At 47.8% G+C, this 72,089-nt stretch overlaps 1 protein-coding gene across 2 annotated transcripts; it reads right to left on the bottom strand.

Annotated features, from left to right (window-relative positions):
* Positions 1–17,918: 17,918 nt before the first annotated feature.
* On the bottom strand, positions 17,919–42,797 carry LOC135503831 (transcription factor PU.1). Of its 2 annotated transcripts, none has more exons than XM_064921976.1 (6): positions 42,652–42,797; positions 40,393–40,420; positions 32,057–32,234; positions 31,708–31,826; positions 30,558–30,726; positions 17,919–20,948 (listed from the first exon to the last, which is right to left on the bottom strand). In XM_064921976.1, the coding sequence occupies exons 2-6, from the start codon at positions 40,411–40,413 to the stop codon at positions 20,650–20,652; spliced, it is 786 nt and encodes a 261-aa protein (XP_064778048.1). In that variant the 5' UTR covers positions 40,414–40,420; positions 42,652–42,797; the 3' UTR covers positions 17,919–20,649. The 2 variants fall into 2 exon arrangements, with proteins under 2 accessions (XP_064778048.1, XP_064778049.1); XM_064921977.1 differs by lacking the exon at positions 42,652–42,797 and adding an exon at positions 40,521–40,561.
* Positions 42,798–72,089: the final 29,292 nt, after the last annotated feature.

Here is a 72,089-nt window from a genome sequence, read left to right on the forward strand (position 1 = left end):
TTGATTCTGTACTTAGTTTGAAATGTTTCTTAGACCAGTAATATCACTTTTTGATGTTTTTGTCCGATATAACGCTGACCAGAATTAGCGTTTGGATATGTATTACTAAACGCTCTAAAAAAAAGAAGGTATTTTACATAAATAACGGACATTTTTGAACAAAACAAACATTTATTGTGGACCTGGGATTCCTGGAGTGCTTTCTGATGTAGATCAAAGGTAAGGGAAAATTTATCATGTAATTTCTTGTTTATGTTCACGCCATCTTTGCGGCTGTGGTGTTTTTACTTTTGAGCGCCGTCTCAGATTATGGAAAAAGTAATGCATGCAAAGTTTTTTTTAAATCTAACACAGCGGTTGTATTAAGGAGAGGTATGTCTATTATTCCATGTGTATCAATTGTATTATCATCTACATTTATGATGAGTATTTCTGTTGAATGATGTGGCTATGCAAAATCACTGGATGTTTTTGGAACTAGTGAATTTAATACCCCAATGTAAACTCAGATTTTCTGATAAATATGAACTTTATCAAACAAAACATGCATGTATTGTGTAACATGAAGACTAATGAGTGTCATCTGTCGGGGAATAAACAGAATTGGTTGGTAACATAGGTAAGATGTTTTAAATTCATCATATGTTTGTAAGCTACTTCTCATCAGAATGTTATTTTTGTATAATACTGTGGCGGGGTTGCAGTATCTGTTCTATGTCAGGACTAAGTTGCTTGGGCCGGAGAGAGGGGAGAGGTCAAGCGTGTATCTCTTGGCTCCACAATGTCTGTGTGCCAGTCAGTGTGTCTCTGTGATCTTGTCAAGATGGATTTGATATATGCCTGTTGATATGGAGGATTGGTTTATGGTTCTGAGTTTGAGAAGAGAACATAGCTGAACGATAAATTATGCCTATGCTGTCTCATCATGTGCGTCTCTTGCTATTAAAGGATCTCAGTTGCAATGTAGAAGGGACTCTCAGAGAATTCATTGACAGACACTGAATTTATCTGAGAGTCACAGGGTTGTGATAGAGCTCATATAATTAAAGATGGACTTTGATAACTAACTCTGACTTGTGTGTGGTTTGCTCTCATGATTTGGTAAATAGACGAAATTTCCACGACACATCTGATGAAGATTATCAAAGGTTAGTGATTCATTTTATCTCTGCTTTTTCTCTCTCTTGGCTGGTAAAATTGGCTGTGTATTTTAGTGAGTTGTTGGTGACCTAACATAATAGGTAAGAAGTGGTTAGGTAGTTAAGTAGTGGGTAGGGGAGCTGGCGCAGGACTTACTGGGCTGGGAAGGCGTACTGGAGACCTGGTGCGTGGAGCTGGCGCAGGACTTACTGGGCTGGGAAGGCGTACTGGAGATCTGGTGCGTGGAGCTGGCGCAGGACTTACTGGGCTGGGAAGGCGTACTGGAGATCTGGTGCGTGGAGCTGGCGCAGGACTTACTGGGCTGGGAAGGCGTACTGGAGACCTGGTGTGTGGAGCTGGCGCAGGACTTACTGGGCTGGGAAGGCGTACTGGAGACCTGGTGTGTGGAGCTGGCACAGGACTTACTGGGCTGGGAAGGCGTACTGGAGATCTGGTGCGTGGAGCTGGCGCAGGACTTACTGGGCTGGGAAGGCGTACTGGAGATCTGGTGCGTGGAGCTGGCGCAGGACTTACTGGGCTGGGAAGGCGTACTGGAGACCTGGTGCGTGGAGCTGGCGCAGGACTTACTGGGCTGGGAAGGCGTAGTGGAGACCTGGTGCGTGGAGCTGGCGCAGGACTTACTGGGCTGGGAAGGCGTACTGGAGACCTGGTGTGTGAACCAGCACAGATTTTACCAGACTGATAGCACGCTCCTCAGGACGAGTACAGAGAGCTGACTCGGGTGTCATTAAACTGATAACACGTGGTTTAGGGCAAATGTCGTGCACCTTCCACCAACTCAACAACTCTCCAATATCTCCATCCACTCACTGACGGCCTCTGACTTTCTCTGTTCACTCTCCTCCAGTTTCTCTCTCTTCTCCCAGACTCTGGTTCTCTCCTCGGCTCCGCAACCACCCCTTGTGCCCCCCCCAAATATTTTCGGGCTGATTTTTGGGCTTTCTTTGTGGCCGTGACTCACGGTGTCGTCGCTGTCCTCCCTTTTCTCCTTGCGTCTGCCGCTAAGTAAGGCTGTCCTGTCCTATCCTGATCTCCTCCCAAGTCCAGGATCCCCTCTCCTCCTGCACACGCTGCTTGGTCCTGTTATGGTGGGATCTTCTGTCACGTTCGTCGTAAGAATTATCGGACCAAGGTGCAGCGTGATATTTTCCACATGTTTTTTTTACATTTAAAACGCACAAAAACAATAAAGAATGAACGAAAAGTGAAGACAATAAACAATAACTACTTAAATATGATCCCCAATCAGAGACAACGATTACCAGCTGCCACTAATTGGGAATCATACAAAACACCAACATAGAAAAAGAAACTAGAATACAACATAGACATAGATATACTAGATTACCCCCAAGTCACGTGACACTGCCCCCACCTTATCCTGGATCTTATACAGGTGTCTTCCCTGTCTCTACCTGCCCTCCAGGATCTTATACAGGTATCTGCTCTGCCTCTCCCTGCCCCTACCCTTTCCTGGATCTCACACAGGTGTCTTCCCTGTCTCTCCCTGCCCTGCTGGATCTTACACAGGTGTCTTCCCTGTCTCTCCCTGCCCTCCTGGATCTTATACAGGTGTCTTCCCTGTCTCTCCCTGCCCTCCTGGATCTTATACAGGTGTCTTCCCTGTCTCTCCCTGCCCTCCTGGATCTTATACAGGTGTCTTCCCTGTCTCTCCCTGCCCTCCTGGATCTTATACAGGTGTCTTCCCTGTTTCTCCCTGCCCTCCTGGATCTTATACAGGTGTCTTCCCTGTCTCTCCCTGCCCTCCTGGATCTTATACAGGTGTCTTCCCTGTCTCTCCCTGCCCTCCTGGATCTTACACAGGTGTCTTCCCTGTCTCTCCCTGCCCTTACCTTATTCTGGATCTTATACAGGTGTCTTCCCTGTCTCTCCCTGCTCTCCTGGACCTCATACAGGTGTCTTCCCTGCCCTCCTGGATCTCATACAGGTGTCTTCCCTGTCTCTCCCTGCCCTCCTGGACCTCATACAGGTGTCTTCCCTGTCTCTCCCTGCCCTCCTGGATCTTATACAGGTGTCTTCCCTGTCTCTCCCTGCCCTCCTGGATCCAGGAGGGCAGGGAGAGACAGGGAAGACACCTGTGTGAGATCCAGGAGGGCAGGGAGAGACAGGGAAGACACCTGTCCTTTGACCCGGTCCTTTGACCCGGTCCTGTGACCCTGTCCTTTGACCCGGTCCTGTGACCCAGTCCTTTGAACATAGTCCTTTGACCTGGTCCTGTGACCCAGTCCTTTGACCCAGTCCTGCAAATGTAGGAAAGGCACGTAGCAGAGGAAGTCATTTCAGAGACCTGAAACACTCAGTCAACCACACTCCAATGAACAGACATCAGTCAGGGTCATGGCTATTCCTTTAATTGTATTGATCTGGATCGCTTTAGGACACCCTTTTTAAAACACCAAAATGGTTATTCTCCCCAAATCTTTTCCAAAAACAAGAGTGAAACTCCCACTGAGTAGCCTATTAGGAACTGTCTATACTCCTTACATGGTTGGTGTTGAAATACTTTACTCAGTCAAGTAGTGACTCCTGTAGAATGTAATGGTCCCGCCCACTAAGATGAACTCTGAATGGTTGATTTCCCAGGCTAATATGCGCTGTGTGTTCAATAACCTGGAGACGACGCTACACCAATAAACACCTTGATGAAAGCCCCCGACCTACAGAAACACCTTGATGAAAGCCCCCAACCTACAGAAACACCTGGATGAAAGCCCCCGACCTACAGAAACACTTTGATGAAAGCCCCCAACAGAAACACTAACCTTGATGAAAGCCCCCAACCTACAGAAACACCTTGATGAAAGCCCCTGACCTACAGTAACACCTTGATGAAAGCACCTGACCTACAGTAACACCTTGATAAAAGCACCTGACCTACAGTAACACCTTGATAAAAGCCCCCAACCTACAAAAACACCTTGATGAAAGCCCCCAACCTACAGAAACACCTTGATGAAAGCCCCCAACAGAAACACTAACCTTGATGAAAGCCCCCAACCTACAGAAACACAAAACTTGATGAAAGCCCCTGACACACAGAAACACCTTGATGAAAGCCCCCCAACCTACGGAAACACCTTGATGAAAGCCCCCAACCTATAGAAACACTAACCTTGATGAAAGCCCCCAACCTACAGAAACACCTGGATGAAAGCCCCCGACCTACAGAAACACTTTGATGAAAGCCCCCAACAGAAACACTAACCTTGATGAAAGCCCCCAACCTACAGAAACACCTTGATGAAAGCCCCTGACCTACAGTAACACCTTGATGAAAGCCCCTGACCTACAGTAACACCTTGATGAAAGCACCTGACCTACAGTAACACCTTGATAAAAGCACCTGACCTACAGTAACACCTTGATAAAAGCCCCCAACCTACAAAAACACCTTGATGAAAGCCCCCAACCTACAGAAACACCTTGATGAAAGCCCCCAACAGAAACACTAACCTTGATGAAAGCCCCCAACCTACAGAAACACAAAACTTGATGAAAGCCCCTGACACACAGAAACACCTTGATGAAAGCCCCCAACCTACGGAAACACCTTGATGAAAGCCCCCAACCTATAGAAACACTAACCTTGATGAAAGCCCCCAACCTACAGAAACACTAACCATAATGAAAGCCCCCAACATACAGAAACACTAACCATGATAAAAGCCCCCAACCTATAGAAACACCTTAATGAAAGCCCCCAACAGAAACACTAACCTTGATTAAAGCCCCCCAACCTACAGAAACACCTTGATGAAAGCCCCCAACCTACAGAAACACCTTGATGAAAGCCCCCAACCTACAGAAACACGAACCTTGATGAAAGCCCCCAACCTATAGAAACACTAACCTTGATGAAAGCCCCCAACACACAGAAACACCTTGATGAAAGCCTCCAACCTACAGAAACACCTTGATGAAAGCCCCCAACCTATAGAAACACTAACCTTGATGAAAGCCCCCAACCTATAGAAACACTAACCTTGATGAAAGCCCCCAATATACAGAAACACTAACCATGATAAAAGCCCCCAACCTATAGAAACACCTTAATGAATGCCCCCCAACCTATAGAAACACTAACCTTGATGAAAGCCCCCATCAGAAACACTAACCTTGATGAAAGCCCCCAACCTACAGAGACACCTTGATGAAAGCCCCCCAACCTACAGAGACACCTTGATGAAAGCCCCCCAACATACAGAAACACTAACCTTGATGACAGCCCACAACCTACAGAAACACCGTGATGAAAGCCCACAACCTATAGAAACACATTGATGAATACCCCCAACATACAAAACAACCTTGATGAAAGCCCCCAACCTATAGAAACACTAACCTTGACAAAAGCCCCCAACATACAGAAACACTAACCATGATAAAAGTCCCCAACCTATAGAAACACCTTGATGAAAGCCCCCAACAGAAACACTAACCTTGATGAAATCCCCCAACCTACGGAAACACCTTGATGAAAGCCCCCCAGCATACAGAAACACTAACCTTGATGAAAGCCCCCCAACCTATAGAAACACTTACCTTGATGAAAGCCCCCAACATACAGAAACACCTTGATGAAAGCCCCCAACATACAGAAACACCTTGATGAAAGCCCCCCAACATACAGAAACAGTAACCTTGATGAAAGCCCCAACCTACAGAAACACCTTGATGAAAGCCCCCAACCTATAGAAACACTAACCTTGATGAAAGCCCCCAACCTACAGAAACACGAACCTTGATGAAAGCCCCCAACCTACAGAAACACCTTGATGAAAGCCCCCAACCTATAGAAACACTAACCTTGATGAAAGCCCCCCAACCTATAGAAACACTAACCTTGATGAAAGCCCCGCAACCTATAGAAACACTAACCTTGATGAAAGCCCCCAATATACAGAAACACTAACCATGATAAAAGCCCCCAACCTATAGGAACACCTTAATGAAAGCCCCCCAACCTATAGAAACACTAACCTTGATGAAAGCCCCCAACCGACAGAAACACTAACCTTGATGAAAGCCCCCAACCTATAGAAACACTAACCTTGATGAAAGCCCCCAACATACAGAAACACAAACCTTGATGAAAGCCCCCAACATACAGAAACACTAACCTTGATGAAAGCCCCCCAACCTATAGAAACACTAACCTTGATGAAAGCCCCCAACATACAGAAACACCTTGCTGAAAACCCCCAACCTATAGAAACACTAACCTTGATGAAAGCCCCCAACATACAGAAACACTAACCATGATTAAAGCCCCCCAACCTATAGAAACACCTTGATGAAAGCCCCCCAACCTATAGAAACACTAACCTTGATCAAAGACCCCAACCTATAGAAACACCTTGATGAAAGCCCCCAACATACAGAAACACCTTGATGGAAGCCCCAATACTATAGAAACACTAACCTTGATGAAAGCCCCCCAACCTATAGAAACACTAACCTTGATGAAAGCCCCCAACCTACAGAAACACTAACCTTGATGAAAGCCCCCCAGCCAATAGAAACACTAACCTTGATGAAAGCCCTGTACTTAGTTTAAAGTCAAACCCCTTTGGTCATACATATCACAGTCAGTACCAGTCAGTTTGGACACATCTACTCAGTAAAGGGATTTTTTTATTTTTACTATTTTCTACATTGTAGAATTATAGTGAAGAAATAAAAAACAAGTTGGTGCTGTTGCTATGGGCAGACAGAACGAGTCTGAGACGTTGCTATGGGCAGCTTTCATTGTTTATGTGACATGGTCATGCTACAGCATTTCAATGACTGTACTGTGGCTGGGGGACACAGGGAGCCAGGAGACACTGTCTGGGACCAGGGACTGTACTGGGGGACACAGGGAGCCAGGAGACACTGTCTGGGACCAGGGACTGTACTGAGACACACAGGGAGCCAGGAGACACTGTCTGGGACCAGGGACTGTGGCTGAGACACACAGGGAGCCAGGAGACACTGTCTGGGACCAGGGACTGTACTGGGGGACACAGGGAGCCAGGAGACACTGTCTGGGACCAGGGACTGTACTGGGGGACACAGGGAGCCAGGAGACACTGTCTGGGACCAGGGACTGTACTGGGGGACACAGGGAGCCAGGAGACACTGTCTGGGATCAGGGACTGTACTGGGACACAGGGAGCCAGGAGACACTGTCTGGGACCAGGGACTGTACTGGGGGACACAGGGAGCCAGGAGACACTGTCTGGGACCAGGGACTGTACTGGGACACAGGGAGCCAGGAGACACTGTCTGGGACCAGGGACTGTACTGGGGGACACAGGGAGCCAGGAGACACTGTCTGGGACCAGGGACTGTACTGGGACACACAGGGAGCCAGGAGACACTGCTTGGGACCAGGGACTGTACTGGGGGACACAGGGAGCCAGGAGACACTGCCTGGGACCAGGGACTGTACTGGGGGACACAGGGAGCCAGGAGACACTGCCTGGGACCAGGGACTGTACTGGGGGACACAGGGAGCCAGGAGACACTGTCTGGGACCAGGGACTGTGGCTGAGACACACAGGGAGCCAGGAGACACTGCCTGGGACCAGGGACTGTACTGGGACACACAGGGAGCCAGGAGACACTGTCTGGGACCAGGGACTGTACTGGGGGACACACAGGGAGCCAGGAGACACTGCCTGGGACCAGGGACTGTACTGAGACACAGGGAGCCAGGAGACACTGCCTGGGACCAGGGACTGTACTGAGACACAGGGAGCCAGGAGACACTGTCTGGGACCAGGGACTGTACTGGGACACACAGGGAGCCAGGAGACACTGTCTGGGATCAGGGACTGTACTGGGACACACAGGGAGCCAGGAGACACTGCCTGGGACCAGGGACTGTACTGGGACACAGGGAGCCAGGAGACACTGCCTGGGACCAGAGACTGTACTGGTGGACACAGGGAGCCAGGAGACACTGCCTGGGACCAGGGACTGTACTGGGGGACACAGGGAGCCAGGAGACACTGCCTGGGACCAGGGACTGTACTGGGACACAGGGAGCCAGGAGACACTGCCTGGGACCAGGGACTGTACTGGGACACACAGGGAGCCAGGAGACACTGTCTGGGATCAGGGACTGTACTGGGACACAGGGAGCCAGGAGACACTGTCTGGGACCAGGGACTGTACTGGGGGACACAGGGAGCCAGGAGACACTGCTTGGGACCAGGGACTGTACTGGGGGACACAGGGAGCCAGGAGACACTGCCTGGGACCAGGGACTGTACTGGGGGACACAGGGAGCCAGGAGACACTGTCTGGGACCAGGGACTGTGGCTGAGACACACAGGGAGCCAGGAGACACTGCCTGGGACCAGGGACTGTACTGGGACACACAGGGAGCTAGGAGACACTGTCTGGGACCAGGGACTGTCCTGGGGGACACACAGGGAGCCAGGAGACACTGCCTGGGACCAGGGACTGTACTGAGACACAGGGAGCCAGGAGACACTGTCTGGGACCAGGGACTGTACTGGGACACAGGGAGCCAGGAGACACTGTCTGGGACCAGGGACTGTACTGGGGGACACAGGGAGCCAGGAGACACTGTCTGGGACCAGGGACTGTACTGGGGGACACAGGGAGCCAGGAGACACTGTCTGGGACCAGGGACTGTACTGAGACACACAGGGAGCCAGGAGACACTGTCTGGGACCAGGGACTGTGGCTGAGACACACAGGGAGCCAGGAGACACTGTCTGGGACCAGGGACTGTACTGGGGGACACAGGGAGCCAGGAGACACTGTCTGGGACCAGGGACTGTACTGAGACACACAGGGAGCCAGGACACACTGCTTGGGACCAGGGACTGTACTGGGGGACACAGGGAGCCAGGAGACACTGTCTGGGACCAGGGACTGTACTGGGGGACACAGGGAGCCAGGAGACACTGTCTGGGACCAGGGACTGTACTGGGGGACACAGGGAGCCAGGAGACACTGTCTGGGATCAGGGACTATACTGGGACACAGGGAGCCAGGAGACACTGCCTGGGACCAGGGACTGTACTGGGGGACACAGGGAGCCAGGAGACACTGTCTGGGACCAGGGACTGTACTGGGACACAGGGAGCCAGGAGACACTGTCTGGGACCAGGGACTGTACTGGGGGACACAGGGAGCCAGGAGACACTGTCTGGGACCAGGGACTGTACTGGGGGACACAGGGAGCCAGGAGACACTGCCTGGGACCAGGGACTGTACTGGGACACACAGGGAGCCAGGAGACACTGCTTGGGACCAGGGACTGTACTGGGGGACACAGGGAGCCAGGAGACACTGCCTGGGACCAGGGACTGTACTGGGGGACACAGGGAGCCAGGAGACACTGCCTGGGACCAGGGACTGTACTGGGGGACACAGGGAGCCAGGAGACACTGTCTGGGACCAGGGACTGTACTGGGGGACACAGGGAGCCAGGAGACACTGTCTGGGATCAGGGACTGTACTGGGACACAGGGAGCCAGGAGACACTGCCTGGGACCAGGGACTGTACTGGGGGACACAGGGAGCCAGGAGACACTGCCTGGGACCAGGGACTGTACTGGGACACAGGGAGCCAGGAGACACTGCCTGGGACCAGGGACTGTACTGGGACACAGGGAGCCAGGAGACACTGCCTGGGACCAGGGACTGTACTGGGACACACAGGGAGCCAGGAGACACTGTCTGGGATCAGGGACTGTACTGGGGGACACAGGGAGCCAGGAGACACTGCTTGGGACCAGGGACTGTACTGGGGGACACAGGGAGCCAGGAGACACTGCCTGGGACCAGGGACTGTACTGGGGGACACAGGGAGCCAGGAGACACTGTCTGGGACCAGGGACTGTGGCTGAGACACACAGGGAGCCAGGAGACACTGCCTGGGACCAGGGACTGTACTGGGACACACAGGGAGCCAGGAGACACTGTCTGGGACCAGGGACTGTACTGGGGGACACACAGGGAGCCAGGAGACACTGCCTGGGACCAGGGACTGTACTGAGACACAGGGAGCCAGGAGACACTGTCTGGGACCAAAATCAAATCAAATCAAATCAAATCAAATTTATTTATATAGCCCTTCGTACATCAGCTGATATCTCAAAGTGCTGTACAGAAACCCAGCCTAAAACCCCAAACAGCAAGCAATGCAGGTGTAGAAGCACGGTGGCTAGGAAAAACTCCCTAGAAAAGCCAAAACCTAGGAAGAAACCTAGAGAGGAACCAGGCTATGTGGGGTGGCCAGTCCTCTTCTGGCTGTGCCGGGTAGAGATTATAACAGAACATGGCCAAGATGTTCAAATGTTCATAAATGACCAGCATGGTCGAATAATAATAAGGCAGAACAGTTGAAACTGGAGCAGCAGCACGGCCAGGTGGACTGGGGACAGCAAGGAGTCATCATGTCAAGTAGTCCTGGGGCATGGTCCTAGGGCCGCGGTTCAGTTGAAACTGGAGCAGCAGCACGGCCAGGTGGACTGGGGACAGCAAGGAGTCATCATGTCAAGTAGTCCTGGGGCATGGTCCTAGGGCCGCGGTTCAGTTGAAACTGGAGCAGCAGCACGGCCAGGTGGACTGGGGACAGCAAGGAGTCATCATGTCAGGTAGTCCTGGGGCATGGTCCTAGGGCTCAGGTCCTCCGAGAGAGAGAAGGAGAGAATTAGAGAACGCACACTTAGATTCACACAGGACACCGAATTGGACAGGAGAAGTACTCCAGATATAACAAACTGACCCCAGCCCCCCGACACATAAACTACTGCAGCATAAATACTGGAGGCTGAGACAGGAGGGGTCAGGAGACACTGTGGCCCCACCCGAGGACACCCCCGGACAGGGCCAAACAGGAAGGATATAACCCCACCCACTATGCCAAAGCACAGCCCCCACACCACTGGAGGGATATCTTCAACCACCAACTTACCATCCTGAGACAAAGCTGAGTATAGCCCGCAAAGATCTCCGCCACGGCACAACCCAAGGGGGGGCGCCAACCCAGACAGGATGACCACATCAGTGAATCAACCCACTCAGGTGACGCACCCCCTCAGGGACGGCATGAGAGAGCCCCAGCAAGCCAGTGACTCAGCCCCTGTAATAGGGTTAGAGGCAGAGAATCCCAGTGGAAAGAGGGGAACCGGCCAGGCAGAGACAGCAAGGGTGGTTCGTTGCTCCAGAGCCTTTCCGTTCACCTTCCCACTCCTGGGCCAGACTACACTCAATCATATGACCCACTGAAGAGATGAGTCTTCAGTAAAGACTTAAAGGTTGAGACCGAGTTTGCGTCTCTGACATGGGTAGGCAGACCGTTCCATAAAAATGGAGCTCTATAGGAGAAAGCCCTGCCTCCAGCTGTTTGCTTAGAAATTCTAGGGACAATTAGGAGGCCTGCGTCTTGTGACCGTAGCGTACGTGTAGGTATGTACGGCAGGACCAAATCAGAGAGATAGGTAGGAGCAAGCCCATGCAATGCTTTGTAGGTTAGCAGTAAAACCTTGAAATCAGCCCTTGCTTTGACAGGAAGCCAGTGTAGGGAGGCTAGCACTGGAGTAATATGATCAAATTTTTTGGTTCTAGTCAGGATTCTAGCAGCCGTATTTAGCACTAACTGAAGTTTATTTAGTGCTTTATCCGGGTAGCCGGAAAGTAGAGCATTGCAGTAGTCTAACCTAGAAGTGACAAAAGCATGGATTAATTTTTCTGCATCATTTTTGGACAGAAAGTTTCTGATTTTTGCAATGTTACGTAGATGGAAAAAAGCTGTCCTTGAAATGGTCTTGATATGTTCTTCAAAAGAGAGATCAGGGTCCAGAGTAACGCCGAGGTCCTTCACAGTTTTATTTGAGATGACTGTACAACCATTAAGATTAATTGTCAGATTCAACAGAAGATCTCTTTGTTTCTTGGGACCTAGAACAAGCATCTCTGTTTTATCCGAGTTTAAAAGTAGAAAGTTTGCTGCCATCCACTTCCTTATGTCTGAAACACATGCTTCTAGCGAGGGCAATTTTGGGGCTTCACCATGTTTCATTGAAATGTACAGCTGTGTATCATCCGCATAGCAGTGAAAGTTAACATTATGTTTTCGAATAACATCCCCAAGAGGTAAAATATATAGTGAAAACAACAGCGGTCCTAAAACGGAACCTTGAGGAACACCGAAATTTACAGTTGATTTGTCAGAGGACAAACCATCCACAGAGACAAACTGATATCTTTCCGACAGATAAGATCTAAACCAGGCCAGAACTTGTCCGTGTAGACCAATTTGGGTTTCCAATCTCTCCAAAAGAATGTGGTGATCGATGGTATCAAAAGCAGCACTAAGGTCTAGGAGCACGAGGACAGATGCAGAGCCTCGGTCCGATGCCATTAAAATGTCATTTACCACCTTCACAAGTGCCGTCTCAGTGCTATGATGGGGTCTAAAACCAGACTGAAGCATTTCATATACATTGTTTGTCTTCAGGAAGGCAGTGAGTTGCTGAGCAACAGCCTTTTCTAAGATTTTTGAGAGGAATGGAAGATTCGATATAGGCCGATAGTTTTTTATATTTTCTGGGTCAAGGTTTGGCTTTTTCAAGAGAGGCTTTATTACTGCCACTTTTAGTGAGTTTGGTACACATCCGGTGGATAGAGAGCCGTTTATTATGTTCAACATAGGAGGGCCAAGCACAGGAAGCAGCTCTTTCAGTAGTTTAGTTGGAATAGGGTCCAGTAAGCAGCTTGAAGGTTTAGAGGCCATGATTATTTTCATCATTGTGTCAAGAGATATAGTACTAAAACACTTGAGCGTCTCTCTTGATCCTAGGTCCACGCAGAGTTGTGCAGACTCAGGACAACTGAGCTTTGAAGGAATACGCAGATTTAAGGAGGAGTCTGTAATTTGCTTTCTAATAATCATAATTTTTTCCTCAAAGAAGTTCATGAATTTATCACTGCTAAAGTGAAAGTCATCCTCTCTTGGGGAATGCTGCTTTTTAGTTAGCTTTGCGACCGTATCAAAAAGGAATTTTGGATTGTTCTTATTGTCCTCAATTAAGTTAGAAAAATAGGATGATCGAGCAGCAGTAAGGGCTCTTCGGTACTGCACGGTACTGTCTTTCCAAGCTAGACGGAAGACTTCCAGTTTGGTGTGGCGCCATTTCCGTTCCAATTTTCTGGAAGCTTGCTTCAGAGCTCGGGTATTTTCTGTGTACCAGGGAGCTAGTTTCTTATGAGAAATGTTTTTAGTTTTTAGGGGTGCAACTGCATCTAGGGTATTGCGCAAGGTTAAATTGAGTTCCTCAGTTAGGTGGTTAACTGATTTTTGTCCTCTGGTGTCATTGGGTAGACAGAGGGAATCTGGAAGGACATCAAGGAATCTTTGTGTTGTCTGTGAATTTATAGCACGACTTTTGATGTTCCTTGGTTGGGGTCTGAGCAGATTATTTGTTGCAATTGCAAACGTAATAAAATGGTGGTCCGATAGTCCTGGATTATGAGGAAAAACATTAAGATCCACAACATTTATTCCATGGGACAAAACTAGGTCCAGCGTATGACTGTGACAGTGAGTGGGTCCAGAGACATGTTGGACAAAACCCACTGAGTCGATGATGGCTCCGAAAGCCTTTTGGAGTGGGTCTGTGGACTTTTCCATGTGAATATTAAAGTCACCAAAGATTAGAATATTATCTGCTATGACTACAAGGTCCGATAGGAATTCAGGGAACTCAGTGAGGAACGCTGTATATGACCCAGGAGGCCTGTAAACAGTAGCTATAAAAAGTGATTGAGTAGGCTGCATAGATTTCATGACTAGAAGCTCAAAAGACGAAAACGTCATTTTTTTTTTTTGTAAATTGAAATTTGCTATCGTAAATGTTAGCAACACCTCCGCCTTTGCGGGATGCACGGGGATATGGTCACTAGTGTAGCCAGGAGGTGAGGCCTCATTTAACACAGTAAATTCATCAGGCTTAAGCCATGTTTCAGTCAGGCCAATCACATCAAGATTATGATCAGTGATTAGTTCATTGACTATAATTGCCTTTGAAGTAAGGGATCTAACATTAAGTAGCCCTATTTTGAGATGTGAGGTATCATGATCTCTTTCAATAATGACAGGAATGGAGGTGGTCTTTATCCTAGTGAGATTGCTAAGGCGAACACCGCCATGTTTAGTTTTGCGCAACCTAGGTCGAGGCACAGACACGGTCTCAATGGTGATAGCTGAGCTGACTACACTGACTATGCTAGTGGCAGACTCCACTATGCTGGCAGGCTGGCTAACAGCCTGCTGCCTGGCCTGCACCCTATTTCATTGTGGAGCTAGAGGAGTTAGAGCCCTGTCTATGTTGGTAGATAAGATGAGAGCACCCCTCCAGCTAGGATGGAGTCCGTCACTCCTCAGCAGGTCAGGCTTGGTCCTGTTTGTGGGTGAGTCCCAAAAAGAGGGCCAATTATCTACAAATTCTAACTTTTCGGAGGGGCAGAAAACAGTTTTCAACCAGCGATTGAGTTGTGAGACTCTGCTGTAGAGCTCATCACTCCCCCTAACTGGGAGGGGGCCAGAGACAATTACTCGATGCCGACACAGGGACTGTACTGGGACACAGGGAGCCAGGAGACACTGTCTGGGACCAGGGACTGTACTGGGGGACACAGGGAGCCAGGAGACACTGCTTGGGACCAGGGACTGTACTGGGGGACACAGGGAGCCAGGAGACACTGCCTGGGACCAGGGACTGTACTGGGGGACACAGGGAGCCAGGAGACACTGTCTGGGACCAGGGACTGTGGCTGAGACACACAGGGAGCCAGGAGACACTGCCTGGGACCAGGGACTGTACTGGGACACAGGGAGCCAGGAGACACTGCCTGGGACCAGAGACTGTACTGGTGGACACAGGGAGCCAGGAGACACTGCCTGGGACCAGGGACTGTACTGGGACACACAGGGAGCCAGGAGACACTGCCTGGGACCAGGGACTGTACTGGGACACAGGGAGCCAGGAGACACTGCCTGGGACCAGGGACTGTACTGGGACACACAGGGAGCCAGGAGACACTGTCTGGGATCAGGGACTGTACTGGGACACAGGGAGCCAGGAGACACTGCCTGGGACCAGGGACTGTACTGGGACACAGGGAGCCAGGAGACACTGCCTGGGACCAGGGACTGTACTGAGACACAGGGAGCCAGGAGACACTGCCTGGGACCAGGGACTGTACTGAGACACAGGGAGCCAGGAGACACTGCCTGGGACCAGGGACTGTACTGAGACACAGGGAGCCAGGAGACACTGCCTGGGACCAGGGACTGTACTGAGACACAGGGAGCCAGGAGACACTGCCTGGGACCAGGGACTGTACTGAGACACAGGGAGCCAGGAGACACTGTCTGGGACCAGGGACTGTACTGGGACACAGGGAGCCAGGAGACACTGTCTGGGATCAGGGACTGTACTGGGACACACAGGGAGCCAGGAGACACTGCCTGGGACCAGGGACTGTACTGAGACACAGGGAGCCAGGAGACACTGCCTGGGACCAGGGACTGTACTGGGACACAGGGAGCCAGGAGACACTGTCTGGGACCAGGGACTGTACTGGGACACAGGGAGCCAGGAGACACTGCCTGGGACCAGGGACTGTACTGAGACACACAGGGAGCCAGGAGACACTGTCTGGGACCAGGGACTGTACTGGGGGACACAGGGAGCCAGGAGACACTGCCTGGGACCAGGGACTGTACTGGGACACAGGGAGCCAGGAGACACTGTCTGGGACCTGTCTGTTGATGAGCTGGAAACGTTGATTTGAATCCTGTTTGTCTGTGGAGCGTTCAGTGGAGAGAGCGTTCAGTGGAGAGAGCGTTCAGTGGAGAGAGCGTTCTATGGAGAGAGCGTTCTATGGAGAGAGCGTTCAGTGGAGAGAGCGTTCTATGGAGAGAGCGTTCTATGGAGAGAGCGTTCTATGGAGAGAGCGTTCTATGGAGAGAGCGTTCAGTGGAGAGAGCGTTCAGTGGAGAGAGCGTTCAGTGGAGAGAGCGTTCTATGGAGAGAGCATTCAGTGGAGAGAGCGTTCAGTGGAGAGAGCGTTCTATGGAGAGAGCGTTCTATGGAGAGAGCGTTCTATGGAGAGAGCGTTCTATGGAGAGAGCGTTCTATGGAGAGAGCGTTCTATGGAGAGAGCGTTCTATGGAGAGAGCGTTCTGTGGAGAGAGCGTTCTGTGGAGAGAGCGTTCTGTGGAGAGAGCGTTCTGTGGAGAGAGCGTTCAGTGGAGAGAGCGTTCAGTGGAGAGAGCGTTCAGTGGAGAGAGCATTCAGTGGAGAGAGCGTTCTATGGAGAGAGCGTTCTATGGAGAGAGCGTTCTATGGAGAGAGCGTTCAGTGGAGAGAGCGTTCAGTGGAGAGAGCATTCAGTGGAGAGAGCGTTCTATGGAGAGAGCGTTCAGTGGAGAGAGCATTCAGTGGAGAGAGCGTTCTATGGAGAGAGCGTTCTATGGAGAGAGCGTTCAGTGGAGAGAGCATTCAGTGGAGAGAGCGTTCTATGGAGAGAGCGTTCAGTGGAGACTTCCTGCTCAGACATGTACGTGTTACTTTCCTGTGGAGAAACCACGTCACAGGATCACTTCAGAGAGATCATGAGTTACCTCAGTTTGATGACAAAGAATCAGACTAATTCGGCATGCTATCCAACGTCAAATGGATTATTTTTGACTGCTGTCATATAGTGAATAGAGGTGTCAATATATATCCCATTTAGCAGACGCTTTTGTCCAAAGCGACTTACAAGTCGGCTGGGGCCACTACTTTTGCATATGGGTGGCCCCAGTAGGAATCGAACCCACGACGCTTGGCGTTGCAAGCGCCATGCTCTACCGACTGAGCCACACAGCACCCCATTATTGCTTTTTGCGCTGGTTTTCACTTTTTATCAAGCACACTTGGTGCTTTATAATGATGTTTTGGCTACTGATGTTTTTACCATTTGCAAAAAAACATCAGCTATTTTTGTATTTTTTTGTTTTTACATAATTCCACTTTGACATTGAGCTGTATCCTATTGTTCATATCATCATACCATCCTTCTCTCATACTGGGATCTACGATATTACCGGCTTAGTACACAAGGTGGCGCCATACAACACAAAGAGTGGGTGTGGATATAGCGCCCGCTGTGGCTCCTACTGGAATTGTATGTGTGGTGAGCGTTTGAATATGAGAGTCAAGTTGAAAGCTATTTAAATATAACATAATCCGTTCACTGTGTAGCCTGGTTACTTCCTTCATTTGCATGAAGACTTACAGATATAAAATGATATTATTGATAACACTGAACAAGAGTGCAAGCGTATCTAATCTAACAACAACCTTCTCTTTCTCCCCTATTTGTGAGTGAGTAGGTGTGTGTATGTAAAAGTGGAGGCTGTTGAGGGGAGGACGGCTCATCATAATGTCTGGAACGGAGTCAATTGGAATGGCATCAAAACACAAACAGGTGGTTTTCACGTGGTTGATTCCATTCCATTGACTCCGTTCCAGACATTATGACGAGCCGTCCTCCCCCTCGGCAGAGCCCAGTGGTGTTTAGGTGGTGTTGAGTTACTCTGGTGCTGTTATTCATTAACCAGACTGTTGGTCTGCCGGGTTGCTTTGCATACAGCTCGTGGGAACTGTGTGGGGGTATATCTATGTGCAGTGTGTGTATATGAATCACTTCTCTCTCCAGCATTTGTTTTTTTTTAATGTAACCTTTATTTAACTAGGCAAGTCAGTTAAGAACATATTCTTATTTACAATGCCGGCCTACACCGGCCAAACCCGGACGACGCTGGGCCAACACCATCACAGTATGAGGACAGATACCAGACATTAAAGGACAAAAAGACAAATGGTTTAAAGCCTTATTTCCGAACAGATGGATCTTCTCTAAACCAGTTCATCAAAACACACGATTAAAGACTACATTTAAAACAAAAAGAAAGGGTAGAAAAATATATCATCCGATCCAACATTTTCTTCATGAGGTGTATAAAATAATCAGTGCCATTTGAGATTCATTCAAACTCTACTTATGAAGTAGTTTTCATATAATGACAATCCTCAGATTTACAAATAATGTTCAAAGCCAATGTTCAAAGGCTTGTCCCTTCTGTAGCCCCAGAATACCCTTTCCCTAGCTTCTACATGTTGAAGGCACTTTCCCTAGCTTCTACATGTTGAAGGCATTTTCCCTAGCTTCTACATGTTGAATACCCTTTCCCTAGCTTCTACATGTTGAAGGCACTTTCCCTAGCTTCTACATGTTGAAGGCATTTTCCCTAGCTTCTACATGTTGAATACCCTTTCCCTAGCTTCTACATGTTGAAGGCACTTTCCCAAACTTCTACATGTTGAATACCCTTTCCCTAGCTTCTACATGTTGAAGGCACTTTCCCAAACTTCTACATGTTGAATACCCTTTCCCTAGCTTCTACATGTTGAAGGCACTTTCCCTAGCTCCTACATGTTGAATACCCTTTCCCTAGCTTCTACATGTTGAAGGCACTTTCCCAAACTTCTACATGTTGAATACCCTTTCCCTAGCTTCTACATGTTGAAGACCCTTTCCCTAGCTTCTACATGTTGAAGGCACTTTCCCTAGCTTCTACATGTTGAATACCCTTTCCCTAGCTTCTACATGTTGAAGGCACTTTCCCAAACTTCTACATGTTGAATACCCTTTCCCTAGCTTCTATATGTTGAAGGCACTCACCCTAGCTTCTACATGTTGAATACCCTTTCCCTAGCTTCTGCATGTTGAAGACCCTTTCCCTAGCTTCTACATGTTGAAGGCACTCACCCTAGCTTCTACATGTTGAATACCCTTTCCCTAGCTTCTACATGTTGAATACCCTTTCCCTAGCTTCTACATGTCGAATACCCTTTCCCTAGCTTCTACATGTTGAAGGCACTCACCCTAGCTTCTACATGTTGAATACCCTTTCCCTAGCTTCTACATGTCGAATACCCTTTCCCTAGCTTCTACATGTTGAAGGCCCTTTCCCTAGCTTCTACATGGTGAAGACCCTTTCCCTAGCTTCTACATGTTGAAGACCCTTCCCTAGCTTCTACATGTTGAATACCCTTTCCCTAGCTTCTACATGGTGAAGACCCTTTCCCTAGCTTCTACATGTTGAATACCCTTTCCCTAGCTTCTACATGTTGAAGACCCTTTCCCTAGCTTCTACATGTTGAAGGCACTTACCCTAGCTTCTACATGTTGAATACCCTTTCCCTAGCTTCTACATGTTGAATCCCCTTTTCCCTAGCTTCTACATGTTGAATACCCTTTCCCTAGCGTCTACATGTTGAAGGCATTTTCCCTAGCTTCTACATGTCGAATACCCTTTCCCTAGCTTCTACATGTTGAATACCCTTTCCCTAGCTTCTATATGTTGAAGGCACTCACCCTAGCATCTACATGTTGAATACCCTTTCCCTAGCTTCTACATGTCGAATACCCTTTCCCTAGCTTCTACATGTTGAAGGCCCTTTCCCTAGCTTCTACATGGTGAAGACCCTTTCCCTAGCTTCTACATGTTGAATACCCTTTCCCTAGCTTCTACATGTTGAAGGCACTTTCCCTCGCTTCTACATGTTGAAGGCCCTTTCCCTAGCTTCTACATGTTGAATACCCTTTCCCTAGCTTCTACATGTTGAATACCCTTTCCCTAGCTTCTACATGTTGAAGGCCCTTTCCCTAGCTTCTACATGTTGAAGGCCCTTTCCCTAGCTTCTACATGTTGAAGGCCCTTTCCCTAGCTTCTACATGTTGAAGGCCCTTTCCCTAGCTTCTACATGTTGAAGGCCCTTTCCCTAGCTTCTACATGGTGAAGACCCTTTCCCTAGCTTCTACATGTTGAAGACCCTTTCCCTAGCTTCTACATGTTGAAGACCCTTTCCCTAGCTTCTACATGGTGAAGACCCTTTCCCTAGCTTCTACATGTTGAAGGCCCTTTCCTAGCTTCTACATGTTGAATACCCTTTCCCTAGCTTCTACATGTTGAAGGCCCTTCCCCTAGCTTCTACATGTTGAAGGCCCTTTCCCTAGCTTCTACATGTTGAAGACCCTTTCCCTAGCTTCTACATGTTGAATACCCTTTCCCTAGCTTCTACATGGTGAAGGCCCTTTCCCTAGCTTCTACATGGTGTCTACCTGTTGAAGACAGAAGGGTTAGGGGTTAGGGTGATGTTGCTCCTCACCCTCCTCTTCCTCCTCCTGCTCTTCTTCCTCCTCCCCCCTCTTCATACTCTTCCTCCTCTTCCTCCTCCTGCTTCTCCTCCTCTTCCTCCTCCCCTGCTCCTCCTTCTCCTCCTCTTGCTCCTCCTCTTCTACTTTCTCATTCTACAAATACTCAGTATTTATCTTTGTGCCTTGCCAGGTAACTGTGCTAGCATATGTTCCTCCTTCTCACTCTCCCTAACACGCTCCCTGCAGCCCCCTCAGTGTCCCCTCACTAAACTGGTACGTGAGCTTCCTCTTCACCTTACAGATCTCTCCTGTTCTGCTGTAGTTTCTGAGTGCTCGAGCCATCTTCTGGTATGTCATGGTCTTGCGGTTTCCCTTCCTTCGGCCCCACAGCTGGGCCAGACGCTCCTTGTTCTGGGAGGAGAACTGGAAGGTGCCGGAGCAGGACTGTACCCACCAAATGCAGCTCCGCATGGAGGGGGTCTGTAGCATCTCAAACAGGAAGTGGAACAGACGCTCCTTCTTCTTTCCTGTCGGGGCAAAAGGGGGGATACAGGAAGTAAGCATATATTAGTGTTTATTCGTTACTAAGGTTGGTGTGTGTGGGTGGCTGGATGGGACGTGGGTCTGATAGAGTGAGACAGGGGTCACTGGTGATTAAGGCTATGATGTAGTGGTGTCAGCGTGTGGTGTCAGCGTGTGCTGTGCCGAGGTGTCAGCGTGTGCTGTGGTGTCAGCGTGTGCTGTGGCGTGGTGTCAGCGTGTGGTGTCAGCGTGTGCTGTGGCGTGGTGTCAGCGTGTGGTGTCAGCGTGTGCTGTGCTGTGGTGTCAGCGTGTGCTGTGGTGTCAGCGTGTGCTGTGCTGTCTGCGTGTGCTGTGGTGTCAGCGTGTGCTGTGGTGTCAGTGTGGGTTGTGCTGTCTGCGTGTGCTGTGGTGTCAGCGTGTGCTGTGGTGTCAGCGTGTGCTGTGGTGTCAGTGTGGGTTGTGGTGTCATTGTATGTTGTAGTGCCACTGTGTGTAGTGGTGTATGTGGTAGTGTGTTGTGGTGTGGGTGTATGTAGTGGTGTGGGTGTGTGTAGTGGTGTGGTAGGTTGTAGTTGTGGGGTAGTGTGTAGTTGTGTGCTAGTCTGTGGTGTGGTAGTGTGTAGTGGTGTGGTAGTGTGTAGTGGTGAGGCAGTGTGTAATCGTGTGGTAGTGTGAAGTGGTGTGGGAGTGTGTAGTGGTGAGGCAGTGTGTAATCGTGGTAGTGTGTGGTAGTGTGTAGTGGTGTGTGTGTGGGTGTGTGTGGTAGTGTGTAGTAGTGTGGTAGTTGTGTGGTGGCGTGGGTGCATGTAATGGTGTGGTAGCGTGTAGTGGTGTGGTAGTGTGTAGTGGTGAGGTAGTGGTGTGGGGGTGTGTTTGTCGTTGTGTAGTGGTGAGGTAGTGGTGTGGGTGTGTGTTTCTTGTTGTGTAGTGGTAGTGTGTAGTGGTGTGGGTGTGTGTAGTGGTGTGGTGTGTGTAGTGGTGTGGGTAGTGTGGGTGTATGTAGTGGTGTGTGGTAGTGTGTAGTGGTGTGGATGTATGTGGTGTGGGTGTAGTGTTGTGGTAGTGGTGTGGTAGTGTTGTGGGTGTATGTAGTGGTGTGGGTGTAGTGGTGTGGTAGTGTGTAGTGGTGTGGGTGTATGTTTGTGGTAGTTGTAGTGTGTAGTGGTGTTGTAGTGTTGTGTGTGTGTGTGTGTGTGTGTGTGTGTGTTTGTGGTAGTGGTGTGGTATGGGTGTATGTAGTGGTCGCGTGTAGTGGTGTGGGTAGGTGTTTGCCGGTGTGTAGTGGTGTGGTAGTGTGTAGTGGTGTGGGTGTGTGTAATGGTGTGGGTAGTGTGTAGTGTGGTGGTGGTAGTGGTGGTGGTGGTGGTGGTGGTGGTGGTGGTGGTGGTGTGGTGTGGGTAGTGTGTACTGGTGTGGGTAGGTGTTTGCCGGTGTGGTAGCGTGTGGTGGTGTGGGTGTGTGTAGTGGTGTAGTGGTAGGTTGTGGTAGTGGTGTGGGTGTCTAGTGGTGTGGTCGTGTGTAGTGGTGTGTTGGTGTGGGTGTGTGTTTGCTGGTGTGTGGTAGTGTGTAGTGGTGTGGGTAGTGTGTAGTGGTGTGGGTAGTGTGTAGTGGTGTGGTGTGGGTGTATGTTTGTGTTAGTTGTAGTGTGTTGTGGTGTTGTAGTGTTCTGGGTTTGTGGTGTGGTATGGGTGTATGTAGTGGTAGTGTGTAGTGATGTTATAGTGGTGTGGTAGTGTGTAGTGGTGTTGTAGTGTTGTGGGTGTGTGTGTGTTTGTGGTAGTGGTGTGGTATGGGTGTATGTAGTGGTCGCGTGTAGTGGTGTGGGTAGGTGTTTGCCTGTGTGTAGTGGTGTGGTAGTGTGTAGTGGTGTGGTAGTGTGTAGAGTTGTGGGTGTGTGTAGTGGTGTGGTGGTGGTTGTGTGTGTGTGGTGGTGGTGTGGTTGTGTGTGTGTGGTGGTGGTGTGGTTGTGTGTGTGTGTGGTGGTGGTGTGGTTGTGTGTCGTGGTGGTGTGGTAGTGGTGTGGTCACGTGCAGTGGTGTGGGTAGGTGTTTGCCGGTGTGTAGTAGTGTGGTCGCGTGTGGTGGTGTGGTCGCGTGTGCTGTGCCGTGGTGTCAGCGTGTGCTGTGGTGTCAGCGTGTGCTGTGGTGTCAGCGTGTGCTGTGGTGTCAGCGTGTGCTGTGGTGTCAGCGTGTGGTGTCAGCGTGTGCTGTGGTGTCAGTGTGTGCTGTGCTGTGGTGTCAGCGTGTGGTGTCAGCGTGTGCTGTGGTGTCAGCGTGTGGTGTGGTGTCAGCGTGTGCTGTGCCGTGGTGTCAGTGTGTGCTGTGCTGTGGTGTCAGCGTGTGGTGTGGTGTCAGTGTGTGGTGTCAGCGTGTGCTGTGCCGTGGTGTCAGCGTGTGCTGTGGTGTCAGTGTGTGCTGTGGTGTCAGCGTGTGCTGTGGTGTCAGTGTGGGTTGTGGTGTCAGTGTGTGTTGTAGTGCCACTGTGTGTAGTGGTGTATGTGGTAGTGTGTTGTGGTGTAGTAGTGTGTTGTGGTATGGGTGTATGTAGTGGTGTGGGTGTGTGTAGTGGTGTGGGTAGGTGTTTGTCAGTGTGTAGTGGTTTGGTAGGTTGTAGTTGTGGGGTAGTGTGTGGTAGTCTGTGGTGTGGTAGTGGTGTGGGAGTGTGTAGTGGTGAGGCAGTGTGTAATCGTGTGGTAGTGTGTAGTGGTGTGGTGTAGTTGTGTGGTAGTGTGTGGTAGTGTGTAGTGGTGTGGGTGTGTGTGTAGTGTGTGGGTGTGTGTGGTAGTGTGTAGTAGTGTGGTAGTTGTGTGGTGGCGTGGGTGCATGTAATGGTGTGGTAGCGTGTAGTGGTGTGGTAGTGTGTAGTGGTGAGGTAGTGGTGTGGGGGTGTGTTTGTCGTTGTGTAGTGGTGAGGTAGTGGTGTGGGTGTGTGTTTCTTGTTGTGTAGTGGTAGTGTGTAGTGGCGTGGGTGTGTGTAGTCATGTGGGTGTGTGTAGTGGTGTGGGTGTGTGTAGTGGTGTGGGTGTGTGTAGTGGTGTGGGTGTGGGTGTGTGTAGTGGTGTGGGTAGTGGTGTGGGTAGTGTGTAGTGGTGTGGTAGTGTGTAGTGGTGTGGGTGTATGTGGTGTGGGTGTAGTGGTGTGGTAGTATGTAGTGGCGTGTAGTGGTGTGGGTGTAGTGGTGTGGTAGTGGTGTGGGTGTATGTTTGTGGTAGTTGTAGTGTGTAGTGGTGTTGTGGGTGTGTGTTTGTGGTAGTGGTGTGGTATGGGTGTATGTAGTGGTCACGTGTAGTGGTGTGGGTAGGTGTTTGCCGGTGTGTAGTGGTGTGGTAGTGTGTAGTGGTGTGGGTGTGTGTAATGGTGTGGTCGCGTGTAGTTGTGTGGTCGCGTGTAGTGGTGTGGTCGCGTGTAGTGGTGTGGTCGCGTGTGGCGGTGGTGTGGTGTGGGTGTGTATAATGGTGTGGGTAGTGTGTACTGGTGTGGGTAGGTGTTTGCCGGTGTGTAGTGGTGTGGTAGCGTGTGGTGGTGTGGTCGTGTGTAGTGGTGTGTGGTGTGGGTGTCTAGTGGTGTGGTGTGGGGGTGTGTATTGGTGTGGGTGTGTGTTTGCCGGTGTGTGGTAGTGTGTAGTGGTGTGATAGTGTGTCTTGGTGTGGGTAGTGTGTAGTGGTGTGGGTAGTGTGTAGTGGTGTGGTGTGGGTGTATGTTTGTGGTAGTTGTAGTGTGTAGTGGTGTTGTAGTGTTGTGGGTTTGTGGTGTGGTATGGGTGTATGTAGTGGTAGTGTGTAGTGATGTTATAGTGGTGTGGTAGTGTGTTTTGGTGTTGTAGTGGTGTGTTAGTGTGTAGTGGTGTTGTGGGTGTGTGTGTTTGTGGTAGTGGTGTGGTATGGGTGTATGTAGTGGTCGCATGTAGTGGTGTGGGTAGGTGTTTGCCGGTGTGGTAGTGTGTAGTGGTGTGGGTGTGTGTAATGGTTGGGTGTGGTGGTGGTGTGGTGGTGGTGTGGTTGTGTGTGGTGGTGGTGTGGTTGTGTGTGGTAGTGGTAGTGGTGTGTAGTGGTGTGGTCGCGTGTAGTGGTGTGGTCGCGTGTAGTGGTGTGGTCGCGTGTAGTGGTGTGGTAGTGTGTGGTGGTGGTGGTGGTGTGGTAGTGGTGGTATGGGTGTGTTTAATGGTGTGGGTAGTGTGTAGTGGTGTGGTAGTGTTTGGTGGTGCGGTAGTGTGTGGTGGTAGTGTGGTGTGGTATGGGTGTGTGGTGTGGTAGTGGTGTGGGTAGTGTGTACTGGTGTGGGTAGGTGTTTGCCGGTGTGGTAGCGTGTGGTAGTGTGTAGTGGTGTGGGTGTGTGTCGTGGTAGTGTGTAGTGGTGTGGGTGTCTGTAGTGGTGTGGTAGTGGTGTGGTCGTGTGTAGTGGTGTGGGGGTGTGTGGTTGTGTGTTTGCCGGTGTGTGGTAGTGTGATAGTGGTGTTGTAGTGTTGTGGGTGTGTGTAGTGTTGTGGATGTGTGTTTGTGGTAGTGTGTAGTGGCGTGGGTGTATGTAATGGTGTAGTAGCGTGTAGTGGTGTGGTCACGTGTAGTGGTGTGGTAGTGGTGTGGTAGTGGTGTGGTAGTGTGTAGTGGTGTGTAGTGGTGTGGGTATGTGTAGTGGTGTTGTAGTGTTGTGGGGGTGTGTAGTGTTGTGGGTGTGTGTTTGTGGTAGTGTGTAGTGGCGTGGGTGTATGTAATGGTGAGGTAGTGGTGTGGGTGTGTGTTTGTCATTGTGGTGTGGTAGTGTGTAGTGGTGTGGGTGTATAGTGGTGTGGGTGTATAGTGGTGTGGGTGTATAGTGGGGTGGGTGTATGTAGTGGTGTGGTCACGTGTAGTTGTGTGGTCACGTGTAGTGGTGTGGTATGGGTGTAGGTAGTGGTCACGTGTAGTGGTGTGGGTAGGTGTTTGCCGGTGTGGTATCGTGTAGTGGTGTGGTAGGGTGTGGTAGTGTGTATTGGTGTGGGTGTGTGTTTGCCGGTGTGTGGTAGTGTGATAGTGTGTAGTGGTGTGGGTGTGTGTAGTGGTGTTGTGGGTGTGTGTAGTGTTGTGGGTGTGTGTTTGTGGTAGTGTGTAGTGGTGTGGGTGTGTGTAGTGGTGTTGTGGGTGTGTGTTTGTGGTAGTGTGTAGTGGTGTGGGTGTTTTAGTACTATATCTCTTGACACAATGATGAAAATAATCATGGCCTCTAAACCTTCAAGCTGCATACTGGACCCTATTCCAACTAAACTACTGAAAGAGCTGCTTCCTGTGCTTGGCCCTCCTATGTTGAACATAATAAACGGCTCTCTATCTACCGGATGTGTACCAAACTCACTAAAAATAGCACTGAGACTGCACTTGTGAAGGTGGTAAATGACATTTTAATGGCATCGGACCGAGGCTCTGCATCTGTCCTCGTGCTCCTAGACCTTAGTGCTGCTTTGATACCATCGATCACCACATTCTTTTGGAGAGATTGGAAACCCAAATTGGTCTACAGGGACAAGTTCTGGCCTGGTTTAGATCTTATCTGTCGGAAAGATATCACTTTGTCTCTGTGAATGGTTTGTCCTCTGACAAATGAACTGTACATTTCGGTGTCCCTCAAGGTTCCGTTTTAGGACCACTATTGTTTTCACTATATATTTTACCTCTTGGGGATGTTATTCAAAAACATAATGTTAACTTTCACTGCTATGCGGTTGACACACAGCTGTACATTTCAATGAAACATGGTGAAGCCCCAAAATTGCCCTTGCTAGAAGCATGTGTTTCAGACATAAGGAAGTGGATGGCTGCAAACTTTCTACTTTTAAACTCGGACAAAACAGAGATGCTTGTTCTAGGTCCCAAGAAACAAAGAGATCTTCTGTTGAATCTGACAATTAATCTTAATGGTTGTACGGTCGTCTCAAATAAAACTGTGAAGGACCTCGGCGTTACTCTGGACCCTGATCTCTCTTTTGAAGAACATATCAAGACCATTTCAAGGACAGCTTTTTTCCATCTACGTAACATTGCAAAAATCAGAAACTTTCTGTCCAAAAATGATGCAGAAAAATTAATCCATGCTTTTGTCACTTCTAGGTTAGACTACTGCAATGCTCTACTTTCTGGCTACCCGGATAAAGCACTAAATAAACTTCAGTTAGTGCTCAACACGGCTGCTAGAATCCTGACTTGAACCAAAAAATTTGATCATATTACTCCAGTGCTAGCCTCCCTACACTGGCTTCCTGTCAAAGCAAGGGCTGATTTCAAGGTTTTACTGCTAACCTACAAAGCATTACATGGGCTTGCTCCTACCTATCTCTCTGATTTGGTCCTGCCGTACATACCTACACGTACGCTACGGTCACAAGACGCAGGCCTCCTAATTGTCCCTAGAATTTCTAAGCAAACAGCTGGGGGCAGGGCTTTCTCCTATAGAGCTCCATTTTTATGGAACGGTCTGCCTACCCATGTCAGAGACGCAAACTCGGTCTCAACCTTTAAGTCTTTACTGAAGACTCATCTCTTCAGTGGGTCATATGATTGAGTGTAGTCTGGCCCAGGAGTGGGAAGGTGAACGGAAAGGCTCTGGAGCAACGAACCACCCTTGCTGTCTCTGCCTGGCCGGTTCCCCTCTCTGGGATTCTCTGCCTCTAACCCTATTACAGGGGCTGAGTCACTGGCTTACTGGGGCTCTCTCATGCCGTCCCTGGAAGGGGTGTGTCACCTGAGTGGGTTGATTCACTGATGTGGTCATCCTGTCTGGGTTGGCGCCCCCCCTTGGGTTGTGCCAAGGCGGAGAACTTTGTGGGCTATACTCAGCCTTGTCTCAGGATGGTAAGTTGGTGGTTGAAGATATCCCTCTAGGGGTGTGGGGGCTGTGCTTTGGCAAAGTGGGTGGGGTTATATCCTTCCTGTTTGGCCCTGTCCGGGGGTGTCCTCGGATGGGGCCACAGTGTCTCCTGACCCCTCCTGTCTCAGCCTCCAGTATTTATGCTGCAGTAGTTTATGTGTCGGGGGGCTAGGGTCAGTTTGTTATATCTGGAGTACTTCTCCTGTCAAATTCGGTGTCCTGTGTGAATCTAAGTGTGCGTTCTCTAATTCTCTCCTTCTCTCTCTTTTTCTCTCTCTCGGAGGACCTGAGCCCTAGGACCATGCCCCAGGACTACCTGACATGATGACTCCTTGCTGTCCCCAGTCCACCTGGCCATGCTGCTGCTCCAGTTTCAACTGTTCTGCCTTATTATTGTTCGACCATGCTGGTCATTTATGAACATTTGAACATCTTGGCCATGTTCTGTTATAATCTCCACCTGGCACAGCCAGAAGAGGACTGTCCACCCCACATAGCCTGGTTCCTCTCTAGGTTTCTTCCTAGGTTTTGGCCTTTCTAGGGAGTTTTTCCTAGCCACCGTGCTTCTACACCTGCATTGCTTGCTGTTTGGGGTTTTAGGCTGGGTGTCTGTACAGCACTTTGAGATATCAGCTGATGTACGAAGGGCTATTTAAATACATTTGATTTGATTTGGGTGTATGTAGTGGCGTGGGTGTATGTAATGGTGTGGTAGCGTGTAGTGGTGAGGTAGTGTGTAGTGGTGTGTGTGTGTGTGTAGTCGTGTGGGTGTAGGTAGTGGTATGGTAGTTTGTAGTGGGGTGTGGTGTGGTAGTATGTAGTGGTGTGGGTGTATGTAGTGGTGTGGTCACATGTAGTGGTGTGGTCACGTGGTGTGGTAGTGGTGTGGTCACGTGGTGTGGTAGTGGTGTGGTCACGTGTAGTGGTGTGGTAGTGGTGTGGTCACGTGTAGTGGTGTGGTAGTGGTGTGGTCACGTGTAGTGGTGTGGTAGTGGTGTGGTCACGTGTAGTGGTGTGGTAGTGGTGTGGTCACGTGTAGTGGTGTGGTCACGTGTAGTGGTGTGGTCACGTGTAGTGGTGTAGTGGTGTGGTCACGTGTGGTGGTGTGGTCACGTGTGGTGGTGTGGTCACGTGTAGTGGTGTGGTAGTGTGTAGTGGTGTGATAGTGTTGTGATAGTGGTGTGGTAGTGTGTAGTGGTGTGGGTGTGTGTAGTGGTGTGGTCACGTGTAGTGGTGTGATAGTGGTGTGATAGTGTGTAGTGGTGTGGGTGTTGTAGTGTTGTGGGTGTGTGTTTGTGGTAGTGTTGTGGGTGTGTGTTTGTGGTAGTGTGTAGTGGTGTGTGTTTGTCATTGTGGTGTGGTAGTGTGTAGTGGCGTGTGGGTGTATGTAGTGGTGTGGTAGTTTGTAGTGGTGTGTGGTGTGGTAGTGTGTAGTGGTGTAGGTGTGTGTAGTGGTGTGGTCACGTGTAGTGGTGTGATAGTGGTGTGGTAGTGTGTAGTGGTGTGATAGTGTGTAGTGGTGTGGGTGTTGTAGTGTTGTGGGTGTGTGTTTGTGGTAGTGTTGTGGGTGTGTGTTTGTGGTAGTGTTGTGGGTGTGTGTTTGTGGTAGTGTGTAGTGGTGTGTGTTTGTCATTGTGGTGTGGTAGTGTGTAGTGGCGTGTGTGTATGTAGTGTGGTCACGTGTAGTGGTAGTGTGTAGTGGTGTGGTAGTGAGTAGTGGTGTGGGTGGGTGTAGTCGTGTGGGTGTATGTAGTGGTGTGGTAGTTTATAGTGGTGTGGTAGTGAGTAGTGGTGTGTGTGTATGTAGTGTGGTCACGTGGTGTGGTCACGTGTAGTGGTGTGGTAGTGTGTAGTGGTGTGGTCACGTGTAGTGGTGTGGTCACGTGTAGTGGTGTAGTGGTGTGGTCACGTGTAGTGGTGTGGTCACGTGTAGTGGTGTAGTGGTGTGGTCACGTGTAGTGGTGTGGTCACGTGTAGTGGTGTGGTCACGTGGTGTGGTAGTGGTGTGGTCACGTGTAGTGGTGTGGTCACGTGTAGTGGTGTGGTCACGTGTAGTGGTGTGGTAGTGGTGTGGTAGTGTATAGTGGTGTGGGTGTATAGTGGTGTGGTAGTGAGTAGTGGTGTGGGTGTATGTAGTGTGGTGGCTCAGTCGGTAGAGCATGGCGCTTGCAACGCCAAGCGTCGTGGGTTCGATTCCTGCTGGGGCCACCCATATGTAAAAAGTAGTGGCCCCAGCCGACTTGTAAGTCGCTTTGGACAAAAGCGTCTGCTAAATGGGATATATTATTATATTACGTGGTGTGGTAGTGGTATGGTAGAGTGTAGTGGTGAGGTAGTGTGTAGTGGTGAGGTAGTGTGTAGTGGTGAGGTAGTGTGTAGTGGTGTGTTTTTGTCGTTGTGTGGGTGTGTGTAGCGGTGTGGGTGTGTGTCGCGGTGTGGGTGTGTGTAGTGGTGTGTGTGTGTGTAGTGGTGTGGGTGTATGTAGTGGTGTGGTGTGGCGTGGGTGTATGTAGTGGTGTGGGTAGTGGTGTGGTGTGGGTGTATGTAGTGGTGTGGGTGTGGGTAGTGGTGTGGTGTGGGTGTATGTAGTGGTGTGGGTGTGGGTAGTGGTGTGGTGTGGGTGTATGTAGTGGTGTGGGTGTGGGTGTGGGTAGTGGTGTGGTGTGGGTGTATGTAGTGGTGTGGGTGTATGTAGTGGTGTGGGTGTGGGTAGTGGTGTGGTGTGGGTGTGTGTAGTGGTGTGGGTGTGGGTAGTGGTGTGGGTGTGGGTAGTGTTACCTGAGTGTGATGTGAGGGGCAGTATTTCGCTCGTCTTCCTGCCTCTCCTCTCAGCAGGGGTGCAGGAGAGAGGGTCGGAGGGAGAGGATGGAGGGTAGTCTAGACAGAGGGAGCTGGAGGAGTCAGACTCACTGCAGGGAGTTGTCTCACTGGAATAGGTGCTGTGCTCCTGAAACACACATCCCCTCAGTCAGACCGTTTAAATATCAGTCTGACTTACATTATTACATTCAATCTCTTTCCTTATTAATGTGTAGTACTGTGTAGTATGTGTGTGGTAAAAAAATAAAATAAAAAAAATAAATGTAAATGTGTGGTAGCCCTGTTGTGTTGTATGTGTGTATTAAACTTGTAGTAGTCAAGTTGAAGGTTGTAGGTGTGTAGTAGCCCTGTTGAGGGTTGTAGGTGTGTAGTAGCCCTGTTGAGGGTTGTAGGTGTGTAGTAGCCCTGTTGAGGGTTGTAGGTGTGTAGTAGCCCTGTTGAGGGTTGTAGGTGTGTAGCAGCCCTGTTGAGGGTTGTAGGTGTGTAGCAGCCCTGTTGAGGGTTGTAGGTGTGTAGCAGCCCTGTTGAGGGTTGTAGGTGTGTAGTAGCCCTGTTGAGGGTTGTAGGTGTGTAGCAGCCCTGTTGAGGGTTGTAGGTGTGTAGCAGCCCTGTTGAGGGTTGTAGGTGTGTAGCAGCCCTGTTGAGGGTTGTAGGTGTGTAGTAGCCCTGTTGAGGGTTGTAGGTGTGTAGTAGCCCTGTTGAGGGTTGTAGGTGTGTAGTAGCCCTGTTGTATTGTGTAGTAGAGCAGCCTTCTCAGTAGTCACCACAGGAGTCAATGTTAAAAGCAGTGAATCTGACACCAATAAAACCATTCAAAAATTCTCCGTTTGACCTTTTTTATATAGCAATGAACATTCTTCAAAGGAAATTAATTGAACAGTCCATCGACTTCTTCTTGCCGAATGAGCATCGCAATAATGTCAGGCATATGATGTCACGCATGCTAAACTAATGGAGAGAACGAACAGGGGCTTTTCCTATACAAATGGCCTAAATATTAACATTATATAAATGTGCAAATATACATAAATAATAATATTGTGAAGACTCTGCATTACGGCCCCTACAGTATGCATGTTGTGTGAGAGGGTGTGTTCATTGTTCTCACCCAGTGGTTGCCATGAAGACGAGGCCATTCTGTGGGCGGAGCCTGTTTTTCATATTCCTTATTAGGAGAACTATAGTCATAATGCCACTGGTAGGCATACTGACCAGACCAGCTGTTCTCTGAAGAGACAATACATCAATACGTCAACAAATTAATCATCAGGTAATCAACCAATCAATCAGGCAATCAGTTAATCAGGTAATCAACCAATCAACCAATCAATCAGGCAATCAGGTAATCAACCAAACAACCAATCAATCAGGCAATCAGTTTATTAATCAATCAATAAGAGAATAAACAAATGTATAAATCAATCAGTCGATCAATCAATAAACTCACACATGCTCACCTATGACGCTGGTGTCCTGGTGTTGGTGTGAGTGTGTGTGTGTTTGCTGAGCGGGCGTGGCAGGAGGAGGTGTGTGTCGCACATCCAGGGAGTGTTCCTGTAGATATTCCTCTATGACGTCCAGATCCACCTCTACCGGGGTCTGGGCAGGACCGGGCCAGCCTGGGATGTAACCCATCTGGAGGAGACAGCACGGTCAGTGTATTTTTTATTTTATTTTACCTTTATTTAACCAGGCAAGTCAGTTAAGAACAAATTCTTATTTTCAATGACGGCCTGGGAACAGTGGGTTAACTGCCTGTTCAGGGGCAGAACGACAGCTTTGTACCTTTGAACTTCAACTAACTTCCGCTTCGCTCCACAGGTAGTATCACATTTTCATTTCACTTCATTACAGTACAACGGTTTGATTTGTTTGATCGTAGCTAGCTAGCTACATAGCCGTCTTTGTATCTAAGACAATTGTGTAGTCTAGAGCGATTTTCTAGGTTAGCTAGCCAGCTATTGTCGTTCTTTTAACGTAACGTAACGCAATCAACACTGCTAGCTAGCCAGCTAGCCCCCGAATAGCAGCACTGTAGAAACTATTACAGTACAACGGTTTGATTTGTTTGATCCTAGCTAGCTACATAGCCGTCTTTGTATCTAAGACAATTGTGTAGTCTAGAGCGATTTTCTAGGTTAGCTAGCCAGCTATTGTCGTTCTTTTAACGTAACGTAACGCAATCAACACTGCTAGCTAGCCAGCTAGCCCCCGAATAGCAGCACTGTAGAAACTATTACACTCGACGGAACGACTTGATTAGTGTAGTGTCAACATCGCAGCCACTGCCAGCTAGCCTACAAAGTCAACAACGCAGCCAATGCCAGCTAGCCTACTCCAGCAGTACTGTATCATTTCAATCATTTTTAGTCAATAAGATTCTTGCTACGTAAGCTTAACTTTCTGAACATTCGAGACGTGTAGTCCACTTGTCATTCCAATCTCCTTTGCATTAGCGTAGCCTCTTCTGTAGCCTGTCAACTATGTGTCTATCTATCCCTGTTCTATCCTCTCTGCACAGACCATACAAACGCTCCACACCGCGTGGCCGCGGCCACCCTAATCTGGTGGTCCCAGCGCGCACGACCCACGTGGAGTTCCAGGTCTCCGGTAGCCTCTGGAACTGCCGATCTGCGGCCAACAAGGCAGAGTTCATCTCAGCCTATGCCTCCCTCCAGTCCCTCGACTTCTTGGCACTGACGGAAACATGGATCACCACAGATAACACTGCTACTCCTACTGCTCTCTCTTCGTCCGCCCACGTGTTCTCGCACACCCCGAGAGCTTCTGGTCAGCGGGGTGGTGGCACCGGGATCCTCATCTCTCCCAAGTGGTCATTCTCTCTTTCTCCCCTTACCCATCTGTCTATCGCCTCCTTTGAATTCCATGCTGTCACAGTCACCAGCCCTTTCAAGCTTAACATCCTTATCATTTATCGCCCTCCAGGTTCCCTCGGAGAGTTCATCAATGAGCTTGATGCCTTGATAAGCTCCTTTCCTGAGGACGGCTCACCTCTCACAGTCCTGGGCGACTTTAACCTCCCCACGTCTACCTTTGACTCATTCCTCTCTGCCTCCTTCTTTCCACTCCTCTCCTCTTTTGACCTCACCCTCTCACCTTCCCCCTACTCACAAGGCAGGCAATACGCTCGACCTCATCTTTACTAGATGCTGTTCTTCCACTAACCTCATTGCAACTCCCCTCCAAGTCTCCGACCACTACCTTGTATCCTTTTCCCTCTCGCTCTCATCCAACACTTCCCACACTGCCCCTACTCGGATGGTATCGCGCCGTCCCAACCTTCGCTCTCTCTCCCCCGATACTCTCTCCTCTTCCATCCTATCATCTCTTCCCTCTGCTCATACCTTCTCCAACCTATCTCCTGATTCTGCCTCCTCAACCCTCCTCTCTTCCCTTTCTGCATCCTTTGACTCTCTATGTCCCCTATCCTCCAGGCCGGCTCGGTCCTCCCCTCCCGCTCCGTGGCTCGACGACTCATTGCGAGCTCACAGAACAGAGCTCCGGGCAGCCGAGCGGAAATGGAGGAAAACTCGCCTCCCTGCGGACCTGGCATCCTTTCACTCCCTCCTCTCTACATTTTCCTCCTCTGTCTCTGCTGCTAAAGCCACTTTCTACCACTCTAAATTCCAAGCATCTGCCTCTAACCCTAGGAAGCTCTTTGCCACCTTCTCCTCCCTCCTGAATCCTCCTCCCCCTCCCCCTCCTCCCTCTCTGCAGATGACTTCGTCAACCGTTTTGAAAAGAAGGTCGACGACATCCGATCCTCGTTTGCTAAGTCAAACGACAACGCTGGTTCTGCTCACACTGCCCTACCCTGTGCTCTGACCTCTTTCTCCCCTCTCTCTCCAGATGAAATCTCGCTTCTTGTGACGGCCGGCTGCCCAACAACCTGCCCGCTTGACCCTATCCCCTCCTCTCTTCTCCAGACCATTTCCGGAGACCTTCTCCCTTACCTCACCTCGCTCATCAACTCATCCCTGACCTCTGGCTACGTCCCTTCCGTCTTCAAGAGAGCGAGAGTTGCACCCCTTCTGAAAAAACCTACACTCGATCCCTCCGATGTCAACAACTACAGACCAGTATCCCTTCTTTCTTTTCTCTCCAAAACTCTTGAACGTGCCGTCCTTGGCCAGCTCTCCCGCTATCTCTCTCAGAATGACCTTCTTGATCCAAATCAGTCAGGTTTCAAGACTAGTCATTCAACTGAGACTGCTCTTCTCTGTATCACGGAGGCGCTCCGCACTGCTAAAGCTAACTCTCTCTCCTCTGCTCTCATCCTTCTAGACCTATCGGCTGCCTTCGATACTGTGAACCATCAGATCCTCCTCTCCACCCTCTCCGAGTTGGGCATCTCCGGCGCGGCCCACGCTTGGATTGCGTCCTACCTGACAGGTCGCTCCTACCAGGTGGCGTGGCGAGAATCTGTCTCCTCGCCACGCGCTCTCACCACTGGTGTCCCCCAGGGCTCTGTTCTAGGCCCTCTCCTATTCTCGCTATACACCAAGTCACTTGGCTCTGTCATAACCTCACATGGTCTCTCCTATCATTGCTATGCAGACGACACACAATTAATCTTCTCCTTTCCCCCTTCTGATGACCAGGTGGCGAATCGCATCTCTGCATGTCTGGCAGACATATCAGTGTGGATGACGGATCACCACCTCAAGCTGAACCTCGGCAAGACGGAGCTGCTCTTCCTCCCGGGGAAGGACTGCCCGTTCCATGATCTCGCCATCACGGTTGACAACTCCATTGTGTCCTCCTCCCAGAGCGCTAAGAACCTTGGCGTGATCCTGGACAACACCCTGTCGTTCTCAACCAACATCATGGCGGTGGCCCGTTCCTGTAGGTTCATGCTCTACAACATCCGCAGAGTACGACCCTGCCTCACACAGGAAGCGGCACAGGTCCTAATCCAGGCACTTGTCATCTCCCGTCTGGATTACTGCAACTCGCTGTTGGCTGGGCTCCCTGCCTGTGCCATTAAACCCCTACAACTCATCCAGAACGCCGCAGCCCGTCTGGTGTTCAACCTTCCCAAGTTCTCTCACGTCACCCCGCTCCTCCGCTCTCTCCACTGGCTTCCAGTTGAAGCTCGCATCCGCTACAAGACCATGGTGCTTGCCTACGGAGCTGTGAGGGGAACGGCACCGCAGTACCTCCAGGCTCTGATCAGGCCCTACACCCAAACAAGGGCACTGCGTTCATCCACCTCTGGCCTGCTCTGGCCTGCTCGCCTCCCTACCACTGAGGAAGTACACTGTACTTCCTCAGTTCCCGCTCAGCCCAGTCAAAACTGTTCGCTGCTCTGGCCCCCCAATGGTGGAACAAACTCCCTCACGACGCCAGGACAGCGGAGTCAATCACCACCTTCCGGAGACACCTGAAACCCCACCTCTTCAAGGAATACCTAGGATAGGATAAGTAATCCTTCTCAATGACTGTAACAAGGACTATAACAAGGAATGTAACAAATCACTGCCATCAACATCTTCTAATGACATCTGGAATCCCACAAAAATGAAGAAGGGTGATCGCATCTGAACAGAGATCACATCGGAACGGGGATCGCATCTGAACGGGGATCGCATCTGAACAGGGATCGCATTTGAACGGGGATCGCATTTGAACGGGGATCGCATTTGAACGGGGATCGCATTTGAACGGGGATCACTTTTGAACGGGGATCGCATTTGAACGGGGATCGCATTTGAACGGGGATCGCATCTGAAGGGGGATCGCATCTGAAGGGGGATCACATCTGAACGGAGATCACATCTGAACGGAGATCACATCTGAAGGGGGATCACGTGTGAAGGGGGATCAGGTGTGAAGGGGGATCAGGTGTGAAGGGGGATCACGTCTGCATGTGATATTTTGTCACATCACTGTCTGGTTTTTGAATTCTATAAATGACAAGACACCTTTCCAATATCAGATAACTCCTACTTTGAGACACTTTATAAATGCAGGCCCTGGTCTCTCTTGTAAAAGTTCTGTTAGTAGTGTAGTTATTGTATAGTAATACACAGTAGTATATATTTAATAGTTGTGTACGCACCAGAATCTGTTAGTAGTGTAGTTATTGTATAGTAATACACAGTAGTATATATTTAATAGTTGTGTACGCACCAGAATCTGTTAGTAGTGTAGTTATTGTATAGTAATACACAGTAGTATATATTTAATAGTTGTGTACGGACCAGAATCTGTTAGTACTGTAGTTATTGTATAGTAATACACAGTAGTATATATTTAATAGTTGTGTACGCACCAGAATCTGTTAGTAGTGTAGTTATTGTATAGTAATACACAGTAGTATATATTTAATAGTTGTGTACGGACCAGAATCTGTTAGTAGTGTAGTTATTGTATAGTAATACACAGTAGTATATATTTAATAGTTGTGTACGGACCAGAATCTGTTAGTAGTGTAGTTATTGTGTAGTAATCACTTAGTAGTGTAGTTACTGTATAGTAATCTGTTAGTAGTGTAGTTACTGTATAGTAATCTGTTAGTAGTGTAGTTATTGTATAGTAATCTGTTAGTAGTGTACTGTAGTTATTGTATAGTAATCTGTTAGTAGTGTAGTTACTGTATAGTAATCTGTTAGTAGTGTAGTTATTGTATAGTAATTTGTTAGTAGTATAGTCATCTGTTAGTAGTGTAGTTATTGTATAGTCATCTGTTAGTAGTGTAGTTATTGTATAGTAATCTGTTAGTAGTGTAGTTATTGTATAGTAATACACAGTAGTATATATTTAATAGTTGTTTACGCACCAGAATCTGTTAGTAGTGTAGTTATTGTATAGTAATACACAGTAGTATATATTTAATAGTTGTGTACGGACCAGAATCTGTTAGTAGTGTAGTTATTGCATAGTAATACACAGTAGTATATATTTAATAGTTGTGTACGGACCAGAATCTGTTAGTAGTGTAGTTATTGTGTAGTAATCAGTTAGTAGTGTAGTTACTGTATAGTAATCTGTTAGTAGTGTAGTTACTGTATAGTAATCTGTTAGTAGTGTAGTTATTGTATAGTAATCTGTTAGTAGTGTACTGTAGTTATTGTATAGTAATCTGTTAGTAGTGTAGTTACTGTATAGTAATCTGTTAGTAGTGTAGTTATTGTATAGTAATCTGTTAGTAGTGTAGTTATTGTATAGTAATTTGTTAGTAGTATAGTCATCTGTTAGTAGTGTAGTTATTGTATAGTAATCTGTTAGTAGTGTAGTTATTGTATAGTAATACACAGTAGTATATATTTAATAGTTGTGTACGCACCAGAATCTGTTAGTAGTGTAGTTATTGTATAGTAATACACAGTAGTATATATTTAATAGTTGTGTACGGACCAGAATCTGTTAGTACTGTAGTTATTGTATAGTAATACACTGTAGTATATATTTAATAGTTGTGTACGCACCAGAATCTGTTAGTAGTGTAGTTATTGTATAGTAATACACAGTAGTATATATTTAATAGTTGTGTACGGACCAGAATCTGTTAGTAGTGTAGTTATTGTGTAGTAATCAGTTAGTAGTGTAGTTACTGTATAGTAATCTGTTAGTAGTGTAGTTACTGTATAGTAATCTGTTAGTAGTGTAGTTATTGTATAGTAATCTGTTAGTAGTGTACTGTAGTTATTGTATAGTAATCTGTTAGTAGTGTAGTTACTGTATAGTAATCTGTTAGTAGTGTAGTTATTGTATAGTAATCTGTTAGTAGTGTAGTTATTGTATAGTAATTTGTTAGTAGTATAGTCATCTGTTAGTAGTGTAGTTATTGTATAGTAATCTGTTAGTAGTGTAGTGTAGTTATTGTATAGTAATCTGTTAGTAGTGTAGTTACTGTATAGTAATCAGTTAGTAGTGTAGTTACTGTATAGTAATCAGTTAGTAGTGCAATTATTGTATAGTAATCTGTTAGTAGTGTAGTGCAATTATTGTATAGTAATCTGTTAGTAGTGTAGTGTAGTTATTGTATAGTAATCAGTTAGTAGTGTAGTTACTGTATAGTAATCTGTTAGTAGTGTAGTTACTGTATAGTAATCTGTTAGTAGTGTAGTTATTGTATAGTAATTTGTTAGTAGTATAGTCATCTGTTAGTAGTGTAGTTATTGTATAGTAATCTGTTAGTAATGTAGTTACTGTATAGTAATCTGTTAGTAGTGTAGTTACTGTATAGTAATCTGTTAGTAGTGTAGTTATTGTATAGTAATTTGTTAGTAGTATAGTCATCTGTTAGTAGTGTAGTTATTGTATAGTAATCTGTTAGTAATGTAGTTACTGTATAGTAATCTGTTAGTAATGTAGTTACTGTATAGTAATCTGTTAGTAGTGTAGTTACTGTATAGTAATCTGTTAGTAGTGTAGTTATTGTATAGTAATTTGTTAGTAGTATAGTCATCTGTTAGTAGTGTAGTTATTGTATAGTAATCTGTTAGTAGTGTAGTTACTGTATAGTAATTTGTTAGTAGTGTAGTTACTGTATAGTAATCTGTTAGTAGTGTAGTTACTGTATAGTAATCTGTTAGTAGTGTAGTTATTGTATAGTAATCTGTTAGTAGTGTAGTTACTGTATAGTAATCTGTTAGTAATGTAGTTACTGTATAGTAATCTGTTAGTAGTGTAGTTACTGTATAGTAATCTGGTAGTAGTGTAGTTACTGTATAGTAATCTGTTAGTAGTGTAGTTACTGTATAGTAATCTGTTAGTAGTGTAGTTATTGTATAGTAATCTGTTAGTAGTGCAATTATTGTGTAGTTACTGTATAGTAATCTGTTAGTAGTGTAGTTACTGTATAGTAATCTGTTAGTAGTGTAGTTACTGTATAGTAATCTGTTAGTAGTGTAGTTATTGTGTAGTTACTGTATAGTAATCTGTTAGTAGTGTAGTTATTGTATAGTAATCTGTTAATAGTGTAGTTACTGTATAGTAATCTGGTAGTAGTGTAGTTACTGTATAGTAATCTGGTAGTAGTGTAGTTATTGTGTAGTTACTGTATAGTAATCTGTTAGTAATGTAGTTACTGTATAGTAATCTGTTAGTAGTGTAGTTACTGTATAGTAATCTGGTAGTAGTGTAGTTACTGTATAGTAATCTGTTAGTAGTGTAGTTACTGTATAGTAATCTGGTAGTAGTGTAGTTACTGTATAGTAATCTGTTAGTAGTGTAGTTACTGTATAGTAATCTGTTAGTAGTGTAGTTATTGTACAGTAATCTGGTAGTAGTGTAGTTACTGTATAGTAATCTGGTAGTAGTGTACTGTAATTAGTAACTGGCAGTTTGTTGTTGTTCTGAAGACTCACAGCCTGCTCGCTACTTTGACTACACACACCGACACACACACACACACACACACACACACACACACACACACACACACACACACACACACACACACACACACACACACACTTTTAACCCCACTGTCTGCTTTGACTAGCAAATATATGCAAGTGTTGGTCACTCTCACAGCAACATCAATATAAAGACACAGAAAATCAATACTTATATTGAAATATTCTAGCTGCATAGCTACAGTATATTGATTGTGTGTCTGGGAGTCAACCACATGATGTTATGAGTCCGTCAGTCTGTCTGGGAGTCAACCACATGATGTTATGAGTCCGTCAGTCTGTCTGGGAGTTTGGCAGGAGGGTGAAAGCAGGATTCACAGCTTCCACACACACAGAAACAGACCACCCTGACCCTTTTTACGGTAGAAAACACAGTCTGTTGAGGTATAAAATAAAGCCACTCTTACCGTCTCCAGAGTAGCCAGCATGTCGACTCTGAAAATCATTAAACACAACCTTTAAATACCAGGAGAAAGACACAGACATCATGTCGACACACACTATCTGAAAATCATTAAACACATTCTTTAAATACCAGAATACCAGGAGAAAGATACAGACATCATGTCACACGTGAGACTGTTCCGTAACTGAAAGTGGAACATGCAGTAGTTCAATTTGAGAATTACGTAACTCCAAAAACCGAAACAAACTGCTCAACATGATACACAAATAAAACCTTTGTCAGAAATACTCAAAAAGAGTCATTACAAAATATAATATGGTTTAGTTTGACATGCAAATAACAACATAACATTACAATCACTACCCATTGGAGCAGGTGAACAGCAGGAGAACAGCAGGTGGACAGCAGGTGAACAGCAGGAGAACAGCAGGTGGACAGCAGGAGAACAGCAGGAGAACAGCAGGTGGACAGCAGGTGAACAGCAGGTGAACAGCAGGTGAACAGCAGGTGAACAGCAGGTTAACAGCAGGAGAACAGCAGGAGAACAGCAGGAGAACAGCAGGTGAACAGCAGGTGAACAGCAGCAGAACAGCAGGTGGACAGCAGGAGAACAGCAGGTGGACAGCAGGTGAACAGCAGGTGAACAGCAGGTGAACAGCAGGAGAACAGCAGGAGAACAGCAGGTGAACAGCAGGTGAACAGCAGGTGAACAGCAGGAGAACAGCAGGTGAACAGCAGGTGAACAGCAGGTTAACAGCAGGAGAACAGCAGGAGAACAGCAGGTGAACAGCAGGTGAACAGCAGGTTAACAGCAGGAGAACAGCAGGAGAACAGCAGGTGAACAGCAGGAGAACAGCAGGTGAACAGCAGGTTAACAGCAGGAGAACAGCAGGAGAACAGCAGGTGAACAGCAGGTGGACAGCAGGAGAACAGCAGGTGAACAGCAGGAGAACAGCAGGTGGACAGCAGCAGAACAGCAGGTGAACAGCAGGAGAACAGCAGGAGAACAGCAGGTGAACAGCAGGAGAACAGCAGGTGAACAGCAGGAGAACAGCAGGTGGACAGCAGGTGGATAGCAGGTGAGCAGCAGGAGAACAGCAGGAGAACAGTAGGAGAACAGCAGGTGAACAGCAGGTGAACAGCAGGAGAACAGCAGGAGAACAGCAGGTGAACAGCAGGTGGACAGCAGGTGAACAGCAGGTGGACAGCAGGTGAACAGCAGGTGAACAGCAGGAGAACAGCAGGTGAACAGCAGGAGAACAGCAGGTGGACAGCAGGTGGATAGCAGGTGAACAGCAGGAGAACAGCAGGTGGACAGCAGGAGAACAGCAGGTGGACAGCAGCAGAACAGCAGGTGAACAGCAGGAGAACAGCAGGAGAACAGCAGGTGAACAGCAGGAGAACAGCAGGTGAACAGCAGGAGAACAGCAGGTGGACAGCAGGTGGATAGCAGGTGAACAGCAGGAGAACAGCAGGAGAACAGTAGGAGAACAGCAGGAGAACAGCAGGTGAACAGCAGGTGAACAGCAGGTGAACAGCAGGAGAACAGCAGGTGAACAGCAGGTGGACAGCAGGTGAACAGCAGGTGGACAGCAGGTGAACAGCAGGTGAACAGCAGGTGAACAGCAGGAGAACAGCAGGAGAACAGCAGGAGAACAGCAGGTGAACAGCAGGAGAACAGCAGGAGAACAGCAGGTGAACAGCAGGAGAACAGCAGGAGAACAGCAGGTGAACAGCAGGAGAACAGCAGGAGAACAGCAGGTGAACAGCAGGAGAACAGCAGGTGAACAGCAGGTGAACAGCAGGTGAACAGCAGGTGAACAGCAGCAGAACAGCAGGTTGACAGCAGGTTGACAGCAGGTTGACAGCAGGTTGACAGCAGGTGGACAGCAGGTGGACAGCAGGTGAACAGCAGGTGAACAGCAGGTGAACAGCAGCAGAACAGCAGGTTGACAGCAGGTTGACAGCAGGTGAACAGCAGGTGAACAGCAGGTGAACAGCAGCAGAACAGCAGGTGAACAGCAGCAGAACAGCAGGTTGACAGTAGGTGGACAGCAGGTGGACTGCAGGTTAACAGCAAATGGACAGCAGATGGACAGCAGGTGGACAGCAGGTGGACAGCAGGTTAACAGCAGGTTGACAGCAGGTGGACAGCAGGCAGGTTAATAGCGGGTTAACAGCAGGTTAACAGTGCAAAAGTGCATCAAATGAAAGCCAGCAAAATTAAAACTCTCAATGAGAGATGGAGGGACATCTCTACCTGTTTGAGTCCTTTAAGTTTTTTGTTTGACAGATTGATGCAGTAATATCCTTCAGAGAGAGAGGTGTGATGAGGAAGAGAGACAGAACGAGTGGGCAGGTGAAAGCTCCTCCAGTCCTTTATATACTCTCTCTCTCTCTCTCTCTCTCTCTCTCTCTTCTCTCTCTCTCGCTCTCTCTCTCTCTTCTGTCTCTCTCTCTTCCCCCCCCCCTCTCTCTCTCTCTCTCTCTCTCTCTCTCTCTCTCTCTGACTCTTCACTAGTCACTCTATCATTATGTACAATTTCTCACCATCAGTTTAGGTGGGTGTAATGGAGAGGCGGAGCCTACTCTCTCACCATGAGTTTCAGTATCATCATTCCTCTGTATTAAAGGTGGACAGGTGAGCTTAGGTCCAAGAAGGACACCTGTTTAAATAATGAGCACACCTGCAAACAATATTCATATCTAATGTGTTGCGCTACAAATGTAACAAATGCATAAATGCAATGCAATGCGTGCACACACACACACACACACACACACACACACACACACACACACACACACACACACACACACACACGAGGAGGCTGATTTCAGATCCGGGTTTGAGGTCCGCTGAGTTAGCGGTTCCACATCCTTTTTTAGAACCTCTCTGTTATAACCGTCTGAACTCTGTTCTGAAAAACACACAGTAGGAAATCACCACACAACCTCAATCCGTCACAGAATGAAGAAGATAACAAAGCAGAATGACACAATATCCAACATCCTCACTGGAATTGGGGAACTGAACAGCGGCTTCTCTCTTCTTATGATCAGATTAGGGAACATCAGGCGGAGGAAGCTGGAGTCACATTATTTTGCCGAGGTGCATATATACTAACGTGGCATAGAACAATATTAATCAGAATATAATGCATAAGGAAAGGAGGACAGTGCGACATCATGTGTCCACCGTGGCCTCGACCAGTCCTGTGACAGCCTTATGACCTGTTGCACAATGTTATGACAGTGTTATAACCTCCTATTCATCACAAAGCAAGGCTGCTACGTCATGGTGTGTGTTTGATAGCAGGATGGACAACACGTACAGATATAATAAATCACAGTTTATCTGTATGCTGTCAACCCAGGAACAGGCGTAAGAACAGGTAGGTTTATATGGAGAGGTAGGACAGAATTAGCCCATAAAACACTGTTCTTTCCTGTCCTCTCTCATACAATAATTGTTCTTGCCTTTTGATCCAAGTACTTTGTGCGATATAAGAAACCGGCAACATACAATCTTGATTTACACTGTATGTATCAGGACATGACGAGGCTCTGAGGCTCTGACGCTCACGGCTTTACGTGACGAGGCTCTGACGCTCACAGCTTTACGTGACGAGGCTCTGAGGCTCTGACGCTCACGGCTTTACGTGACGAGGCTCTGAGGTGTTCATGGCTTTACGTGACGAGGCTCTGAGGTGTTCACGGCTTTACGTGACGAGGCTCTGAGGTGTTCATGGCTTTACGTGACGAGGCTCTGAGGTGTTCACGGCTTTACGTGACGAGGCTCTGACGCTCACGGCTTTACGTGACGAGGCTCTGAGGTGTTCACGGCTTTACGTGACGAGGCTCTGACGCTCACGGCTTTACGTGACGAGGCTCTGAGGTGTTCATGGCTTTATGTGACGAGGCTCTGAGGTGTTCACGGCTTTACGTGACGAGGCTCTGAGGTGTTCATGGCTTTCCGTGACGAGGCTCTGAGGTGTTCATGGCTTTACGTGACGAGGCTCTGACGCTCACGGCTTTACGTGACGAGGCTCTGACGCTCACGGCTTTACGTGACGAGGCTCTGAGGTGTTCATGGCTTTACGTGATGAGGCTCTGAGGTGTTCATGGCTTTACGTGACGAGGCTCTGAGGTGTTCATGGCTTTACGTGACGAGGCTCTGAGGTGTTCATGGCTTTACGTGACGAGGCTCTGACGCTCACGGCTTTACGTGACGAGGCTCTGAGGCTCTGACACTCACGGCTTTACGTGACGAGGCTCTGAGGTGTTCATGGCTTTATGTGATGAGGCTGTGGGTTATAGGGGGGTGAAGCTGTGGGTTATAGGGGGTGAAGCTGTGGGTTATAGGGGGTGAAGCTGTGGGTTATAGGGGGGTGAAGCTGTGGGTTATAGGGGGGTGAAGCTGTGGGTTATAGGGGGGTGAAGCTGTGGGTTATAGGGGGTGAAGCTGTGGGTTATAGGGGTGGTGAAGCTGTGGGTTATAGGGGGTGAAGCTGTGGGTTATAGGGGGTGAAGCTGTGGGTTATAGGGGGGTGAAGCTGTGGGTTATAGGGGGGTGAAGCTGTGGGTTATATGGGGGTGAAGCTGTGGTTTATAGGGGGGTGAAGCTGTGGGTTATAGGGGGTGAAGCTGTGGGTTATAGGGGGGTGAAGCTGTGGTTTATAGGGGGTGGTGAAGCTGTGGGTTATAGGGGGTGAAGCTGTGGGTTATAGGGGGTGAAGCTGTGGGTTAAAGGGGGGTGGAGCTGTGGTTTATAGGGGGGTGAAGCTGTGGGTTATAGGGGGTGAAGCTGTGGGTTATAGGGGGTGAAGCTGTGGGTTATAGGGGGTGAAGCTGTGGTATATAGGGGGTGGAGCTGTGGGTTATAGGGGGGTGAAGCTGTGGTTTATAGGGGGGTGAAGCTGTGGGTTATAGGGGGGTGAAGCTGTGGTTTATAGGGGGTGAAGCTGTGGGTTATAGGGGGGTGAAGCTGTGGGTTATAGGGGGTGGAGCTGTGGTTTATAGGGGGTGGAGCTGTGGTTTATAGGGGGGTGAAGCTGTGGTTTATAGGGGGTGAAGCTGTGGGTTATAGGGGGTGAAGCTGTGGGTTATAGGGGGTGAAGCTGTGGGTTATAGGGGGTGGAGCTGTGGTTTATAGGGGGTGGAGCTGTGGTTTATAGGGGGTGGAGCTGTGGTTTATAGGGGGTGGAGCTGTGGTTTATAGGGGGTGGAGCTGTGGTTTATAGGGGGTGGAGCTGTGGTTTATAGGGGGTGAAGCTGTGGGTTATAGGGGGTGAAGCTGTGGTTTATAGGGGGTGGAGCTGTGGTTTATAGGGGGTGAAGCTGTGGTTTATAGGGGGGTGAAGCTGTGGGTTATAGGGGGTGAAGCTGTGGGTTATAGGGGGTGAAGCTGTGGGTTATAGGGGGTGGAGCTGTGGTTTATAGGGGGGTGGAGCTGTGGTTTATAGGGGGTGAAGCTGTGGTATATAGGGGGTGGAGCTGTGGTATATAGGGGGTGGAGCTGTGGTTTATAGGGGGGGTGGAGCTGTGGTTTATAGGGGGGGTGAAGCTGTGGTATATAGGGGGGGTGGAGCTGTGGTTTATAGGGGGGGTAAAGCTGTGGTTTATAGGGGGGGGGTGGAGCTGTGGGTTATAGGGGGGGTTATTTGATTGAAATTGATTGAACTGAGATGTAATATAAAGGTGTGAGATGGGTGTGTGTTTGCTAAACAAGAAATCAAAGTTTGAAAGAAACATCAAGGTGTGTATTAGAGTGTGGGAGATCTTAAGGTGCGGTCATTAGCCCCAACAGCACATGGCAGCTGAGACAATACGACCAGTGATTTGCCCCTGAGTGTGATAGCATGACCATCTGGAGTACGGGGCCTGTGTGTGTGTGTGTGTGTGCGCGCGCGTACTCTTGCGTGTGTGTATGTGTGTGTGTACAGAGCAAACAGCTTGAACCGTGTGACTGTGTGATAACAGGTCTTTAGAAACACACACAGTGCCTTTGTAAATCTTTAACAGGTATAGTTTTAATTTACCAAAATGTGGTTTGTTCTCAATAAGTAGTCTTGGAGATGTCATTCAGCATTTCCAAGCTGTTGTCATCAGATAGTCCTGTTGTCATCAGATAGTCCTGTTGTCTTACTATTGTCATCAGATAGTCCTGTTGTCATCAGATAGTCCTGTTGTCATCAGATGGTCCTGTTGTCATCAGATGGTCCTGTTGTCTTACTGTTGTCATCAGATAGTCCTGTTGTCATCAGATAGTCCTGTTGTCATCAGTTAGTCCTGTTGTCATCAGTTAGTCCTGCTGTCATCAGATAGTCCTGTTGTCATCAGATAGTCCTGTTGTCATCAGATAGTCCTGTTGTCTTACTGCTGTCATCAGATAGTCCTGTTGTCATCAGATAGTCCTGTTGTCATCAGATAGTCCTGTTGTCATCAGATAGTCCTGTTGTCATCAGATAGTCCTGTTGTCTTACTGTTGTCATCAGTTAGTCCTGTTGTCATCAGATAGTCCTGTTGTCATCAGATAGTCCTGTTGTCATCAGATAGTCCTGTTGTCATCAGATAGTCCTGTTGTCATCAGATAGTCCTGTTGTCTTACTGTTGTCATCAGATAGTCCTGTTGTCATCAGATAGTCCTGTTGTCATCAGATAGTCCTGTTGTCATCAGATAGTCCTGTTGTCTTACTGTTGTCATCAGTTAGTCCTGTTGTCATCAGATAGTCCTGTTGTCATCAGATAGTCCTGCTGTCATCAGATAGTCCTGTTGTCTTACTGTTGTCATCAGATAGTCCTGTTGTCTTACTGTTGTCATCAGATAGTCCTGTTGTCATCAGATAGTCCTGTTGTCTTACTGCTGTCATCAGATAGTCCTGTTGTCATCAGATAGTCCTGTTGTCTTACTGTTGTCATCAGATAGTCCTGTTGTCTTACTGTTGTCATCAGTTAGTCCTGTTGTCATCAGATAGTCCTGTTGTCATCAGATAGTCCTGTTGTCATCAGTTAGTCCTGTTGTCATCAGTTAGTCCTGCTGTCATCAGATAGTCCTGTTGTCATCAGATAGTCCTGTTGTCATCAGATAGTCCTGTTGTCTTACTGTTGTCATCAGTTAGTCCTGTTGTCATCAGATAGTCCTGTTGTCATCAGATAGTCCTGTTGTCATCAGATAGTCCTGTTGTCATCAGATAGTCCTGTTGTCATCAGATAGTCCTGTTGTCATCAGATGGTCCTGTTGTAATCAGATAGTCCTGTTGTCATCAGATAGTCCTGTTGTCATCAGATAGTCCTGTTGTCTTACTGTTGTCATCAGTTAGTCCTGTTGTCATCAGATAGTCCTGTTGTCATCAGTTAGTCCTGCTGTCATCAGATAGTCCTGTTGTCATCAGATAGTCCTGTTGTCTTACTGTTGTCATCAGATGGTCCTGTTGTCTTACTGCTGTCATCAGATAGTCCTGTTGTCTTACTGTTGTCATCAGTTAGTCCTGTTGTCTTACTGTTGTCATCAGTTAGTCCTGTTGTCATCAGATGGTCCTGTTGTCTTACTGCTGTCATCAGATAGTCCTGTTGTCTTACTGTTGTCATCAGATAGTCCTGTTGTCATCAGATAGTCCTGTTGTCATCAGATAGTCCTGTTGTCTTACTGTTGTCATCAGATAGTCCTGTTGTCATCAGATAGTCCTGTTGTCTTACTGTTGTCATCAGATAGTCCTGTTGTCATCAGATAGTCCTGTTGTCTTACTGTTGTCATCAGATAGTCCTGTTGTCATCAGATAGTCCTGTTGTCATCAGATAGTCCTGTTGTCATCAGATAGTCCTGTTGTCATCAGATAGTCCTGTTGTAATCAGATGGTCCTGTTGTAATCAGATAGTCCTGTTGTCATCAGATAGTCCTGTTGTCATCAGATAGTCCTGTTGTCTTACTGTTGTCATCAGTTAGTCCTGTTGTCATCAGATAGTCCTGTTGTCATCAGTTAGTCCTGCTGTCATCAGATAGTCCTGTTGTCATCAGATAGTCCTGTTGTCTTACTGTTGTCATCAGATGGTCCTGTTGTCTTACTGCTGTCATCAGATAGTCCTGTTGTCTTACTGTTGTCATCAGTTAGTCCTGTTGTCTTACTGTTGTCATCAGTTAGTCCTGTTGTCATCAGATGGTCCTGTTGTCTTACTGCTGTCATCAGATAGTCCTGTTGTCTTACTGTTGTCATCAGATAGTCCTGTTGTCATCAGATAGTCCTGTTGTCATCAGATAGTCCTGTTGTCTTACTGTTGTCATCAGATAGTCCTGTTGTCATCAGATAGTCCTGTTGTCTTACTGTTGTCATCAGATAGTCCTGTTGTCATCAGATAGTCCTGTTGTCTTACTGTTGTCATCAGATAGTCCTGTTGTCTTACTGTTGTCATCAGATAGTCCTGTTGTCATCAGATAGTCCTGTTGTCTTACTGTTGTCATCAGATAGTCCTGTTGTCATCAGATAGTCCTGTTGTCTTACTGTTGTCATCAGATAGTCCTGTTGTCTTACTATTGTCATCAGATAGTCCTGTTGTCATCAGATAGTCCTGTTGTCATCAGATGGTCCTGTTGTCATCAGATAGTCCTGTTGTCTTACTGTTGTCATCAGATAGTCCTGTTGTCTTACTATTGTCATCAGATAGTCCTGTTGTCATCAGATAGTCCTGTTGTCATCAGATAGTCCTGTTGTCTTACTATTGTCATCAGATAGTCCTGTTGTCATCAGATAGTCCTGTTGTCATCAGATAGTCCTGTTGTCTTACTATTGTCATCAGATAGTCCTGTTGTCATCAGATAGTCCTGTTGTCATCAGTTAGTCCTGTTGTCTTACTGTTGTCATCAGTTAGTCCTGTTGTCTTACTGTTGTCATCAGTTAGTCCTGTTGTCATCAGTTAGTCCTGTTGTCAACAGATAGTCCTGTTGTCTTACTGCTGGCTACTTAGTGTAGTGGAAAAACCAGATTGGCTGCTCTGAGAGAGAAACTTTCCAGAAATGTTGGCAGAACTTCCCATCACCTACCTGTACTGTAGAGTACCTGTCAGACACACAGCATGACTGATCTTCCCCCTCCCCCCCCTCCCAGTTACTAGGTGTACTCTATATGGTAGAGTAGGGTGTGTGAATGTGTCTGTCTCCCTCCCAGTTACTAGGTGTACTCTATATGGTAGAGTAGGGTGTGTGAATGTGTCTGTCTCCCTCCCCCCTCCCAGTTACTAGGTGTACTCTATATGGTAGAGTAGGGTGTGTGAATGTGTCTGTCTCCCTCCCCCCCTCCCAGTTACTAGGTGTACTCTATATGGTAGTGTAGGGTGTGTGAATGTGTCTGCCCCCTCCTCCCAGTTACTAGGTGTACTCTATATGGTAGAGTAGGGTGTGTGAATGTGTCTGTCCCCCTCCCAGTTACTAGATGTACTCTATATGGTAGAGTAGGGTGTGTGAATGTCTGTCCCCCTCCCAGTTACTAGATGTACTCTATATGGTAGAGTAGGGTGTGTGAATGTGTCTGTCCCCCTCCCAGTTACTAGATGTACTCTATATGGTAGAGTAGGGTGTGTGAATGTGTCTGTCCCCCTCCCAGTTACTAGGTGTGCTCTATATGGTAGTGTAGGGTGTGTGAATGTGTCTGTCCCCCTCCCCCCCTCCCAGTTACTAGGTGTGCTCTATATGGTAGAGTAGGGTGTGTGAATGTGTCTGTCCCCCTCCCAGTTACTAGATGTACTCTATATGGTAGAGTAGGGTGTGTGAATGTGTCTGTCCCCCTCCCAGTTACTAGGTGTACTCTATATGGTAGAGTAGGGTGTGTGAATGTGTCTGTCCCCCCCTCCCAGTTACTAGATGTACTCTATATGGTAGAGTAGGGTGTGTGAATGTGTCTGTCCCCCTCCCAGTTACTAGATGTACTCTATATGGTAGTGTAGGGTGTGTGAATGTGTCTGTCCCCCTCCCCCCCTCCCAGTTACTAGGTGTGCTCTATATGGTAGAGTAGGGTGTGTGAATGTGTCTGTCCCCCTCCCAGTTACTAGATGTACTCTATATGGTAGAGTAGGGTGTGTGAATGTGTCTGTCCCCCTCCCAGTTACTAGGTGTGCTCTATATGGTAGAGTAGGGTGTGTGAATGTGTCTGTCCCCCTCCCAGTTACTAGGTGTACTCTATATGGTAGAGTAGGGTGTGTGAATGTGTCTGTCCCCCTCCCAGTTACTAGGTGTGCTCTATATGGTAGAGTAGGGTGTGTGAATGTGTCTGACCCCCTCCCAGTTACTAGGTGTGCTCTATATGATAGAGTAGGGTGTGTGAATGTGTCTGTCCCCCTCCCAGTTACTAGGTGTGCTCTATATGGTAGAGTAGGGTGTGTGAATGTCTGTCCCCCTCCCAGTTACTAGGTGTGCTCTATATGATAGAGTAGGGTGTGTGAATGTGTCTGTCCCCCTCCCAGTTACTAGGTGTACTCTATATGGTAGAGTAGGGTGTGTGAATGTGTCTGCCCCCCCTCCCAGTTACTAGATGTACTCTATATGGTAGTGTAGGGTGTGTGAATGTGTCTGTCCCCCTCCCAGTTACTAGGTGTACTCTATATGGTAGAGTAGGGTGTGTGAATGTGTCTGTCCCCCTCCCAGTTACTAGATGTACTCTATATGGTAGAGTAGGGTGTGTGAATGTGTCTGTCCCCCCCCTCCCAGTTACTAGATGTGCTCTATATGGTAGAGTAGGGTGTGTGAATGTGTCTGTCCCCCCCCTCCCAGTTACTAGATGTACTCTATATGGTAGAGTAGGGTGTGTGAATGTGTCTGTCCCCCTCCCAGTTACTAGGTGTACTCTATATGGTAGAGTAGGGTGTGTGAATGTGTCTGTCCCCCTCCCAGTTACTAGGTGTACTCTATATGGTAGAGTAGGGTGTGTGAATGTGTCTGTCCCCCTCCCAGTTACTAGGTGTACTCTATATGGTAGAGTAGGGTGTGTGAATGTGTCTGTCCCCCTCCCAGTTACTAGGTGTACTCTATATGGTAGAGTAGGGTGTGTGAATGTGTCTGTCCCCCTTCCCAGTTACTAGGTGTGCTCTATATGATAGAGTAGGGTGTGTGAATGTGTCTGTCCCCCTCCCAGTGTGTTGGTTGGGGGAACCCCCTGATGTGTGTTGGTTGGGGGAACCCCCTGATTGTGTGTTTACCTGATTTGCCTACAGAGAGACCACATTAATATAGAGCCGACACTCTAACTGTAGTCACACACACACACACACACACACACACACACACACACACACACACACACACACACACACACACACACACACACACACAAACTGTAAACCCACCACACCTGGGTTGCAGGGTTATGAACTTTAAAATATAACAACTGTGTGTGTGTGTGTGTTAACTGATGTTTAGTTTTTGAATCCCTTTAGTGATATTCAAACTAGGTGGTTTCTCTCTCACCTGTCTGACTGACCGTTATCCACTACTATGATTCAGACATAACACACAGAGACTGGGCGCACACACACACACACACACACACACACACACACACACACACACACACACACACACACACACACACACACACACACACACACACACACACACACACACGTGGTGATTTATAAAATAATGATGACATTAATAGTTTCAGTGTTACCTGTCAGGAAAATGACCATAACTCTATTTCCTACAGAACCTCCGACAGCAGCTCCTACAGCAGCTCCTACAGCAGCTTCTACAGCAACTCCTACAGCAGCTCCTACAGCAGCTTCTACAGCAGCTTCTACAGCAACTCCTACAGCAGCTTCTACAGCAACTCCTACAGCAGCTTCTACAGCAACTCCTACAGCAGCTTCTACAGCAACTCCTACAGCAACTCCTACAGCATCTCATAGAGACAGCAGCACCTACAGCATCTCATAGAGACAGCAGCACCTACAGCAAGTCCTACAGCATCTCCTACAGCAGCTTCTACAGCAACTCCTACAGCAACTCCTACAGACAGCAGCACCTACAGCTTCTCCTACAGACAGCAGCACCTACAGCATCTCATAGAGACAGCAGCACCTACAGACAGCAGCACCTACAGCAGCTTCTACAGCAACTCCTACAGACAGCAGCACCTACAGCATCTCCTACAGACAGCAGCACCTACAGCATCTCCTACAGACAGCAGCACCTACAGCATCTCATAGAGACAGCAGCACCTACAGCATCTCATAGAGACAGCAGCTTCTACAGCATCTCATACAGACAGCAGCACCTACAGCATCTCATACAGACAGCAGCACCGACAGCATCTCATAGAGACAGCAGCACCTACAGCGTCTCATACAGACAGCAGCACCTACAGCATCTCATACAGACAGCAGCACCTACAGCATCTCCTACAGACAGCAGCACCTACAGCATCTCATACAGACAGCAGCACCTACAGCATCTCCTACAGACAGCAGCACCTACAGCATCTCATACAGACAGCAGCACCTACAGCATCTCCTACAGACAGCAGCACCTACAGCATCTCCTACAGACAGCAGCACCTACAGCGTCTCATACAGACAGCAGCACCTACAGCATCTCATACAGACAGCAGCACCTACAGCATCTCATACAGACAGCAGCACCTACAGCATCTCCTACAGACAGCAGCACCTACAGCATCTCCTACAGACAGCAGCACCTACAGCATCTCATACAGACAGCAGCACCTACAGCATCTCATACAGACAGCAGCACCTACAGCATCTCATAGAGACAGCAGCACCTACAGCATCTCCTACAGACAGCAGCACCTACAGCATCTCCTACAGACAGCAGCACCTACAGCATCTCATACAGACAGCAGCACCTACAGCATCTCATACAGACAGCAGCACCTACAGCATCTCATACAGACAGCAGCACCTACAGCATCTCATACAGACAGCAGCACCTACAGCATCTCCTACAGACAGCAGCACCTACAGCATCTCCTACAGACAGCAGCACCTACAGCATCTCCTACAGACAGCAGCACCTACAGCATCTCATACAGACAGCAGCACCTACAGCATCTCATACAGACAGCAGCACCTACAGCATCTCATACAGACAGCAGCACCTACAGCATCTCCTACAGACAGCAGCACCTACAGCATCTCATACAGACAGCAGCACCTACAGCATCTCATACAGACAGCAGCACCTACAGCATCTCCTACAGACAGCAGCACCGACAGCATCTCATAGAGACAGCAGCACCTACAGCGTCTCATACAGACAGCAGCACCTACAGCATCTCATACAGACAGCAGCACCTACAGCATCTCCTACAGACAGCAGCACCTACAGCATCTCATACAGACAGCAGCACCTACAGCATCTCCTACAGACAGCAGCACCTACAGCATCTCCTACAGACAGCAGCACCTACAGCGTCTCATACAGACAGCAGCACCTACAGCATCTCATACAGACAGCAGCACCTACAGCATCTCCTACAGACAGCAGCACCTACAGCATCTCCTACAGACAGCAGCACCTACAGCATCTCCTACAGACAGCAGCACCTACAGCATCTCATACAGACAGCAGCACCTACAGCATCTCATACAGACAGCAGCACCTACAGCATCTCATAGAGACAGCAGCACCTACAGCATCTCCTACAGACAGCAGCACCTACAGCATCTCCTACAGACAGCAGCACCTACAGCATCTCATACAGACAGCAGCACCTACAGCATCTCATACAGACAGCAGCACCTACAGCATCTCATAGAGACAGCAGCACCTACAGCATCTCCTACAGACAGCAGCACCTACAGCATCTCCTACAGACAGCAGCACCTACAGCATCTCCTACAGACAGCAGCACCTACAGCATCTCATACAGACAGCAGCACCTACAGCATCTCATACAGACAGCAGCACCTACAGCATCTCATACAGACAGCAGCACCTACAGCATCTCCTACAGACAGCAGCACCTACAGCATCTCCTACAGACAGCAGCACCTACAGCATCTCCTATAGACAGCAGCACCTACAGCATCTCCTATAGACAGCAGCACCTACAGCATCTCATACAGACAGCAGCACCTACAGCATCTCATACAGACAGCAGCACCTACAGCATCTCCTACAGACAGCAGCACCTACAGCATCTCATACAGACAGCAGCACCTACAGCATCTCATACAGACAGCAGCACCTACAGCATCTCCTACAGACAGCAGCACCTACAGCATCTCATACAGACAGCAGCACCTACAGCATCTCCTACAGACAGCAGCACCTACAGCATCTCATACAGACAGCAGCACCTACAGCATCTCCTACAGCAACTCCTACAGCATTTCCTACAGCAGCAACAACAGCAACTCCTACAGCAACCCCTACAGCAACTCCCACAGCAACTCCCACAGCAGCTCCGACAGCAACTCCTACAGCAACTCCTACAGTATCTCCGACAGCAACTCCTACAGCAAGTCCTACAGCATCTCTTACAGCAGCAACTACAGCAACTCCTACAGCAGCTCCTACAGCAGCTCCTACAGCATCTCCTACAGCATCTCCTACAGACAGCAGCACCTACAGCACATCCTACAACAACTCCTACAGCAAGTCCTACAGCTCTTCTACAGCACATCCTACAGCATCTCCTACAGCAACTCCTACAGCATTTCCTACAGCAGCTCCTACAGCAGCACCTACAGACTGCAACTCCCACAGCAGCTTCTACAGCAACTCCTACAGCATATCCTACAGCATCTCCTACAGCAGCTCCTACAGCAGCTCCCACAGCAGAACCTACAGACAGCAATTCCTACAGCATCTCCTACAGCAGCTCCTACAGCAGCACCTACAGACAGCCTCTCCTACAGCAGCATCTACAGCAGCTCCTACAACATCTCCTACAGCAGCTCCTACAGCATCTTCTACAGCAGCGTCTACAGACATCAGCACAAATAGCAGCTCCTTCAGCAGTTCCTACAGCAGCTCCTACAGCAGCTATTACAGCATCTTCTACAGCAGCTCCTATAGCAGCTCCTACAGCAGCACCAAGAGCAACTCCTACAGAAACTCCTACAGCAAGTCCTAAAGCATCTCCTACAGCAGCACCTACAGCAATTCCTACATAATTTCCCACAGCAACTTCTACAGCATCTCCTAAGAGCAACTCCTACAGCATCTCCTACAGCAGCTCCTTCAGCAGTACCTTCAGACAGCAACTACTACAGCAGCACCTACAGACAGCATCTCTGTAGGACAGGACACACACACACACACACACACACACACACACACACACACACACACACACACACACACACACACACACACGTGGTGATTTATAAAAGAATGATGACATTAATAGTTTCAGTGTTACCTGTCAGGAAAATGACCATAACTCTATTTCCTACAGAACCTCCGACAGCAGCTCCTACAGCAGCTTCTACAGCAACTCCTACAGCAGCTTCTACAGCAACTCCTACAGCAACTCCTACAGCAACTCCTACAGCATCTCCTACAGCAACTCCTACAGCATCTCCCACTGCAGCTCCTACAGCAGCATCTACAGACAGCATCTCCTACAGCAGCTCCTACAACAGTTACTACAGCAACTCCTACAGCATCTCCCACTGCAGCTCCTACAGCAGCACCTACAGACAGCAACACCTATAGCAGCTCCTACAACAGTTACTACAGCATCTCTTACAGCATCTCCTACAGCATCTCCTACAGCAGTTCATACAGCATCTTCTACAGCAGCACCTATAGCATATCCTACAGCAGCTCCTACAGCATCTCCTACAACAGCAACTACAGCAGCACCTACAGACAGCAGCGCCTACAACATCTCCTACAGCATCTCCTACAGCAGCTCCTACAGCAACACCTACAGACAGCATCTCCTATAGCAGCTCCTACAGCATCTCCCACAGCAGCTCCCACAGCAGCTCCTACAGCAGCACCTACAGCATCTTCTACAGCATCTTCTACAGCAGCTCCTACAGCAGCTCCTACAGACAGCAGCGCCTACAACATCTCCGACAACATCTTTGACAGCAGCTTCTACAGCAGCACCTACAGACAGCAACACCTATAGCAGCTCCTACAACAATTACTACAGGATCTCTTACAGCATCTCCTACAGCATCTCCTACAGCAGGTCATACAGCATCTTCTACAGCAGCAACTACAGCAGCTCCTACAGAAGCTCCTACAGCATCTCCTACAGCAGCTCCTACAGCATCTTCTACAGCAGCGTCTATAGCAGCACCTACAGACATCAGCACATATAGCAGCTCCTTCAGCAGTTCCTACAGCATCTTCCACAGCATATCCTACAGCAGCTCCTACAACAGCAACTACAGCAGCTCCTACAGCAGCTCCTACAGACAGCAGCACCTACAACATCTCCTACAACATCTTTTACAGCAGCTTCTACAGCATCTCCTACAGCATATCCTACAGCAGCTCCTACACCATCACCTACATCAGCACCTACAGCAGCTCCTACAGCAGCTCCTACAGCAACTGCTACAGCAACACCTAGAGCATATCCTACAGCAACTCCTAGAGCATCTCCTACAGCAACTACGACAGCAACTCCTACAGCATCTCCTACATTAGCACCTACAGCAACTCCTACAGCAACTCCTGCAGCAACTCCTGCAGCAACTCCTACAGTACCTCCTACATTAGCACCTACAGCAACTCCTACAGCATCTCCTACATTAGCACCTACAGCTACTCCTACAGCAGCTCCTACAACATCTCCTACAGCATCTTCTACAGTAGCTCCTACAGCAGCTTCTACAGTAGCAACGACAGTAACTCCTACAGCATCTATTGCAGCAACTCCTACAGCAAGTCCTACAGCATCTCCTACTGCAGCACCTATAGCATCTCCTACAGAAACACTTAGAGCAACTCCTACAGCATCTCCTACAGCAAATCCTACAGCATCTCCTACAGCAAATCCTACAGCAACTCCTACAGCAGCAACCTACAGCATTTCCTACAGAAGCACCTAGAGCAACTCCTACAGCATCTCGTACAGCAAATCCTACAGCATCTTCTACAGCAGCACCTATAGCAGCTCCAACAGCAGCACCTACAGCATCTCCTACAGCAGCTCCTTTAGCAACACCTACAGACAGCATCTACTACAGCAGCTCATACAGCATCTTCTACAACAGCTCCCTCAGCACCTCTTACAGCAGCACCTATAGCATATCCTACAGCAGCTTCTACAGCATCTCATCCAGCAGCACATACAGCACCTCCTACAGCATCTCCTACAGCAGCTCCTACAGCATCTCCATTATTAGCACCTACAGCATCTCCTACAGCATCTCCTACAGCAGCTTCTACAGCAAGTCCTACAGCAGCAACAGCAGCAGATCCTACAGCAGCTCCTACAGCAGCTCCTACAGCAACTCCTACAGCATCTCCCACAGCAACTCTTACAGCATGTCCTACAGCAGCTCCTACAGAAACTCCTACAGCAACTGCCACAGCATCTCCTACATTAGCACCTACAGCAACTCCTACAGCATCCCCAACAGCATCTCCTACAGCATCTCCTACAGCATCTTCTACAGCAGCTCATACAGCATCTCCTACAGCAGCTCCTACAACATCTCCTACAGCATATTCTACAGCAGCTCCTACAGCAGCTTCTACAGCAGCACCTATTGCATCTCCTAAAGGGGCACCTAGAGCAACTCCTACAGCATCTCCGACAGCATATCCTAAAGCAACTCCTACAGCAACACCTACAGCATTTCCTACATTTTACCTACAGCAACTCCTACATTATATTCTACAGCAACTCCTACAGCATCTCCTACAGCAACCTCTACAGCATCTCCTACAGCGTCTCCTACAGCAGGTTCTACAGCAGCTCCTACATTATCTCCTACATTATCACCTACAGCAACTCCTACTGCAGCTCCTACAGCATCTCCTACAGCATCTCCTACAGCAGCTTCGACAGCATCTCCTACAGCAGCTCTGACAACATCTTCTACAGCATCTTCTATAGCAGCTCCTACAGCAGCTTCTACAGCAGCACCTATAGCATCTCCTACAGAAGCACCTAAAGCAACTCCTACAGTATCTCCTCCAGCAACTCCTACAGCAACTCCTATAGCATCTCCTACATTAGCACTTACAGCATTTCCTACAGCATCTCCTACAGCAACTCCTACAGCATCTCCTACCGCAGCTCCTTCAGCTGCACCTTCAGACAGCCTCTCCTACAGCAGCTCCTACAGACAGCATATTCTACAGCAGCTCCTATAGCAGCTCCTACAGCAGCACCTACAGCATCTCCTACAGCAGCTCCTACAGACAGCAGCTCCTACAACATCTCCTACAGCAACTCCATCAGCAGCTCCTACAGACAGCAGCTCCTACAGCAGTTCCTACAGCAGCACCTACAGACAGCATCTCTGTAAGTCTGGACACACACAAACACACACACACACACACACACACACATACACACACACACACATACACGCATGGGTGGTGATTTATAAAATAATGTTGACATTAATAGCTTCAGTATTACTTGTCAGGAACAAGTAATACATACATAACCTCCGACAGCAGCTCCTACAGCAGCTCCTACCGCATCTCGCACAGCAGCTCCTACAGCAGCACCTACAGCGACTCCTACAGCATATTCTATAGCAGCTCCTGTAGAAGCTCCTTCAGTAGCACTTACAGTAACTCCTACAGTATCTCCTACTTCAACTCCTACAGCAAGTCCTTCAGCAACTCCTACGGCAGCACCTACAGCAACTTCTACAGTATCTCCTACAGCAGCTCCTACAACAGCACCTACAGCAGCTCCTTTAGCAACACCTACAGACAGCATCTTCTACAGCAGCTCCTATAGCATCTCCTACAGCAGCTCCTACAGCAGCAACTACAGCAGCTCCTACAGCAGCTCCTACAGCAGCACCTACATCAGTTCCTACAGCATCTCCTACAGCATCTTCTACAACAGCTTCTACAGTAGCACCTACAGACAGCAGCACCTATAGCATCTCCTACAGCAGTTACTACAGCAGTTACTACAGCATCTCTTACAGCATCTCCTACGGCATCTCCAACAGCAGCTCATACAGCATCTTCTACAGCAGCTCCTACAGCAGCTCCAACAGCATCTCCTACAGCAGCTCCGACAGCAGCACCTACCGCATCTCCCACAGCAGCTCCCACAGCATCTCCTACAGCTGCTCCTACAGCAGCTCCTACAGCATATCCTACAGCATATTCTACAGCAGCTCCTATAGCAGCTCCTACAGTAGCACCTACAGTAACTCCTACAGTATTTCCTACAGCAACCTCTACAGCAAGTCCTACGGCAGCACCTACAGCAACTCCTACAGCAACTTCTACAGCATCTCCTACAGCATCACCTACACCAGCTCCTTCAGCAGCACCTTCAGACAGCAGCTCCTACAGCAGCTCCTACAACAGCACCTACAGACAGAATCTCATACAGCAGTTCCTTTAGCAACACCTACAGACAGCATCTTCTACAGCAGCTCCTATAGCAGCAACTACAGCAGCACCTACAGCAGTTCCTACAGCATCTCATACAGCATCTTCTACAGCAGCACCTACAGAAAGCAGCAGCTATAGCATCTCCTATAGCATCTCTTACAGCATCTCTTACAGCATCTCATACAGCATATCCTATGGCATCTCCTACAGCAGCACCTATAGCATATCCTACAGCATATCCTACAGCAGCTCCTACAGCAGCTCCTACAGCATCTTCTACAGCAGCACCTACAGACAGCAGTACCTATAGCATCTCCTCACCTACAGACAGCAGCTCCTACAGTAGCTCCTACAGCAGCACGCACAGACAGCATCTTCTACAGCTGCTCCTATAGCACATACTACAGCAGCACCTACAGCAGCTCCTACAGCAGCTGCTACAGCATCTCCTACAGACAGCAGCTCCTACAACATGTCCTACAGCAGCTCCTACAGCATCATCTACTGCAGCTTCTACAGCAGCACCTACAGCAGCTCCGACAGCAGCTCCTACAGCAGCACCTACAGCACCTCCTACAGCAGCTCCTGAAGCAGCTACTACATCAGCTCCTACATTAGCTACTACAGACAGCAGCTCCTACAGCATCACCCAGACAACTACCACCCACCACCCAGAGTACTACCACCCACAACCCAGCCTACCTCCACCCACCACCCAGCCTACAACCACCCACCACCCAACCTACTTCCACCCACCACCACCCATACTACTACCACCCACCATCCAGACTACTACTAACCACCACCCAGCCTACTACCACCCACCCACCATCCAGACTACTACCACCACCCACCACCACCCAGACTACTACCACCCACCACCCGGACTACTACCACCCTCCACCACCCAGCCTACTACCACCCACCACCATCCAGACTACTATCACCCACCACCCATACTACTACCACCCACCATCCAGACTACTACTAACCACCACCCAGCCTACTACCACCCACCCACCATCCAGACTACTACCACCACACACCACCACCCAGACTACTACCACACACCACCACCCAGACTACTACCACCCACCACCCAGACTACTACCACCCACAACCCAGACTACTACCACCCTTCACCACCCAGACTACTACCTCCCACCACCCAGAATACTATCACCCACCATCCAGACTACTACCACCCACCACCCAGCCTTCCACCACCCACCACCCAGACTACTACGACCCTCCACCACCCAGCATACTACCACCCACCACCACCCAGACTACTACCACCCACCACCAAGACTACTACCACCCACCATCCAGACTACTACTAACCAACACCCAGCCTACTACCACCCACCCACCATCCAGACTACTACCACCCACCACCCAGCCTGCTACCACACACCACCACCCAGCCTTCTACCACCCACCACCCAGCCTTCTTCCACCCTCAACCCAGTCTTCTACCACCCACCACCCAGCATTCCACCACCCACCACCCAGCCTTCAACCACCCACCACCCAGCCTTCCACCCACCACCACCCAGACTACTACCACAACCACCACACAGACTCCTACCACCCACCATCCAGACTACTACCACCCACCACCCAGACTACTACCACCCTCCACCACCCAGACTACTACCACCCTCCACCACCCAGACTACTACCACCCTCCACCACCCAGACTACTACCACCCTCACCACCCAGACTACTACCACACACCACCACCAAGACTACTACCACCCTCCACCACCCAGACTACTACCACCCACCACCCAGCCTGCTACCACCCACCACCACCCAGCCTTCTACCACCCACCACCCAGCCTACTACCACCCACCCTCACCACCCAGACTACTACCACCCACCATCCAGACTACTACCACCCACCACCCAGACTACTACCACCCACCACCACCCAGACTACTACCACCCGACATACAGACTACTACCACTCACCACCCAGACTACTACCACCCACCACCCAGACTACTACCACTCACCACCCAGTCTACTACCACCCACCACCCAGACTACTACCACCCACCATCCAGGCTACTACCACCCACCACCCAGACTACTACCACCCACCCACCACCCAGACTACTACCACCCACCACCCAGACTACTACCACCTACTACCACCCACCCACCACCCAGACTACTACCACCCACCACCCAGACTACTACCACCCACCACCCAGACTACTACCACCCAGCCTACTACCACCCACCACCCAGACTACTACCACCCACCACCCAGACTACTACCACCCACCACCCAGACTACTACCACCCACCACCCAGACTACTACCACCCACCACCCAGACTACTACCACCCACCACCCAGACTACTACCACCCACCACCACCCAGACTACTACCACCCACCACCCAGACTACTACCACCCACCACCACCCAGACTACTACCACCCACCACCCACCACCCACCACCCAGACTACTACCACCCAGACTACTACCACCCACCACCACCCAGACTACTACCACCCACCACCACCCAGACTACTACCACCCACCACCCTGACTACTACCACCCAACATCCAGACTACTACCACCCACCACCCAGACTACTTCCACTCACCACCCAGACTACTACCACCCACCAACACCGAGACAACTACCACCCACCACCACCCAGACTACTACCACCCGACATCCAGACTACTACCACTCACCACCCAGACTACTACCACCCACCACCCAGACTACTACCACTCACCACCCAGTCTACTACCACCCACCACCCAGACTACTACCACCCACCATCCAGGCTACTACCACCCACCACCCAGACTACTACCACCCACCCACCACCCAGACTACTACCACCCACCACCCAGACTACTACCACCCACCACCCAGACTACTAACACCCACCACCCAGACTACTACCACCCACCACCCAGACTACTAACACCCACCAGCCAGACTACTACCACCCACCACCCAGACTACTACCACCCACCACCACCCAGACTACTACCACCCACCACCACCCAGACTACTACCACCCACCACCCTGACTACTACCACCCAACACCAGACTACTACCACCCACCACCCAGACTACTTCCACTCACCACCCAGACTACTACCACCCACCACCACCGAGACAACTACCACCCACCACCCTGACTACTACCACCCGACATCCAGACTACTACCACTCACCACCCAGACTACTACCACCCACCACCCAGACTACTACCACCCACCACCCAGCCTACTACCACCCACCACCCAGCCTACTACCACCCACCACCCAGACTACTACCACCCACCTCCCAGACTACTACCACCCACCACCCAGCCTACTACCACCCACCTCCCAGACTACTACCACCCACCACCCAGCCTACTACCACCCACCACCCAGCCTACTACCACCCACCTCCCAGACTACTACCACCCACCACCCAGCCTACTACCTATCAGCCTTCTCCCTACCAGCCAATCCTCTTACCATCTCAGCCACCAGGTTAATTCATAGTTAAATAGAAGTATATACAGCAGCTCCCTAGTATCTTCAGAGCCAAATTAGATTGTTTTAGAGTCCAGACGTGTCTGTAGTGGCACTATCAGATCTACCAGATCAACGCTGTCGTTTCAACACTACCAGATCAACACTATCAGATCAACACTATCAGATCAACACTATCGGATCAACACTATCGGATCAACACTACCGGATCACCACTATCGGATCAACACTATCGGATCAACACTACCGGATCAACACTATCGGATCAACACTACCAGATCAACACTATCAGATCAACACTATCAGATCAACACTATCGGATCAACACTGTCAGATCAACTCTATCGGATCAACACTGTCAGATCAACACTGTCAGATCAACACTGTCAGATCAACTTTATCGGATCAATGCTATCAGATCAACACTATCGGATCAACTCTATCGGATCAACTCTATCGGATCAACTCTATCGGATCAACTCTATCGGATCAACTCTATCGGATCAACTCTGTCGGATCAACTCTACCGGATCAACTCTATCGGATCAACTCTGTCGGATCAACTCTATCGGATCAACTCTATCGGATCAATACTGTCGTATCAACGCTATCAGATCAACTCTATCAGATCAACTCTGTCGGATCAACTCTATCGGATCAACTCTGTCGGATCAACTCTATCGGATCAACTCTGTCGGATCAACTCTGTCGGATCAACTCTATCGGATCAACTCTATCGGATCAATACTGTCGTATCAACGCTATCAGATCAACTCTATCAGATCAACTCTGTCGGATCAACTCTATCAGATCAACTCTGTCGGATCAACTCTATCGGATCAACTCTGTCGGATCAACTCTATCGGATCAACTCTATCGGATCAATACTGTCGTATCAACGCTATCAGATCAACTCTATCGGATCAACTCTATCGGATCAACTCTATCGGATCAACTCTATCGGATCAACTCTATCGGATCAACTCTATCGGATCAACTCTATCGGATCAACTCTATCGGATCAACTCTATCGGATCAACGCTGTCGGATCAATGCTATCAGATCAACTCTACCAGATCAACTCTATCGGATCAACTCTATCGGATCAATGCTATCAGATCAACTCTATCGGATCAACTCTATCCGATCAACTCTATCGGATCAATGCTATCAGATCAACACTATCCGATCAATGCTGTCGTATCAATGTAATCAGATCAAGTCTATCAGATCAACACTATCGGATCAATGCTATCAGATCAACACTATTGTATTTAGGTTGCACTTTTCCAGGTGCTCAACAAGCTTTACATTGTTTTGGATGAAATCAGCCACATGGGTGATGCCAAAGCCATTTAGTGTCTGTCCAACTGCCTGTCTTTGTCTACCTGCAGGTGCAGTAGGAGGGAGGGAGGCTGACTGGAAGTCCAACTGTCCCATCAGGGGTTTTCCCAACCAGTTAGTCCGCTCTATATCCAGAGAACAGATAACAGATAAAATATGTTCCATTGGGATTACAATGACTAAATACTCTAATTCAGAGAGATTTACAGAAGCAATTAGGGTTAAGAGCCCTTGGGCACAATTTCTTTCTTTATTGTTGATTTATTTCACCTTTATTTAACCATTTAGGCCAGTTGAGAACAAGTTCTTATTTACAACTGCGACCTAACAGAAACAACAACACAGAGTTACACATGGAATAAACAAATGTACAGTCAATAACACAAAAAGAAGGTCTATATACAGTGTGTGCAAATGGCATGAGGAGGTGAGGCAATAAATAGGCCATAGTAGCAAAGTAAATACAATTTAGCAGATTAACACTGGAGTGATAGATGAGCAGATGATGATGATGGTGTGTGAGTAGTGATACTGGTGTGCAAAAGCAGCAAGGTAAATAAAAACAATATGGGAATGAGGTAGGTAGATTGTGTGGGCTATTGACAGATGGGCTATGTACAGCTGGGCTATGTACAGCTGCAGGCATCGGTATCAATATGATGAGGTAGGTAGATTGGGTGGGCTACTGACAGATGAGCTATTTACAGATGGGCTGTGTACAGCTGCAGTGATCGGTATCAATATGGGGATGAGGTAGGTAGATTGGGTGGGCTATTGACAGATGGGCTATTGACAGATGGGCTATTTACAGATGGGCTGTGTACAGCTGCAGTGATCGGTATCAATATGGGGATGAGGTAGGTAGATTGGGTGGGCTATTTACAGATGGGCTGTGTTCAGCTGCAGCGATCGGTTAGCTGCTCAGATAGCTGATGTTTAAAGTTAGTGAGGGAAATGTAAGTTTCCATCTTCAGCGATTTTTGCACCTCCAAAGGAGGTGTTGGCTTTGGGGATGACCAGTGAGATATACCTGCTGGAGCGCGTGCTACGGGTGGGTGTTGTTATCGTGACCAGTGAGCTGAGATAAGGCAGAAGTTTACCTAGCATAGACTTTTAGATGACCTGGAGCCAGTGGGTCTGGCGACGAATATGTAGCGAGGGCCAGCCAACGAGAGCATACAAGTCGCAGTGGTGGGTGGTGTATGGGGCTTTGGTGACAAAACGGATGGCATTGTGATAGACTGCATCCAGTTTGCTGAGTAGAGTATTAGAAGCTATTTTGTAGATGACGTCGCCGAAGTCGAGGATCGGTAGGATAGTCAGTTTTACTGGCGTTAGTTTGGCGGCGTGAGTGAAGGAGGCTTTGTTGCGGAATAGAAAGCCGATTCTGGATTTGATTTTGGTTTGGAGATGTTTGATATGAGTCTGGAAGGAGAGTTTACAGTCTAACCAGACACCTAGGTATTTGAATTGGAGTTAGTAGCCAATGGAAGAGGAGTCAGTCTGCATTGGATTGGAGTTAGTAGCCAATGGAAGAGGAGTCAGTCTGCATTGGATTGGAGTTAGTAGCCAATGGAAGAGGAGTCAGTCTGCATTGGATTGGAGTTAGTAGCCAATGGAAGATGAGTCAGTCTGCATTGGATTGGAGTTAGTAGCCAATAGACGATGAGTCAGTCTGCATTGGATTGGAGTTAGTAGCCAATGGAAGAGGAGTCAGTCTGCATTGGATTGGAGTTAGTAGCCAATGGAAGAGGAGTCAGTCTGCATTGGATTGGAGTTAGTAGCCAATGGAAGATGAGTCAGTCTGCATTGGATTGGAGTTAGTAGCCAATGGAAGATGAGTCAGTCTGCATTGGATTGGAGTTAGTAGCCAATGGAAGATGAGTCAGTCTGCATTGGATTGGAGTTAGTAGCCAATGGAAGATGAGTCAGTCTGCATTGGATTGGAGTTAGTAGCCAATGGAAGAGGAGTCAGTCTGCATTGGATTGGAGTTAGTAGCAAATGGAAGAGGAGTCAGTCTGCATTGGATTGGAGTTAGTAGCCAAAATGGTTCAAGGGGAGTAGGTTCTTAATTTTTACCACTTTTATGCAAATGTGAATGCTTATAGTTTGAAAAGTAGAAATAGTATCAAAACTCTGTCTGCAATTAAAACGACATGGATCAGTCTGCACATTTCAATATTGATTTGGTGTTGATGGCTTAAACATTTCAACATTGATTTGGTGTTGATGGCTTAAACATTTCAACATTGATTTGGTGTTGACAGCTTCAACATTGATTTGATGTTGACAGCTTCAACATTTCAACATTGATTTGGTGTTGATGGCTTAAACATTTCAACATTGATTTGATGTTGACAGCTTCAACATTTCAACATTGATTTGGTGTTGATGGCTTAAACATTTCAACATTGATTTGGTGTTGATGGCTTAAACATTTCAACATTGATTTGGTGTTGACAGATGAAACATTTCAACATTGATTTGGTGTTGATGGCTTAAACATTTTAACATTGATTTGGTGTTGATGGCTTAAATATTTCAAGAGTCATTTTTAATTTTACCATTCAAGTCTATTGCACTTTTTTTTGCAATTGAAATGCATTGGGAGCTCATTTAAATATTGTTGTCGTACAAAAACTATAGAAGCTATCAAACATATTTTCTAACGCAGTCTAAGTTGGGGCAGTTTGCACTTTTGAAAGTTGGTTTTGTGCTTACAGCCTATACGGTTACAGAGTTGTGGCGTTTGCTCTAATATGCAAATCTTGGAGTTGATCGCTTAAACTGTGAAAAAGGAGATGCGTCTAGAATTTTAGATTTTTTTAACAAGTTTATCAAGTCTATTTATGCAAATATGGGAGTAGTATATATATTTTTTCACTAAATAAAATATACTGACGGTCAGTCTGCACGTTTTAAAGTTGGTATCGTGTAAAAATCTTAAATGATTTAAGCACTAGAGCAAAAGGAAGAATGATAATGAATAGGCTAGAGCGATAGGAAGAATGATAATGAATAGGCTAGAGTCTAGCGACAGGAAGAATGATAATGAATACGCTAGAGCGATAGGAAGAATGATAATGAATACGCTAGAGCGACAGGAATAATAATAATGAATACGCTAGAGTCTAGCGACAGAAAGAATGATAATGAATACTCTAGAGCGACAGGAATAATAATAATGAATATGCTAGAGTCTAGCAACAGGAAGAATGATAATGAATACTCTAGAGCGACAGGAAGAATGATAATGAATACGCGAGAGCGACAGGAAGAATGATAATGAATACGCTAGAGTCTAGCAACAGGAAGAATGATAATGAATACTCTAGAGCGACATAAAGAATGATAATGAATACTCTAGAGCGACAGGAATAATAATAATGAATATGCTAGAGTCTAGCAACAGGAAGAATGATAATGAATACGCGAGAGCGACAGGAAGAATGATAATGAATACGCTAGAGTCTAGCAACAGGAAGAATGATAATGAATACGCGAGAGCGACAGGAAGAATGATAATGAATACGCTAGAGTCTAGCAACAGGAAGAATGATAATGAATACGCGAGAGCGACAGGAAGAATGATAATGAATACGCTAGAGCGATAGGAAGAATGATAATGAATACGCTAGAGCGACAGGAATAATAATAATGAATACGCTAGAGTCTAGCGACAGAAAGAATGATAATGAATACTCTAGAGCGACAGGAATAACAATAATGAATATGCTAGAGTCTAGCGACAGGAAGAATGATAATGAATACGCGAGAGCGACAGGAAGAATGATAATGAATACACTAGAGTCTAGCAACAGAAGAATGATAATGAATACTCTAGAGCGACATAAAGAATGATAATGAATACTCTAGAGCGACAGGAATAATAATAACGAATATGCTAGAGTCTAGCAACAGGAAGAATGATAATGAATACGCGAGAGCGACAGGAAGAATGATAATGAATACGCTAGAGTCTAGCAACAGGAAGAATGATAATGAATACGCGAGAGCGACAGGAAGAATGATAATGAATACGCTAGAGTCTAGCAACAGGAAGAATGATAATGAATACGCGAGAGCGACAGGAAGAATGATAATGAATACGCTAGAGTCTAGCAACAGGAAGAATGATAATGAATACTCTAGAGCGACATAAAGAAGGATAATGAATACTCTAGAGCGACATAAAGAATGATAATGAATATTCTAGAGCGACAGGAATAATAATAATGAATATGCTAGAGTCTAGCAACAGGAAGAATGATAATGAATACTCTAGAGCGACATAAAGAATGATAATGAATACTCTAGAGCGACAGGAAGAATGATAATGAATATGCTAGAGTCTAGCAACAGGAAGAATAATGATGAATACTCTAGAGCAACAGGAAGAATGATAATGAATACGCTAGAGCGACAGGAATAATAATAATGAATATGCTAGAGTCTAGCAACAGGAAGAATGATAATGAATACTCTAGAGCGACAGGAAGAATGATAATGGATACGCTAGAGTCTAGCAACAGGAAGAATGATAATGAATACTCTAGAGCGACATAAAGAATGATAATGAATACGCTAGAGTCTAGCAACAGGAAGAATGATAATGAATACGCTAGAGTCTAGCAACAGGAAGAATGATAATGAATACTCTAGAGCGACATAAAGAATGATAATGAATACTCTAGAGCGACAGGAAGAATGATAATGAATATGCTAGAGTCTAGCAACAGGAAGAATAATGATGAATACTCTAGAGCAACAGGAAGAATGATAATGAATACGCTAGAGCGACAGGAATAATAATAATGAATATGCTAGAGTCTAGCAACAGGAAGAATGATAATGAATACTCTAGAGCGACAGGAAGAATGATAATGGATACGCTAGAGTCTAGCAACAGGAAGAATGATAATGAATACGCTAGAGCGATAGGAAGAATGATAATGAATACTCTAGAGCGACAGGAATAATAAGAATGAATATGCTAGAGTCTAGCAACAGGAAGAATAATGATGAATACTCTAGAGCAACAGGAAGAATGATAATGAATACGCTAGAGCGACAGGAATAATAATAATGAATATGCTAGAGTCTAGCAACAGGAAGAATGATAATGAATACTCTAGAGCGACAGGAAGAATGATAATGGATACGCTAGAGTCTAGCAACAGGAAGAATGATAATGAATACGCTAGAGCGATAGGAAGAATGATAATGAATACTCTAGAGCGACAGGAATAATAAGAATGAATATGCTAGAGTCTAGCAACAGGAAGAATGATAATGAATACTCTAGAGCGACAGGAAGAATGATAATGAATACGCTAGAGTCTAGCAACAGGAAGAATAATGATGAATACTCTAGAGCAACAGGAAGAATGATAATGAATACGCTAGAGTCTAGCAACAGGAAGAATGATAATGAATACTCTAGAGCAACAGGAAGAATGATAATGAATACGCTAGAGTCTAGCAACAGGAAGAATGATAATGAATACTCTAGAGCAACAGGAAGAATGATAATGAATATGCTAGAGTCTAGCAACAGGAAGAATGATAATGAATACTCTAGAGCGACAGGAAGAATAATAATGCATACGCTAGAGTCTAGCAACAGGAAGAATGATAATGAATACGCAACCATTAGATGGTGTCACTACTATTAGATGGTGTCACTACCATTAGATGGTGTCACTACCATTAGATGGTGTCACTACCATTAGATGGTGTCACTACTATTAGATGGTGTCACTACCATTAGATGGTGTCACTACCATTAGATGGTGTCACTACTATTAGATGGTGTCACTACTATTAGATGGTGTCACTACCATTAGATGTTATTACTACCATTAGATGGTGTGTCTACTATTAGATGGTGTCACTACCATTAGATGGTGTCACTACCATTAGATGGTGTCACTACCATTAGATGTTATTACTACCATTAGATGGTGTCACTACTGTTAGATGGTGTGTCTACTATTAGATGGTGTCACTACCATTAGATGGTGTCACTACCATTAGATGGTGTCACCACCATTAGATGTTATTACTACAATTAGATGGTGTCACTACTGTTAGATGGTGTCACTACCATTAGATGGTGTCACTACCATTAGATGGTGTCACTACCATTAGATGTTATTACTACAATTAGATGGTGTCACTACCATTAGATGGTGTCACTACCGTTAGATGGTGTCACTACCATTAGATGGTGTCACTACTATTAGATGGTGTCACTTACATTAGATGGTGTCACTACTATTAGATGGTGTCACTACTATTAGATTATGTCACTACTATTAGATGTTATCACTACCATTAGATGGTGTCACTACTATTAGATGGTGTCACTACTATTAGATGATTTCACTACCATTAGATGGTGTCACTACTATTAGATGGTGTCACTACTATTAGACGGTGTCATTACCATTAGATGGTGTTACTACTATTAGATGGTGTCACTACTATTAGATGGTGTCACTACCATTACATTTACATTTAAGTCATTTAGCAGACGCTCTTATCCAGAGCGACTTACAAATCGGTGAATTCACCTTCTGACATCCAGTGGAACAGCCACTTTACAATAGTGCATCTAAATCATTAAGGGGGAGGGGGGTGAGAAGGATTACTTATCCTATCCTAGGTATTCCTTGAAGAGGTGGGGTTTCAGGTGTCTCCGGAAGGTGGTGATTGACTACGCTGTCCTGGCGTCGTGAGGGAGTTTGTTCCACCATTGGGGGGCCAGAGCAGCGAATAGTTTTGACTGGGCTGAGCGGGAACTGTACTTCCTCAGTGGTAGGGAGGCGAGCAGGCCAGAGGTGGATGAACGCAGTGCCCTTGTTTGGGTGTAGGGCCTGATCAGAGCCTGGAGGTACTGCGGTGCCGTTCCCCTCACAGCTCCGTAGGCAAGCACCATGGTCTTGTAGCGGATGCGAGCTTCAACTGGAAGCCAGTGGAGAGAGCGGAGGAGCGGGGTGACGTGAGAGAACTTGGGAAGGTTGAACACCAGACGGGCTGCGGCGTTCTGGATGAGTTGTAGGGGTTTGATGGCACAGGCAGGGAGCCCAGCCAACAGCGAGTTGCAGTAATCCAGACGGGAGATGACAAGTGCCTGGATTAGGACCTGCGCCGCTTCCTGTGTGAGGCAGGGGCGTACTCTGCGGATATTGTAGAGCATGAACCTACAGGAACGGGCCACCGCCTTGATGTTAGTTGAGAACGACAGGGTGTTGTCCAGGATCACGCCAAGGTTCTTAGCGCTCTGGGAGGAGGAAACAATGGAGTTGTCAACCGT

This window comes from Oncorhynchus masou, chromosome 18 (assembly GCF_036934945.1).
Source record: "Oncorhynchus masou masou isolate Uvic2021 chromosome 18, UVic_Omas_1.1, whole genome shotgun sequence".
NCBI classification, from domain to species: Eukaryota; Metazoa; Chordata; class Actinopteri; order Salmoniformes; family Salmonidae; genus Oncorhynchus; species Oncorhynchus masou.

Excerpts from the sequence above, each read along its gene's own strand:
- LOC135503831 (XM_064921976.1), bottom strand. The coding sequence starts at position 40,413 with ATGCTGGCTACTCTGGAGACG. Across the intron at positions 32,235-40,392 it reads TGCTGGCTACTCTGGAGACG|ATGGGTTACATCCCAGGCTG; the intron begins GTAAGAGTGGCT and ends TGTCTCCTCCAG. Across the intron at positions 20,949-30,557 it reads GCCCCTCACATCACACTCAG|GAAAGAAGAAGGAGCGTCTG; the intron begins GTAACACTACCC and ends TTGCCCCGACAG.